The sequence below is a fragment of the Dama dama genome, chromosome 20, assembly GCF_033118175.1.
Source record: "Dama dama isolate Ldn47 chromosome 20, ASM3311817v1, whole genome shotgun sequence".
Classification (NCBI taxonomy): domain Eukaryota; kingdom Metazoa; phylum Chordata; class Mammalia; order Artiodactyla; family Cervidae; genus Dama; species Dama dama.
In genome coordinates, this window is record NC_083700.1 from 14,552,273 (window position 1) to 14,624,361 (window position 72,089).

The following is a 72,089-nucleotide window of genomic DNA, read 5'->3' on the forward strand; positions in this document are numbered from 1 at the left end:
GTTTTTGCTTGAATAAATTAGAAGGAACATGGAATCTCATGGTCACATATGTTGTGAAATACCAGATTAAATAACTAAAACAGATGTTACCACTGGAGTAAGGGACTGTTAAATCTCTCAAAAGGGATCAGTCTGTATATTTTGCAAAATTATCTGACCTATGAGCCCCACCATCCTTTTGAAGAGTATTCTTAGAATTGATGGTCCATGGAGCACCCTGAGAATTTCTGATGTAGGTAAGCTGAGTGCCAGCTTGTGGTACAGTGTGTGTGGGAGCCAAATATGTTTGTTCTCTTCACGAGCCCTCACTTTCCTCTCCATCTCCTCCACCTATGGCAGATCATCAGTAATGTGATCCTTTTAATGGACCCCCATTTTATTGTCAGTAGCACAGCCACATCTCTGCATTAAGCATGAGCTGTTTGAGGTAGACCTGTCTGCCCCAAGCCCAGGTCCTCTTCAGTGGGATCCTCTTCCTTCCACAAATATTCATGAGAAACTACTATGTGCTGGTCTCTGCTCCGTTTGCTTAGGAAACATCCACTAATGAATCCAACACACCTTCTATCTCACAGAGGTTCAGCTCTCAACATTTAGATAATTAAGATGCTGTCATAAATGTAGCAAATTTCTATACATTTTTTCTTTTAAAAAATTTATAGCATTCTCTGCTTGTAAGACATTAATATTTCTCAGTGCTCATTTTGAATTGAATGAGCACTTCTCTGTTTTTTTTTTTTTTTAATAACCAAACACAAGCCCATTTAATAAATACGTTTTGAACAATGCTTTTATCAACATTTTACATTGTCTCTCCTTTATCTGTTCCTGATTAATCAGTCACTAAGTCATGTACGGCTCTTTGTGACACAATGGACTACAGCGAGACAGGCTCCTCTGTAGTCGGCATGCTGCAGTATGTGGGGTTGCAAAGAGTCAGACATAAGTGAATTGAGTCAGAGACTGAATTAAACTGAATTGCACTTCTTATATTGAATAAGAAGATATGATCTTTGGCTTTGGAGACCTGCTTTAAAATATGTTTTCTACTTTGATCATTAGAAAAGCATTAAACTACCTCCTTGTAGCATTTGTATTCTTTTATATAAGTACATTCTTTTATTCTTTATACATCCTTGTTTGGCTCCTGATTTTAGAGAAAAAGCTTGTAATTTTTTAATAAGGCATTGAGACTGACACTAGTTATAGATTTGTGTATATTGCCTTTGTTATGTTGAGATATGTATCCTCTACATCAACTTTGTTGTGAGTTTTTAATCATGAATGTGTCTTGAACCTTGTCAAATGCTTCTTTTGCATCTATTAAGATGATCATGTGACTTATATTTTTCATTTTGTTAAAGTGCTGAGTCATATTAATTGATTTGTGGGTGTTGAACCATCCTTGAATTCCTCAAATAAATCCCACTTAATCATTTGGCTTGATCCCTTTTTTGTATGATAGAATTAAGCTTTCTAATATTTTGATGAGAATTTTTGTATCTACATTTATCAGGGATATAATTTTCTTCTTTATGGTGTCTTTATCTGGTTTTGGCATCATGATACCTCCAGGTATGTGTCTATTTGGGTTCCTCTTCTTTGAATCTTTCTGTGATTCCCATTCCTGGATTTCTGTTTCCTTCAAGTTCTGGAAATTTTCAGCCATAATTTCATCAAATACATTTTCACCTCCTTCCTCTTTCTCTTCTCCCTATGAGACCCTATGATGGGCATATGAGTGTGTTGAATGCTGTCCCAGAAGTCCCCTAAACTATTCCCATTTTTGAAAGTTTTGTTTGTCTTTTGCTGTTCTGATTGAGTGATTTCAATTATTCTATTTTCCAGATTACTTAGGCATTCTTCTGTGTCACCTAATCTTCTATTAATACACTCCAGTGTAGTTTTATTTCATTATTTTATCTTCCAGTCTGACTAGTTCTTTGTTATATTTTCTTGTTGTTGTTGTTCAGTTGATCTGTCATGTTGGACTCTTTGTGACACCATGGACTCCAGCAGGCCAGGCTCCCCTGTCCTTCACCATCTCCCGGAAATTCTCACTGTGTTCACCTATTATTTTTCCCAGTTCCATTAGAAATCTCTTACTATTGCTTTGAACACTTTATCAGATAAATCGCTTCTGTCTCATTAAGGTTTTATTCAGGGTTCTTTTGTTGTTGTTCTTTCATTTGAAGCATATTCATCTGTGTGCTCATTTGGTTTCATTTCCTCTGTCTCTATGAAATTAAGTAAAACAATTGCCTATCCCAGTCTTGAAGGCATATCCTTGTGTGAGAGTGTCCCTATGCAATCTGCATCTAGCCAGTGGCATTGGTGGGAGAGCTGGATCTTAAGTGAAAGCAGGCTGCACCTTTCTCTGGGGTATGCTGGCAGTGACCACTTTAGTGGGAGCTAGGCTGGAGGTCGGGATCTGGGGCTAGATCCAGATGCAGGTGCAAGCTAGGGTTTCTCTTATGCTCTAATGGCTGGGGGCAGAGGGGGACTCAGAGGGCTAGAGCAGGAGCCCAGAGGGAGTTGAGTTTCTCTCAGTGTGATGGTACCCTCTTCTTTGGTTTGGGACATGGTCAGGAAGCCTTGGGCTCCTGAGGGCTTGGGGATGCACTTCTGTGTTGGTTGCCATTTTTCCCTGATGTGCCTTGGGTGGAGGCTTGGTTGGGTTCAAGTGGTTGATGCCACTTGAATGAGCTGGCCCTGCTTCCTCCTAAACATGCACAGACATGTACTCTGGTGATGGTGATCTCTGCCCTGGAGCTAACTGTCCTCACTCTGGAGTAAATGCAGAGGTACACGAGCTGGCAATGAGCTGCCTTTACCCTGATAAAAGACAAGTTCAGGGTCCACTGGCTCCATTATTTCCAGGTGTGCACATTCTCATTGGCGATAGCAGCCTCTGAATTAGTGGGGAGCTGCACTGGAACTAGAAGGGCTGAAGCAGGAGCCCACTGTGTGCCCGGCATGAAGGCTGGGTAGTCCTATCAGGCTAGCAAGAGCCACAGGCAGTTTTCCATCTGCTGCCTCCAGAGGGTGACTGGAAGTAAACATATATGTGTGTATGCTCTTCAATAATGCATTCTTTTTCCTTCAGTTCAGTTCAGTTCAGTTGCTCAGTCGTGTCCGACTCTTTGCGACCCCATGAACTGCAGCATGCCAGGCCTCCCTGTCTATCACCAACTCCCAGAGTTTACTCAAACTCAGGTCCATCGAGTTGATGATGCCATCCAGCCATCACATCCTCTGTCATCCCCTTCTCCTCCTGCCCCCAATCCCTCCCAGCATCAGGGTCTTTTCCAATGAGTCAACTCTTCGCATCAGGTGGCCAAAGTACTGGAGATTCAGCTTCAGCTTCAGTCCTTCCAGTGAACACCCAGGACTGATCTCCTTTAGGATGGACTGGTTGGATCTCCTTGCAGTCCAAGGGACTCTCAAGAGTCTTCTCCAACACCACAGTTCAAAAGCATCAATTTTTTGGCGCTCAGCTTTCTTCACAGTCCAACTCTCACATCCATACGTGACCACTGGAAAAACCATAGCCTTGACCAGATGGACCTTTGTTGGCAAAGTAATGTCTCTGCTTTTTAATATGCTATCTAGGTTGGTCATAACTTTCCTTCCAAGGAGTAAGCGTCTTTTAATTTCATGGCTGTAGTCACCATCTGCAGTGATTTTGGAGCCCAAAAAATTGAAGTCTGACACTGTTTCCCCTGTCTCCCCATCTATTTCCCATGAGGTGATGGGACCAGATGCCATGATCTTAGTTTTCTGAATGTTAAGCTTTAAGCCAACTTTTTCACTCTCATCAAGAAGCTTTTTAGTTCCTCTTCACTCTCTGCCATAAGGGTACAGTGCTCTAATAAGCACATGGGTATTCAAACCAGCTAAGGGGCTTCATCTTCCCATATCCAGCCAGGAGAGCATGTTTAATATATATCTTATACTCCTCATCCCCAAGGGGGATGATTGAGCCTGTACTACCCCTTCTCCTCTCTGTAACCCCTAATAATGGTGTGGGACTTGACCAAAACACTTCTTCTTCTTTCCTACCAGATTCCATGTATCCTTTCTCTACAGCCTTTGTTGTAGAAGAGCTATAAGGAAGCTGGAGGCATGTGTCTTTCAGGATCTCTGGAGGTATGGATGGGAGTTTCCTTGACCTGGTCCCTGTCTAGTAAGTAGTCCATGGATAGCAGCTGAGAGAAGGGTAATAGCTAGTATGGAGCCCTTTAAGTAGTTCCAGAGATGGAGATAAGAGTGTCTCCTGAGGGCCCCTGAATCATCAAGACAGTCTTGGTCTGTGATGGGGACAAAAGGGGCACATTTAAATCTTTCAGAATCTAGTCAGACAAACTTTGGTGTACTTACCTCCAAGAGTTTCCTTACCACAGAGGGGCAGCACTGGATTCACAGGCAATTTCAGGGTCCACAGCCAGGACCAAGGTATGTATATTTATTACCTGATGCATAGGTGGACATGATTTTTCCTGAGTCTTCTGCCTGTGTTGGTGACAGGCCCACAGCCAAAAGAGGTTCTAGCTGACTTCTCAGATATAGAGAGCTGATTCCATTTCTGTGGCCAGGACCACAGTTAATAAGTCAGCTTCTTTCTTGGAAGTTATATGCTTCATTTTTATTCATTTGGAGATTTGACTTAACATTATGACCTACATATGTAATCCAAACTCTACATCAATACCTCTGCCCACCTCCTGAAACTGAAAAGGAACTTAGAGCACTTCCGTTCATCTCTCTATAGTCCTTAATGTTATTTTTACCCAATGCTTGTGTTCTGTAATTTCACTACAGCACTTGTAAATTCTTCACTCCCAAACTCATTCTATGGGGCTTCTGTCACCCTGATACCAAAACCAGACAAAGATATCACATAAAAAGAAAGAAAGGTCAACATCACTGATGAATACAGATGTAAAAATCTTCAATATAATACTAACAAACTGAATCCAAAGACACATTAAAAGGATCATACACCATGATCAAGAAGGACTGAGCCCAGGGATACAAGGATTCTTCAATTTATGCAAATCAATCAATGTGATAGGCCATATTGCCAAATTAAAGGATAAAAACCATACAATCATCTCAACTGATGCAGAACAAGATTTGACAAAGTTCAACACCCATATATGATGAAAGCTCTCCAGAAAGTGGGCATAGAGGGAAACTGCCTCAACATAGTAAAGGCCATATACAACACAGTTATTGACTGCGAAGAACTGAGTCATTGGAAAAGACCCTGGTGCTGGGAAAGATTGAAGGCAGGAGGAGAAGGGGATGACAGAGGATGAGATGATTGGATGGCATCACTGACTCAATGGACATGAGTTTGAGCAAGCTCCGGGAGTGGGTGATGGGCAGGGAAGCATGGCGTGCTGCAGTCCGTGGGGTTGCAAGAGTCACACACAACTGAGTGACGGATCTGAACTGAATACAACATTGTAAATCAACTACACTCTAATAAAAATATTTTTTAATTGTGAATCTTTGTTATTTTTATACAATGTACTCCCTGTTAAGTTCTACTCCCTGTTTAAATTCTACTCACTTTTTCCACTCACCATTCCTTTATGTTTTCAAACTTCCCTACTAGGTCATTTTTTAATGAAGTTATGTTTAGTGATTAACTATTGATGGTAATATTCTCAGTTTTAATTTGACTGGAAATATCTTTGTTTTAACTTTTCTTGAATGACAGGGGCAGACTTTGTCTAGAGTAATGTATCTGGCATAATCAACACCCTGCTTCCACTATTTGTAGAAGAAGCACCACTGGACCACTGGCGGAGACTGGCATACCTGCTATCCCAGTGAATTGGGGCCACAGGCTCCTGCAGTGGTCCTTAGTGTAATACTCAGCCAAGGAGGTCACTCCAAACAGGCACAAGTTCCAAAGGTTATGACTTGGCTTGGTTTTGTCTTGGGCTCCAAGAGTCATGAACTTGGGTTGATTCACACAGACCCTTCCTTGGAAAGCAGTCTGCAGATAAGTGCAATCTTATTATAATTCCATTTGATTTTATCTATGTGATATCAATGCTATCAATACAAACTTAGATTCACCAATCTATTTTACCCATTGGTGGTGGTTTAGTCACTAAGTCATGTTCTACTCTTGCAACCCCATGGAATGGGAATCTACCAGGCTCCTGCATCCATGGGATTCCCCAGGGAAGAATACTGGAGTGGGTTGCCATTTCCTTCTCCAGGGGATCTTCCCAACCCAAGGACTGAAGCCAGGTCTCCTGCATTGCAGCCAGATTCTTTACCTACTGAGCTATAAAGGAAGCCCCCTTTACTTATTATTTTGTTCTAATTTTTCCTTCCTAATCCCTTCTTTGTTCTTTCTTCAAACATTTTTCTTTTTGTATTATAGGTTTCATTCTTTCTGAATCTTTTGAAAAGTATAAACATAGTTCTCTGAAGTTCTCAGTTGCAGCTTTCTCAGTTAACTGTGGTTTTCAGACTGTGGTTTCCTGTTGGTGGCCTCTGCTGACTCTGTCTCAGAGGGATATGCATTTCTTAACAAACTAGTAATGTTCTAGTGTTATCATACATACAGTAGCAATTGTTCCCTATAAGAGTCCAAACACATGACTTGATATGGAAGTTGCCTTACTGGTCTATTTACTCTTTGCTCCTGCCAAAGCCCTGTAAGCTCTATTTTATGGTATTGTTTTTGAGTTTTAGAGCATAGTGAGAAATCACACTCGCAATTACATATAGTGCAGGCTTGGGTGCCAGTTTCTCACAAATTTCTCACAGATTCCTCCCATACAGTGCAAGTGGCAGCCCTCAAGCCAATTTCCTATGAGGCAGGTATTTTCTCATCCTGTATTTACTCCAGCTCCTTTTCTGGACTTGTGCAATACCCCTAAAGGTCAAAGTCACACTTAAGAACATATAAAACTGACCTCTAAGGGACAGATACATTTCTGACAACTCCATGGGATAAGAGAAGTTTAAATCTCATGCACCCATTTAACACTTAATTCTCTCTGGTTTCTGTAACTGGAGTTTCCCGAACCTCACTTACACAGTTAAAACACTTAGTTTAATAAAGAATTGTTGTTACTGAACTAAAACACTTTATTATATAGTTAGCAAGCATTATTGTATAGCCAGAGTTTGAGGAGGTGCTCCCAAGTCAGTTTGTGTCTTCTTCTCTGGAAAATTCTAAAGTATTTTTCCACTCTTGGAATCCTTCCTCCCCACAGCCTCCAACACCTGGGGCTGAAGCAGCCATGCTTAAGACAGAAGCTAGAGCTCCACCGAAGGTGTAACTCCATGTTCATCTTTTAACTTCAAAATATGAAAGACTATATTTTATTGATTAAAAAGATTTGTTTTCCAAAACCAAGGATTATTGATTCAGAGAAAAAAAAATATTTTTCAAAAAGTACTGATAACAAACTGAAAAGATGCCAGGCAAGCTGTGGGGCTGAGATGTGTAACAACCCAGGTGATAAAAACTCCAAACAGGTTAAGAAGGAGCACGTCAGAAGAAGGAGCTGTGGTGCCTCTCATAATTACTCTGAGATGTAATTCCATCTCCCAGGAAGTCCTCTGTATATTAATAACAAACTAAAACTATGCCAGGAAAGCTGTAGGGCTCAGATGTGGGACAAGCCAGATGATAGAAACTCCAAACAGGTTAAGAAGGAGCACTGCAGCAGAGGCTTCCCAGCTTGTGCTAGTGGTAAAGAACCTGTCTGCCAGTGTGGGAGGCATAAGAGACGTAGGTTGGACCCCTGAGTTAGGAATGTCCCTGGAGGAGGGCCTGGCAACCCGCTCCAGTATTCTTGCCTGGAGAATCCCATGTACAGAGGAGCCTGGTGGGCTCCAGGCCATAGGGTTGCAAAGAGTAGGACACGACTGAAGCAGTTCAGCAAGCACACATGCTCACTGCAGCAGAAGGAGCCGAGGTGCCTCTCATAATTTATCTGGGACAGTAGGGCCATCTCCAAGGAAGTCCTCATGGGTAGGAATCAAGGCATGGTGGATCTAGACAGAAGAAAAAACCTTAAAAGGGCTCCAAGTTCCCATAACCATTTACATGATGATAGGGAGATTCAGAGGTTCTCATGGATCCAAACAGGAGGACAAATGTGCTGGGAGGATCATGTGGCAGAAAATGCCTAAGAGGAGAAAAGAAAACCTCAGAGGACACAGATCTCACTCCAGGAGACAGTGTGGGCTGTCCCAGAGGCATCTCTCCCTTTGGCTTTCTTAGGTGTGAGTCAGTCACCTGTCCAGTGCATCCTCAAAGGACAAGAGACACATCAAGCTCTCTGAGTAGTCTCATTAAAGCTCAGTCTCACCAGCTCATAGCTTTTGGGAACCTACAGAGGGGAGCAAGGGAATCACAATATAGCTTTCTCCACATAAATTCTCTTTGTCCTTGTGTCCAATCCTACTTTTTTATGCCTTCAGTATGTCTGAGAGCTAAGAGTTGCAAACCACTTTTCAGACACTAACTTGCATATTATGCCTGCAATGCTATTTTCCCAAGAGATTTTACTTTACTTCCCAAAGGTTATGGGTCTTGTTAAGGTGACATGTGTGGAGGTCAACTGGTGAATTCACCTGTTTGTGTGGTACGGGCAGGGGATATGCATGGTGGGGGAAACCAAGAGACTTTAGCCACCTGCCCTTCTCCAAAACTGATTTTCTGAATGCCTTTCTCATTACATAACTTTGGGTAAAATGTTTTCACTCTCCAGATTTCCGTTGCTTCATCTGTGAAATGCCCTGCCTTCCTGGCAGGGTTTTCTGAAACTAAATAAGATAATAAAAGAGCAATATGCTCTACAATGCAAAAATAAGTGAGATGTTGCTAATCCAAAGAGGAAATTTAGTTGCTGTAGACATTTATAGAATTGCTGATAAAATAGAAACAGAAAACTCTGTAAAAAAAGACAACATAGAATACAGTAGTGGTACCCATCTTGTTTTCCAACTCCTTGAAAAAGATACTAAGAAGAGATGTAGACTTATTCCCTATTACCAACACGCTTAAAGGCTCAGAATACAACAGCAACAAATTTAAACTTTTTTAAAACTCAGCACAAATTAAACCTTGTCTGATGTTCTCAAACTGTTTTATGATTGTTTCTGCTTTTAATGGTAGCAAATAACTTTCATCATTTATTCAAAAAACGTTCTTGAAGTACACATTCTCTTCCGTTTTATGTACTGTATGAGACAGTTGGAATAAACTATCTAAATCCTCAAAATCACCCTGTGAAATAGTTGTTATAGTACTTTTTTCTAGTTTTCTCAAAAATATATACATATGTCTTCATATATATATATATATACATGTATATATATGTATATATATATATATCTTCTTACAGTTTCTTGTTTATATGGACCTTGTATATATTTATTGTAAACTCTGGTTTTGAGTACTTTTAGGTTTTTAAGGTCACAGAAAAACTCAACAGAAGGTAGGAAGAGTTCCCTCATATCTCTTGCCTCCACACATCCGTAGTCTCTCCCAGTACCAAAGTCCCCAGTCTGAGTCGCATATTTGTTACAGTTGACTAACCTACATTCATTATCACCTAAGTCCATAGCTGACCCAGCTCTTCATCCTTGGTGTTATACATTCTGTGGGTTAGGACTAACATAGTATGACACGTGCTCACCATCAGTGTTATTGCTGCTGTTGTTCCGTTGCTAAGGCAGGCCCAGCTCTTGGCAACTCCATGGACTGCAGCCAGGCTCCCCTGTCCTTCCCTGTCTCCTGGACCAATGTTCATTGAGTCAGTAATGCTATCTAACCATCTCATCCTCTACCACCCCCTTTTCCTCCTGCCCTCTATCTTTACCAGAATCAGGGTATTTTCTGATGAATTGGCTCTTTACATCAGGTAGCCAAAGTATTGGAGCTTCAGCATCAGTCCTTCCAACATATAGTATCATATTTTCACTATACGCACTCTGAAAAGAAAGTGCCCTGCCCATTCATCCACTAATATTCATTGGTTACCTGCTACCACAGAACCCAATCCACTCCACAGATTCTATTTTCAGAGTCTATCACAATAGGCTGATACAAACAGGGCCACAGAGAATCTGAACCTCACCTGGAAAAGCAAAATTCACCCCCAAGGAGCTCGAGAAGAGAATGACCTGGGACCAGACCCAACTTTTGGGTCCTGACTATAAGCCAACCTCAGGGACAGTCCAACACCTGGCCCAGCTGCTTGGTGACAACCCAAGGGACAAGAAACCTGCCTCAATGAATCCTAGAAATCTGTTAGGATCAAGAAATGTCCAGGCAGGTGATGCCAGCCACTTCAGAGCACACTTCTTTTCCAGGGGATTGTGGGAGTGGTGGTGCTCACTATCACCCAGGAAATGTGAAATCCAATCCCTTCAGGCCTTTGCCTGATGCCAAATGGGATTGCACAGACCATAAAGGTTATTGTGTGCCTCAAGAAACCATTGAGTTTGGAGTCAGAAGGGATTTTTATGAAGCAGCAGCAGCTCTACTGGGCACTGATGTTTATCTCTGCTCAAAAACCCATTTGAAGGGCCATTGAGTTGACAAGGAATCCTATTTGTAATGAGAAAACTCAAGACAGAAACTATTGTCAGAGGATGAAGATAGAGGGAGACAAGTTTTGACTTAAATATTCGAGGACATCTCATATATTATAGGAGGTCTTTCTATAGTCTTTCTATAGCCAGAGTCATGTAAAAATGAAATAGATGCTTTGGGACACAGTGAGCTCCCGTAAATGGTAGAATATAACCATAGGTTCAGTCAGTTTATGGGTAGTTATAAGGCACAGAATGGGGTAGAAGGATGGGGATGGGGTAGAACTCCATGGTGAGATTACTACCAATGAAATGCTCAGTCGTGTCCAACTCTTTGCAGCCCCGTGAATTGTAGCCCATCAGGCTGCTCTATCCATGGAATTTTCCAGGCAAGAATCTTTGAATGGGTTGCCATTCCCTTCTCCAGGGGATCCCTAGCCAGGGATCGAACACTGCAGGCAGATTCTCTACCATCTGACCTACCAGTGAAACCCAGCTTCCAATGAGACATCCTTAGAATAAGAAACTCTCTTTACCAAAGTAACAGGATAATTCTGATCCCCAAATCCCATTTTCCCCATAACCATCAAATGAAGCAGAGTCCCTGGCATTGAGCCAGTCTACTGCAGGGAGAGTGGCCAGTCCAGTATCCATCACCCAGAAGCCTGTTTCTTCCTCCTCTTGTTTCTACCCAATAGAGATCAGAACTCTATTCTTACTCCCATTAGTATAGATGAGACTGGTGAAAAGCTTTCTGCTCCTCAAGCTCCTTGGGAAATTGAAAGTTTAGTTTACAAGAAGAGGTTTTCATTAGAAGCAGGAAAGTCAGAGGTACCCAAACAACGTTGAGAAATGGGTTGGGGGTTTCTTGTTGGGCTTTGTCAAGCTTTATGCCTCATAAATGAATGATTTCTATCACCTGCCAACTTTTAAGGTGTGTTTGTTGGCATAAAAAATAGCCCTTCTATAAAGATTTGAAGGAATTCACTGCTGATAGAATTTGGCCCTTATGCCCTCAAAGGAGAAATACATACTTAGAAGTTTTACAATAATTTCTGTGTTGGTTTTCTGTGATTGATGTACACACATAACTAAATTTCAGTCATTTATATTTTTCCAAAAATTGCCCATCATGAAACTTTTTCATTTAATAGATGATATTTTCTAAGGGTTCTATTGTTGTTGTGTTGTATTTTGAAGTTTTAAATATGAGAAAAACTTACTGAAAGGCTTAAGATATAAAAGAGGTGAACACACCAAACTTGAGAGTCACAGGGTTCATTAACCAGTTCACCACATATTGTGGAATCACTGTGAAAAATCGGATTTGCGGTTGAGCTGGTGCTATGTGGTATAGTAAGAAGATGTCCTTTCTCTCTTCCTGTCCTCTCTACTAAGAACTTGGGAACAAGTAAATAGGGCTGGTGAGAGTTTTCAGGGTTTTTTGTTTGTTTTTCATGTTCTTCTTGTTTAAAAGTTAAGTAAAATACCAAATACCTGTATTACATGAGAGGTATAGAGATTCTCTTTCAGATCAGAGCAAGCCTTCATCTCACATATGGACATGATTAAAGAATATATTAATCAGTCAAAGAGATGATAAATAAGAAAAGTAGCATAAACAGAGATAAGGGGCAGAGACAAATGAAGCACACAGTTGGGCTGGCAGGGGAATCTCATGCCCTGGGAAGATAAGTCCTTCCACAGGGATGGAGAGCTCAGATGAGAAGGCCATTGGGATCCATGCCAACAGCATCTGCTCACCTGTCCTAATTCAAGGCTTCCCAGGCAGCTCATTGGGACCTTGGTTTCCCATGTGCTCTTTTTTGGGGGAAATGATGCTCTAAGAAAAATATCCAACTTAGTTGACAAGTATCATTTTTACTGTTACTTTATAAATAAGAAAACTGATTTTATGTATCAGCATCTGATGACATTTTTTATCAAGATTTTTCATCTCCAAGTTTATCTCTTTTATGGGCAAATGATGAGATGGAGTTTCTGGACTCAGCCTGAGCCAAAGGGTCAGATTCTGAACCTTGGTGAATACATGCAAATAATGCCATTTCGAGGAGTCTCATCATTCAATCATTCCACCACTCAATTGACATACTACACTTCATGCTGAGCATATGTTAAGCATCATCTTGGAAGGCAAACTCTCAACCTCTTTGTCTTCCCATTTGAACCTTCTGAAGACACCATCTAGACCAAAGATTTTCAGTTCTTAACACCCACTATGCTTCAGAATCTATTCAGATTTTTTTTTTAATACATATGATTTGTAGTTTGGGTAGGGGTTTCAGGCAATTGTGTTTTTGAAAGCACTGTAGGTGATCTGAAGAATAGCCAGAGTTGTAGCAATGAAAGGATTTTGCATTGGCATCACTTACAAAAAATGTTCTTTTGTCAAAGGCTTTCTCTGCATCTTGTGAGTTCATCATATGGTTTTTATTTTTCAATTTGTTAATGTGGTGTATTACATTGATTGATTTGCAGATATTGAAGAATATTTGCATCCCTGGAAAAAAGCCCACTTGGTCATGATGTATGATCTTCTTAATATGTTGTTGGATTCTTTTTGCTAGTATTTTGTAAGGATTTTTGCATCTATGTAAATCAGTAATATTGGCCTATAGTTTTCTTTTTTGTGGCATCTTTATCAGGTTTTGGTATTAAGGTGATGGTGGCCTCATAGAATGAGTTTGGAATCTTACTTTCCTCTGCAATTTTCTGGAAGAATTTGAGTAGGATAGGTGTTAGTTCTCTAAATTTTTGGTAAAATTCAGCTGTGAAGCTGTCTGGTCCTGGGCTTTTGTTTGTTGGAAGATTTCTGATTACAGTTTCAATTTCCGTGCTTGTGATGGGTCTGTTGAAATTTTCTATTTCTTCCTGGTTCAATTTTGGAAAGTTGTACTTTTCTAAGAATTTGTCCATTTCTTCCAAGTTGTCCATTTTATTTGCATATAGTTGCTGAAAATAGTCTCTTAGGATCCTTTGTATTTCTGTGTTGTTGGTTGTGATCTCTCCATTTTCATTTGTAATTTTGTTGATTTGATTTTTCTCCCATTGTTTCTTGACGAGTCTAGCTAATGGTTTGTCAATTTTATTTACCTTCTCAAAGAAGCAGCTTTTGGTTGTGTTGATTTTTGCTATGGTCTCTTTTGCATTTATTTCTGCCTTAATTTTTTTCCATATATTAGAAACAAAATATTATTTTTTTTCTTTCTTTTTTTAAATTTATTTTTAAGATTTCTTTCCTTCTACTAACCCTGGGGCTCGTAATTTATTCCTTTTCAAGTTGCTTTATGTGTAGAGTTAGGCTATTTATTTGAATTTTTTCTTGTTTCTTGAGGTAAGCTTGCATTGCTATGAACCTTCCCCTTAGCACTGCTTTTACAGTGTCCCATAGGTTTTGGGTTGTTGTGTTTTCATTTTCATTTGCTCCTATGAATATTATCATTTCTTTTTTATTTCTTCTGGGCTTTGTTGGTCATTCACAAGCGTGTAGCTCAGCCTCAATATGTTGGAATTTTTAATAGTTTTTCTCCTGTAATTGACATGTAATTACTGCATTGTGGTCAGAAAAGATGCTTGGAATGATTTCAATTTTTTTTAATTTACCAAGGCTAGATTTATGCCCCAGCATGTCGTCTATCCTGGAGAAGGTTCCGTGTGCACTTGCGAAAAAGGTGAAATTCATTGTTTGGGGGTGAAATGTCCTATAGATATCAATTAGGTCTAACTGGTCTATTGTACCATTTAAACATCCATTTATGATAAAAACTCTCCAGAAAGCAGGAATGGAAGGAACATACCTCAATATATAAAAACTATATATGACAAACCCTCAGCAAACATTATCCTCAATGGTGAAAAACTGAAAGCATTTCCCCTAAAATCAGGAACAAGGCAAGGGTGCCCACCCTCACCACTACTATTCAACATAGTTTTGGAAGTTTTGGCCACAGCAATCAGAGCAGAAAAAGAAACGAAACGAATCCAGATTGGAAAAGAAGAAGTAAAACTCTCACTGTTTGCAGATGACATGATCCTCTACATAGAAAACCCTAAAGATCCACCAGATAATTACTAGAACTAATTAATAAATACAGTAAAGTTCCAGGATACAAAATTAACACAGAGAAATCCCTTGCATTCCTATACACTAACAATGAGAAAACAGAAAGAGAAATTAAGGACACAATACCATTCACCATTGCAACAAAAAGAATAAAATACTTAGGAATAAATCTACCTAAAGAAACAAAAGACATATATATAGAAAATTATAAACACTGATGAAAGAAATCAAAGAGGACACAAATAGATGGAGAAATAAATATACTGCGTTCCTGGATTGGAAGAATCAATATAGTGAAAATAAGCATACTATGCAAAGCCATCTATAGATTCAATGCAATCCCTATCAAGCTACCAACGGTATTTTTCACAGAACTAGAACAAATAATTTCACAATTTGTATGGAAATACAAAAGACTTCGAACAGCCAAAACATCTTGAGAAAGAAGAATGGAACTGGAGGAATCAACCTGCCTGACTTCAGGATCTACTACAAAGGCACAGTCATCAAGACAGTGTGGTATTGGCACAAAGACAGAAATATAGATCAATGGAACAAAATAGAAAGCCCAGAGAAATCCATGCACCTATGGACACCTTATCTTTGACAAAGGAGGCAAGAATATACAATGGAGAAAAGACAATCGCTTTAAGAAGTGGTGCTGGGGTCTATTTTATCTGATATAAGTATTGCGACTCCTGCTTTCTTTTGGTCTCCATTTGTGTGAAATATTTTTTTCCAGCCCTTCACTTTCAGTCTGTATGTGTCCCTTGCTTTGAGGGGGGTCTCTTGTAGACAGCATATATAAGGTTCTTGCTTTTGTATCCATTCAGCGGTCTTTGTCTTTTGGTTGGGGCATTCAACCCATTTACATTTAAGGTAATTATTGATAAGAATGGTCCCATTGCCATTTGCTTTGTTGTTTTGGGTTCACATTCATACAACCTTTCTGTGTTTCCTGTCTAGAAACACAAACTTTAAATGACACAATGGACCAGCTAGACCTAATTGATATCTATAGGACATTTCACCCCAAAACAATCAATTTCACCTTTTTCTCAAGTGCACATGGAACCTTCTCTAGAATAGATCACACCCCGGGCCATAAATCTAGCCTTGGGAAATTCAAAAAAATTAAAATCATTCCAGTCATCTTTTCTGACCACAATGCAGTAAGATTAGATCTCAATTACAGGGGGGGAAAAAAGTATTAAAAATTCCAACGTATTGAGGCTAAATAACACACTTCTGAATAACGAACAAATCATAGAAAAAATCAAAACAGAAATCAAAACATGCATAGAAACGAATGAAAATGAAAACACAACAACCCAACCTATGGGACACTGTAAAAGGAGTGCTAAGGGGAAGGTTCATAGCAATACTTGAGGCTTACCTCAAGAAACAAGAAAAAAGTCAAATAAATAACCTAACTCTACACCTAAAGCAACTAGAGAAGAAAGAAATGAAGAACCCCAGGGTTAGTAGAAGGAAAGAAATCTTAAAAATTAGGGCAGAAATAAATGCAAAAGAAACAAAAGAGACAATAGCAAAAACCAACAAAGCTAAAAGCTGGTTTTTTGAAAAGGTAAATGAAACTGACAAGCCATTAGCCAGACTCATCAAGAAACAAAGGGAGGAGAACCAAATCAACAAAATTAGAAATGAAAATGGAGAGATCACAACAGACAACACTGAAATACAAAGGATCATAAGAGACAATTACCAGCAGCTCTATGCCAATAAAATGGACAACTTGGAAGAAATGGACAAATTCTTAGAAAAGTACAACTTTCCAAAACTGAACCAAGAAGAAATAGAAGATCTTAATAGACCCATCACAAGCACGGAAATCGAAACTGTAATCAGAAATCTTCCAGTGAACAAAAGCCCAGGACCAGATGGCTTCACAGCTGAATTCTACCAAAAATTTAGAGAAGAGCTAACACCCATCTTACTCAAACTCTTCCAGAAAATTGCAGAAGAAGGCAAACTTCCAAACTCATTCTATGAGGCCAACATCACCCTAATACCAAAACCAGAAAAGGATGCCACAAAAAAAAGAAAACTACAGGCCAATATCACTGATGAACATAGATGCAAAAATCCTTAACAAAATTCTAGCAAACAGAATCCAAAAACATATTAAAAAGATCATACATCATGACCAAGTGTGCTTTATCCCAGGAATGCAAGGATTCATTGAGTTGTGGATATTAAATTGGATATTAAATTTGATTAAATTGCATATTAACTTGGATACATGAAATTAACAAATTGAAAGATACAAACCATATGATTATCTCAATAGATGCAGAAAAATCCTTTGACAAAATTCAACATCCATTTGTGATAAAAAAAAATCTCCAGAAAGCAGGAATGGAAGGAACATACCTCAACATAATAAAAGCTATATATGACAAACCCACAACAAATATTATCCTCAATGGTGAAAAATTGAAAGCATTTCCCTTAAAGTCAGGATCAAGACAAGGGTGCCCACTCTCACCACTACTATTCAACATAGTTTTGGAAGTGTTGGCCACAGCAATCAGAGCAGAAAAAGAAATAAAACAAATCAAGATAGGAAAAGAAGAAGTGAAACTCTCACTGTTTGCAGACGACATGATCCTCTACATAGAAAACCCTAAAGACTCTACCAGAAAATTACTAGAGCTAATCAATGAATACAGTAATGTTGCAGGATATAAAATTAACACAGAGAAATCCCTTGCATTCCTATACACTAACAATGAGAAAACAGAAAGAGAAATTAAGGACACAATACCATTCAGCATTGCAACAAAAAGAATAAAATACTTAGGAGTATATCTACCTAAAGAAACGAAAGACTTATATATAGAAAGCTATAAAACACTGAAGAAAGAAATCAAAGAGGACACAAATAGATGGAGAAATATACCGTGTTCATGGATTGGAAGACTCAATATTATGAAAATGGCTATACTACCCAAAGCAATCTATAGATTCAATGCAATCCCTATCAAGCTACCAATGGTGTTCTTCACAGAACTAGAACAAATAATTTCACAATTTGTATGGAAATACAAAAAACCTCGAATAGCCAAAGCAATCTTGAGAAAGAAGAATGGAACTGGAGGAATCAACCTGCCTGACTTCAGGCTCTACTACAAAGCCACAGTCATCAAGAGAGTATGGTACTGGCACAAAGACAGAAATATAGATCAATGGAACAGAATAGAAAGCCCAGAGATAAATCCACAAACCTATGGACACCTTATCTTCAACAAAGGAGGCAAGGATATACAATGGGGAAAAAAAGACAACCTCTTTAACAAGTATTTAACAAGTGGTGCTGGGAAAACTGGTCAACCACTTGTAAAAGAATGAAACTAGAACACTTTCTAACACCATACACAAAAATAAACTCAAAATGGATCAAAAATCTAAATGTAAGACCAGAAACTATAAAACTCCTAGAGGAGAACATAGGCAAAACATTCTCTGACATAAATCACAGCAGGATCCTCTATGACCCACCTCCCAGAATATTGGAAATAAAAGCAAAAATACACAAATGGGACCTAATGAAACTTAAAACTTCTGCAGAACAAAGGAAACTATAAGCAAGGTGAAAAGACAGCTCTCAGAATGGGAGAAAATAATAGCAAATGAAGCAACATGCAAAGGATTAATCTCAAAAATATACAAACAGCTCCTGCAGCTCAATTCCAGAAAAATAAATGACCCAATCAAAAAATGGGCCAATGAACTAAACAGACATTTCTCCAAAGAAGACATACAGATGGCTAACAAACACATGAAAAGATGCTCAACATCACTCATTATCAGAGAAATGCAAATCAAAACCACAATGAGGTACCATTACACGCCAGTCAGGATGGCTGCTATCCAAAAGTCTACAAGCAATAAATGCTGGAGAGGGTGTGGAGAAAAGGGAACCCTCTTACACTGTTGGTGGGAATGCAAACTAGTACAGTCACTATGGAGAACAGTGTGGAGATTCCTTAAAAAACTGGAAATAGAACTGCCATATGACCCAGCAATTCCACTCCTGGGCATACACACTGAGGAAACTAGATCTGAAAGAGACACGTGCACCCCAGTGTTCATCACAGCACTGTTTATACTTGCCAGGACATGGAAGCAACCTAGATGCCCATCAGCAAACGAATGGATAAGGAAGCTATGGTACATATACACTATGGAATATTACTCAGTCATTAAAAAGAATTCACTTGAATCAGTTCTAATGAGATGTATGAAACTGGAGCCCATTATACAGAGTGAAGTAAGCCAGAAAGATAAAGACCAATACAGCATACTAACGCATATATATGGAATTTTAAAAGATGGTAATGATAACCCTATATGCAAAACATATATAGGGAAAACTGGTCAACCACTTGTAAAAGAATGAAACTAGAACACTTTCTAACACCATACACAAAAATAAACTCAAAATGGATCAAAAATCTAAATGTAAGACCAGAAACTATAAAACTCCTAGAGGAGAACATAGGCAAAACATTCTCTGACATAAATCACAGCAGGATCCTCTATGACCCACCTCCCAGAATATTGGAAATAAAAGCAAAAATACACAAATGGGACCTAATGAAACTTAAAACTTCTGCAGAACAAAGGAAACTATAAGCAAGGTGAAAAGACAGAAAAAGAGACACAGATGTACAGAACAGACTTTTGGACTCTGTGGGAGAAGGCGAGGGTGGGATGTTCTGAGAGAATAGCATTGAAACAAGTATATTATCAAGTGTGAAACAGACCACCAGCCCAGGTTGGATGCATGAAACAAATGCTCAGGGCTGGTACACTGGGAAGACCCAGAGGGATGGGATGGGGAGGGAGGTGGGAGGGGGGATCGGGATGGGGAACACATGGAAATCCATAGCTGATTCGTGTCAATGTATGGCAAAAACCACTACAATTTTGTAAAGTAATTAGCCTCCAACTAATAAAAATAAATGAAAAAAAAAAAAAAAAAGAAGAAGAAAGTGGTGCTGGGGAAACTGGTCAACCACTTGTAAAAGAATGAAACTAGAACACTTTCTACACCATACACAAAAATTAACTTGAAATGAATTAAAGATCTAATCAGTTCTAATCAGAATCAGTTCTAATGAGGTGGATGAAACTGGAGCCCATTATACAGAGTGAAGTAAGCCAGAAAGAAAAACACCAATACAGTATACTAATGTATATATATGGAATTTAGAAAGATGGTAACAATAACCCTGTATGCAAGACAGCAAGAGAGACACAGAAGTATTGAACAGTCTTTTGGACTCTGTGGGAGAGGATGAGGGTGGGATGATATGGGAGAATGGCATTGAAACATGTAAATTATCATATGTGAAACGAATCACCAGTCCAGGTTCGATGCATGATACAGGGTTCTCGGGGCTGGTACGCTGGGATGACCCAGAGGGATGGGATGGGGAAGGAGGTGGGAGGAGGGGTTCAGGATGGGGAACACATGTACACCCATGGCGGATTCAAGTCAATGTATGGCAAAACCAATACAATGTTGTAAAGTAAAATTAACAAATTAATTAATTTTAAAAAAAGAACAAAATGTTCATCTATATTGGTTTTCTATTACTACCTTTAGTGTCTATAGACAGATCTAAGTAAGTTTTATGGGTGATTTCAATAAAAACCCTGAAGGAGTCATTTGAAGACAAAAGAAAGTGAAAGATAAAGAAATGGGAATAAATGCTTGAATTTATATATTAGTATTCTCTGGATGCTGTAGCAGAAGATCACAGACTGAATGACTTACATAATATAAATTTATTTTCTCATATTTCTGAAAGTTCACCATCCAAGATCAAGGTGCAGTAAAAGTTGGTTTCTGGTGATGCCTTTCTCCTAGGCTTGTGGACAACACCTTCTCACTGTGACCTCGTGGCCTTTTCTCTGTCAGGGCAAAGAGAGAACTCTTTCTCTTAAGTTCTATCAAATTAGTCTACTTCCTACAACCTCATTGAACCTTAACTACCTCCATAAAAGCTATACCTCAAATTCCAATCATATTAGGGTTTAGGAAATGGCAACCCACTCCAATATTCTTGCCTGAAAAATCTCATGGATGAAGGAGCCTGGTAGGCTACAGTCCATGGTGTCGCAAAGAGTCGGACAAGACTGAGCAACTTCACTTTCACTTTCAGGGCCTCAACATATGAATTTTGAGGGGACATACTTCAGTCTATAACAACTGGTTTACAGGATGATAAACTTCTTCTTGGGGTGTATGTGGTTTTACTATTTCTAAGATCAGCTCTGGTCATGTCAATCCCATGCTCAAAACTTTAAATAAATGATGTTTTTCTGTTAGGTATTTTGGAAAATATTATTATACAGAAAAGGAAACAGACCCAGAAGTTAACCACTATCAACATCTTCATATCAATTTTTGTATTCCATTGTGTCCCACATAAACATATGTGAATATCTTTTAAGAATACCAAGATAACTTAATAGGTGCTGGTGAACCCAGCCACCTATGTGATGTAAATTATTAGAAAGACTATCTGAATGCTGTTAGAAAATAAACTTAAAGGGTACAGAAAGAGGGAGACTGTGAAGCTACTAAACTACTCCAGGTAAATATTGGTGGATATCTTGGATCAGATATGTGATAAGAGATAGTCATATTACCAATATAGATAGATGACAGGTAAATAGATGATAGATGAGATATATTGATAGATAGAAAAGATAACAGTATTTGGTGATAGAATGTGGGTTATGAGAAAATCAGTAAAATCTAGGATAACCTGTAAGACATTTTTGCCTCATAAGTTTACATAGTCACAGGTTCGGGGATTAGTACATGGCTATAACACAAGAAAATAATGAGTATAGATAGTGAAGAAAAATTACATGGATGGTCTGTGTCTGACCCCTGGGATATTCCAGAATTTAGAGATTGAAGAGATGAGAAAGAAACTAGTCAAGGCAGCTAGGGAGCTACCACTGAGTGTGAGAGAAATGATTATGATTGTTGAATGCAAGGTGATGCTGGGAATTCAAGCAAAGACAGCTCCATTGCTGCTGAGATTGAAAGGAGATGAAACACGTTGTCTATGAGATGTAACGATAGTTTAATGAAGTTTCCTAGTGACTTGAACAAAAGCAGTTCTATTGGTGTGGTGGGAATAAAGCATGACGAGAGGGACTTGGAGAGAAATTAATTAATTCAAATAAGGTATACAAATGGTTAACACACAAGAAATGATGTTCAACCTTGTTGTCATTATTGTTGTTGTTGTTCAGTCACCAAGTCATGTCCAATCCTTCGCAACCCCATGGGTTGCAGCACTCCAGGTTTCCCTGTTCATCACCATCTACCAGACTTTGCTAAAGTTCATGGGCATTGAATCAGTGATGCCATTCAATCACATCATCCTCTGTCACCTTCTGCTCCTTCTACTTTCAGTCTTTCTCAGCATCAGAGTCTTTTCCAAAGAGTCAGCTGTTCTCATGAGGTGGCCAAAGTATTGGAGCTTCAGCTACAGCATCAGTCCTTCCAAAGAGTATTCAGTGTTGACTTCCATTAAGATTGACTGGTTTGATCTCCTTGAGACCAAAGGATTCTCAAGAGTCTTATGCAGCACCACAGTTCAAAAGCATCAATTCTTTGGTGCTCAGCCTTCTTAAGTTCAAACTCTCACATATATGACTACTGGAAAAACCATAGCTTTGACTATATGGACCTATATCACAAAGTGATGTCACTGCTTTTTAAAACACTGTCTAGGCTTGACATAGCTTTCCTGCAAAGGAGCAATTATCTTCTAATTTCATTAATTATTCAGCACAGCTCAGTTCAGTCGCTCAGTCGTGTCCGACTCTTTGCGACCCCATGAATCGCAGCACGCCAGGCCTGCCTGTCTATCACCAGCTCCCGGAGTTTACTCAAACTCAGGTCCATCGAGTCAGTGATGCCATCCAGCCATCTCATCCTCTATCGTCCCCTTCTCCTCCTGCCCCCAATCCCTCCCAGCATCAGGGTCTTTTCCAATGAGTCAACTCTTCACATCAGGTGGCCAAATATTGGAGTTTCAGCTTCAGCATCAGTCCTTCCAATGAACACCCAGGATTGATCTCCTTTAGGATAGACTGGTTGGATCTCCTTGCAGTCCAAGGGCCTCTCAAGAGTCTTCTCCAACACCATAGTTCAAAAGCATCAATTTTTTGGTGCTCAGCTTTCTTCACAGTCCAACTCTCACATCCATACATGACCACAGGAAAAACCATAGCCTTGACCAAATGGACCTTTGTTGGCAAAATAATGTCTCTACTTTTTAATACGCTATCTAGGTTGGTCATAACTTTCCTTCCAAGGAGTAAGCGTCTTTTAACTTCATGGCTGCAGTCACCATCTGCAGTGATTTTGGAGCCCAAGAAAATAAAGTCTGACATTAATAATTAGGGAAATGCAATTCAAAAGTGACAATGAGCTATTACATCACACACACACACTAGGAAATCTATAAGCAAAAAATGTATAATAGTTATACACAGAAACTCTCCTATAATGTTGGTGGCATTGTGAAAAAGTTGAAACTGCAGGTAGAATATAGGAATAAAGGAATGAGAGGCGGATGGATTACAAGAAGCATTTTGAAGAATGACCCAATGGAAAATAATGACTGGTTGGATGTCCTGAGAAATCTGTATGCAGATCAAGAAGCAACAGTTAGAACTGGACACAGAACAACAGGCTTCTTCCAAATCTGAAAAGGAGTATGCCAAGACTGTATATTGTTACCCTGCTTATTTAACTTATATGCAGAGTACATCATGCAAAATGCCAGGCTGGATGAAGCACAAGCTAGAATCAAGATTGCCGGGAGAAATATCAACAACTTCAAGATATCATTCTAATGTCAGAACGTGAAGAGGAACTAAAGAGTCTCCTAATAAGATTGAAAAACCTGGATTAAAATTCAACATACAAAAACCATGATCATGCAATCCAGTTCCATTACTTCATGGCAAATAGATTGGGAAAAGTGGAACCAGTGACAGATTTTATCTTCTTGGACTCCAAAATCAGTGCAGATTGTGACTGCAGCCATGAAATTAAAAGATGCTTGCTTCTTGGAAGAAAAGCTATGACCAAACTAGACAGCATATTAAAAAGAAGAGACATCACTTTGACAGAAAGAACTGTATAGTCAAGATATGATTTTTCCAGTAGTTATTGATGGATGTGAGTGTTGGACCATAAAGAAGGCTGTGAAGTGAAGTGAAGTGGCTCAGTTGTGTCCGACTCTTTGCGACCCCATGGACTGCAGCCTCCCAGGCTCCTCTGTCCATGGGATTTTCCAGGCAAGAGTACTGGAGTGGGTTTGCCATTTCCTACTCTAGGGGATATTCACAACCCAGGGATTGAACCCAGGTCTGCTGCATTGCAGGCGGATGCTTTACCCTCTGACCCAAGAGAAGGCTGAGGGAGAACCAAATAATTAATGCTTTCAAACTGTGGTGCTGGAGAAGACTCTTGAGAGTCCCTTGGACTGAAAGATCAAACCAGTCAATCCTAAAAGAAATCCTGAGTATTCATTGGAAGGATTGATGCTGAAGTTGAAGCTCCAATAATATGGCCACCTAATGGAAAAGCTGACTCGTTGGAAAAGTTTCTGATGCTAGGGAAGATTGAGGGCAAGAGGAGAAAGGGACAAAAGAGGGTGAGATGGTTGTATGACATCGCAACTCAATGGACATGAGTTTGAACAATCTCCATGAGATAGTGAAGGGTAGAGAAGACTGGCATGCTACAGTCCATGGGGTCTCAAAGAGTCAGACACGACTTACTGACAAACAACAAAGGAACCCACTTGGAACCACTACTGCTGACACGCACTGATTATGGATGCCCCCCAAGTTTCCAGTACTACACAGGCCTCAGATGTAAATTTTCCTAGTTAACAGTGTTGATTGTTCAGAAAGAGGCAGCGGGACAGAAGTAGCAGTGATTAGGTTTGATAAGCACAAGTGTAGGTGCAGAGGAAACTGGTAAAGCCCAGGATGATCACAGCTCCCGCCTCTCACCTGGTCCATGCCTTCTTGATACTCCTCTTAACTCTGCTCTGTCCTATTGCCATTATCATGGTTCCTCTGGTCCTCCTGCAATGCTTCTCCTGAGTCACACACATACACAGAGTAGAGCTTTAATCTCAGTCTCATAAACCTGTACCCAGTTCCATGGTTATACCCCAGTGCCATTATCACACCCATCCGCCCTTTTGCAGAGGGAAATCTCTGAGCAGCAAGGTGAAGAAAGTGGGTTTCAATAGAAGAGAGGATTTATCTGAGGAAGAAAAAGAAGTTCAACTTGCCTCTTCCAGTATCCATGTTCCTTTCCCTCTTATATATTTTCCAAAAGCACAGTCCAGTTCCCAGGAAGTATAGCACAAGCACAGTGATACATAGGACGATTCCAAAGGGGCCAGAAATGGTCTGTTCTTGTGAACCTGTTTCCCTCACACAGAGAAAATGGAGAATGGTTAAGGGAAGGCAGAATTTTAAATATCCATTGCCATAGGGAGATAGAAAACATATGGAGAAGTCTAAAGTCCTGGTTCAGAAGTTGAAGAGGTAAGAGTGCAGTAGGTTCATTCATAACTGAACTGAGAAAATACCACCTGGTACACATGTCTTCAGGATGGGCTGTCCAGAGGAGGTGATGCATAAACTGAGTCTTGAGGGAGGAGTAGGAGTTTCCCAGATATTCAAGGTGGGCAGAGAATTTCAGAAAGGAGGAGCACCATGTTCAGGGAATCTTACTGTCAGATCATCAGCCCTGAGGGTTGCCACCACCTCACGCTGCAAGTTGGAGAGGGACAGATCAGGAAGGAGCCAGATGAAGAGGAGAAGAGGGAGAAAGAACCTCCTTCCCAAGGGTCTGACTGAATGTTTATTTTATCTGACAGTCCATGATGAGGCTGAGGGGAGGGTTATAGGGGTTTAAGTGATGCTGACATATCAGATGCCTCCAGCAGGTCAGGTCTCCCTTGTGGAGGATGGGTTAGAAGGGCAAACTACACATATTCATTCATGATTCAATGAAACAGTGAATGTGAACAAACACTGCCAGAGTCTTTGCTTGGGACATGAATTCAAAGACAACAAGACATGGCCTCTGCCCTCCAGGTATTCTAAGTTACACAGGAGACAAGTCCATAAACAGAATTGTTAACTCCGTGTGGGGTGGCCTTGGACCGCTCCTTTATAAAGATAATGTCTATGCTGGAAGGTCACAGCACCTGCAAGGCCCCGTACCAAATGAGATGGAGGTTCCTTTTCTTCGAACATTATTAAGAACAGAACCATAACCAAGCACAGGACCCTGGGTAACCATATTGATCATCCCCCATGAAGCTGGTCTTAACTGAGAGACATCCCTCAACAGGAGGAAATAAGAAAGTGAAGGGCTCTTGACTTTGGAGGACTGATGGTAGAGGAAACAGCATTTCCAGAGGGTCGGAAGCTTGTGATAGCAAGACTCATTCAGGGTCTCTAGTTAAACAATCCAGTGTGAAATATGTGAGGAGAGTGACATGGGCAGAGAAGCATTTAAGCCCTGAATCATACAGGGAGACACTGGAGGTCAATCCCTCAGATGGCACAGCTGACACAATCAAATTCCCTTTTTCTAAGACCACACTGAACACACAGTGAATGATGAGTGATGTGGGGAGAGTTCCTGAAAGGCTGCTGTCTGGACCAGCAATGGCAAGGGGTGGAGAGGAGAGCATGGATGTGCGAGAAATTTAAAAGCAGAAGCAAATTGGTTGTGCTTCCCAGGCTCAGGTATCAGGTGACCCCAGTGGAAGGTGGTGCTAATAATAGAGGGGGGAGAGAATCCCAGAGCTCTCACCCAGAGCACGTGAACTCTGGGAGTGCCCCTCCCCTCTGGCAGGTTGCACTCACCGTGGGAACAGACTTGTGCAAAGTCTACAGAGGCAGTTTTCTTCTCTACATGGTTGCTGACCACACAGGTGAGGGTGGCACTGGACTGGATCAGGGACTTGTTCACAGTCAGTTCCCAGGTGTTGGGGTCTAGTTCCAGTGTCCCACTCCACTCCAGCTCCCTGGGAAGGCCCTTGCTTTCCCAGGTCACACTCAGGTCTTCTCTGTTTCCTGGGACGTTACACTCCAGAGTGACATTGCACCAGCCTGGTGTGATGGATGATGAGTTGACCAGGATCTCAGGAATGATCACGGGCTCTGGGGCATGTGAGACAGAAGAATGGAGCATCACATGAGTGGAGAACTTTACAGTTCACATTTTCTCATCCATTATCTCACTGAACCTCTGGCAACCTCCCTCTCAGGATGCTGAATGCATTTTCCAGAAGAAGCACTATTTTCCCAAAACCCAAATATACAGCAGTGACAATAAGAAAAGAAACAATTGAGGTAAGCCCTATGTGATCTTACTAGATTACCAAGCCTTAAAATTCTTCCATTAAAATGAAAAACTATATGCTGGACCTCACCTTCCAGGATGCATTGTATATAAGAAATTGGGATGTTTCCTTCTTTCCAAGGGAAGACGGTGGGGAAGTAAGGACTTGACCTTGTCCAGGACCATTGCCCTGCTTCTCCTGTTCAGATGATGCCTGGGACTACACAGCCCTTATGGAACATTGACATATGGCCTGTGCTGGGATGCCAAACTAGAGACATTTCTGAGAGATGCAGTGGCAGTGACCAGCAACCACAAACCAAGTGTGGTTAGAAAATGCCACTAAACTTGAGGCGCACACCGGCAGAGAAGTCACTGACAAGTTTGTCATAGATATCACGTGGGAAACTAAAGTTGTCAAAGTCACTCTCATAGCAGATATTTCCCTATGCAGCAGAAACTCTAGGGAAAAAAGAGTTGACTGAATGAGGCTCTTAAGATGTATCGCTGTGTAAATTTTCTCCTGTTTCTATTGAGGATTTGAGAGCTAGATTGAAGGGGTCTTTGTGAGCAGTTATATCTCTGGCCTTTTCATACCAGAGTTTGAGCAAGCTCCGGGAGTTGGTGATGGACAGGGAAGCCTGGCATGCTGCAGTCCAGAGAGTGGTAGAGTCAGACATGACTGAGTGACGGAACTGAATTGATACCTCTAGCTGGTGAGAAGAGAGAGGATAGGGAGGACTACCTACATATGGAATTCCAAATTGTGGTAGACGAATAGTGCCCCAACCTCCGGAACCTCTGAATGTGTTAGGTTAAAAGCAGAAGTTTAGCCCAGTGAGACCCCTATTTGACTTCTGATCTCCAAAAAGATAAAATAATACTTTGGTGTTTTAAGCCACTAACTTTATACTAATTTGTGGTAGAAGCAATAGAAAATTAATACACAAATCAAATAAACTGAGTCCTATAAAGAATAATAATTATTATGGCAAATACTAATGAAGAACTATGGATGGAGGTTCATAACATTGTACAGGAGATGGTGCTCATAATCATTCCCAAGAAGAAGACATGCAAAACGGCAGTGGTTATCTGAGGAGGCCTTACAAATAGGTGAGAAAAGAAAAGAAGTGAAAGGCAAAGGAGGAAAAGCAAGATATATCCATCTGACTGAAGAGTTCCAAAGAATAGCAAGGAGAGAAAAAATAGCTTTCCTCAGTGATCAATGCAAAGAAACAGAGGAGAACAATAAAATGGGGGAGACTAGAGATCTCTTCAAGAAAATTAGAGATACCAAGGGAACTTATCATGTAAAGATGGGCACAATAAAGGACAGAAACTATATGGACCTAGCAGGAGAAGATATTAAGTGCAGTGGCAAGAATACACAGAAGAATTATACAAAAAAGATCTTAATGATCTAGATAACCATGATGGTGTGATCACTCACCTAGAGCCAGACATCCTGGAGTATGAATTCAAGTGGGACTTAGGAAGTATCACTACAAACAAAGCTAGTGGAGGTGATGGAATTCCAGCTGAGCTGTTTCGAATCCTAAAAGATGATACTGTTAAAGTGCTGCACTCAATATGCTAGCAAATTTGGAAAACTCAGCAGTGGACATGTTGCAAGAATCCGACTGCTAAAACCAAGCACCAGACGTGGAGGGTTGGAGAACTCAGGTTTATTAAGCCTGCGGTCCCAGATGAGCTAACGCTCTAGGGTTCTGGGAGCCCGAACTCAGGATGAGCTTTACTTTTATAGGTTCAGTACACACAATTACACTTGGCACTGGATGATTGGTTACCTGGGTGCTATGGGAAATGGGCAGTTACAGAGCACAGGAGTTGCTATGGGTTATGTGCAGGGAATTGACAAACAGAAATTCACAGAAGCAGGAATAGAACATTCCATACTTATCAGAACATCTCATGGTAATAGTCAGTTGCTTGGTCATCTTGTTCCTATCTTGGAGCTGCAAGAATATTTTTACAGAAGCAGAACTAGCATGAAGTTATTTCTGAGTGTAAGTTTTAAATTTTCCTCTTCAGTCTCCCCTCTTGAAGCCCCTTAAATCTTATAAGGCACCAACGTCTTGATCTTCTTGGCCCAGGGGCTGATAACCTCTCAGGGCTAGGAGGTGTGTGGTGCCCTCCGTCTGCAGCAGCTTCTACTAGGCCAGAAACTGTCCTCATGATTAATGACAAAAGGCATGATAAGAGGAAGCAGATCCAAAGGAAGAATAGGACTATTCATGCTAGTGTTTTGAATCCTCTGTGATAAGAAAACCATCCCTCAAGTAGCTCTCCAGGATTCCATCCCTTTCAAGTCTGGACTGGGACATGAGCTATTTTAGTCATTTTCCTGGTTATTTCTTCTATGACCTTGCCTTTATCATCTATCTGTAGACAACAGTTGCTAAGATTGAGCTTCCCACAGATGCCCACCGCCACCCCTTGTAGCCAGTAAGTAATCTAGAGCTAGGTGATTCTGATAGATAACATCTTGGTTTGTTGTTCTACCAATAAGTTACAAAACTTTACCATTTCATTAGTAAAGACCTCAACCACCGTTTGGAGCCAGATAATTCTGTTATGCATGTAAATTGGGGCTTGGTAGCCTCAGGACCCATCTTCTGCTCAATTGGCTGGCCCATAGTGTAGGATTATACATTCAGGAGGACATTTGTCATCTTTCCAATTTCCAATCTGTAGATATCTGCACTTTTTGATGAGGACTTTGTCTTTATAAACTGGGACTCCCCGTGATTAACCTTGGGCTAGGGGAAGTAGGAAAAGGAGAGATGGATAGTCCCCAATAACCATGCCCCCTGACCAGTTGGCTGGCAAAATTGAATATGCATTAGCCCCACAAATCTGATATAATAATCCTTCTGGAGCAGGCCAATGACCTTCAGTGGACAAGTCATCCCATCTGGTCTTTAAATTGGGGAAGCTTGCTAGAGGGTGAGGATTAGGCTCTGTATAGTTTGTGTTTCCCCACCAATCAGAGGTGTGAGTAGTTGCATTATAATATCTTTGGCCAAGACAAGTGACTCTTCCTACCGGAATGTTGAATATTGGGCCCCACAGCTCCAGACACTTCTTGCCAATTATGGAAGTCTTTAAATGCCAAATTCTGACCCTGGTTTTCTTGAATTCACCTGAGCTGTTGAAGGGTCTCTGGGGATCTGATTCTTTAGCTTCCCAGGGCCGTTGTTCTCCCATGTTAGTTACCCCACACACACAGCAGGAAATAACCATTAATGTCTGGGCTATGTTCTCAGCTAGAGCTAAGAACAGGTTTTTAGTTTTGACTGAAGAAGGAAGGGGACCACTTTCTATCTCTTTATAAAAAGAATGGAAGAGCTTTTGTGTAGATGCCAGGAATTGAACATAAACACTCTGGAAATCCAACCCAGTTCCTGGGTCAGCACCTCTCCCATTGATATAAATACCGATTTTGAAACCATTTTTATTCATTTTGAGTCCCCGGGGTTTAAGATAGTGAAACTGACAGGATTATATATCCCTAGCTCACAATTGGGGCCAACAATTCCCTTTTGAAGGAGAGTTATCTTCTTTTATCTTTTCACATTGTCCATGTGACACAGCTCCAGTGAGTGCAGTGAGCCCAACAATCACCATAGCAAGAGTAGTGGGTGGGTGCTAATTCACACATATATTTGTCATTGAACGCGTACTCTTGTTCCCATGATAAGCCCCACATTTTATAGTATTCCAGGGGTTTCTATTAATAGCAGCACACACTTCAAAATGTACCACCACCAGAAGTTCTAAATTTGTAATTTGTGTCTGGTTAATCAGAAGCCCTCCTTCTTGGTGCCGAATCTCTAACCAATCTTCATTAGGAGGCAATCTGGTGGTCAAACCAAATATATTGACCTTTTTGTTGACAAATAGAATAGGTTGCCTTGTTATGAACACAGGTTTCTTGGGCCTCTCCTTGGCAGGGGAAGTGAATATGGTGAAGCAAGGTCCAAGTGACCCCCTGACCTGATCTAGTCATGTGAATGCATGGAGTACATGTGGGGCTGCTTTACTTTCTAATGCACTATAGCTCAGCAGGATATAAGCTGCTATTATACAAAACATTTGATTCCATTTAATAATCCCATTACTTTGGGGGTAGATTTTAACCAAAGAAATTCCTCATATTTGACCCACAGAAAGCATCAAGGTCAGTGGTGCAACCAGTCCCTACTTGGCAGGGTATCATCGTAACCCTGACTCTAAGAGGTCCCTGGTCAAATTCCTCAAGGTTCCACCATGTGTGAACCAGCCAGCCCTGAAGTGACTTGAGCAGGGTTGAAGATCTTAGGCAGGATTTGGGTGTCTAGGAAGGAAGACCCAAAGTGGGATTGTTGAGATGAGCCTCAGCAGTCCCGAACTCTTGCCCTTCTAGAGGTGCTGTTATCTTCACCCAGGTATGGTGACTCTACGGAGTGACACCTGTAACTTAACAGCAGCAGGGGTCACCCGGACGACTGTTTGAGGGCCTGTCCAGACTGGCTGAAGTGTTTCCTCTTTACAGTCTTTAACCCATACCTCATCTCTTGGCCTATAGGAATGAACCCAATTGCCCAAAGGAATGGGAGTCCTTCCTAAGGTTTCTTGAGCGACATGGCAGAAGACTCTTCCTAGGGCCTGGAGGTGTCAGGACATCTTCAGGTCAGCTAGTCATTGGGAGTCTCCCTTGAGCTTCCCTATCACTGGGGGTGGTCTCCCGTATAAGATCTCAAGGGAGAATAGCCTGAGGATCTTAGGGTGCACTTGGCTCAGAGCAAGGCTGGGGTAGCATGACGACCCAAGGTAACTGGGTCTCCTGACAGAGCTTAACTAACGTAGTCTTCAGGGTCTGATTCATGTGCTCAACTTTCCCTGAGCTTTGTGGCCTGTTAGTGGTTGGGAGCTTCCATCTGACCATCAGTGTCTTGGATAAAGTCTGGATTATCTCAGATACAGAGGCTGGCCCTTTGTCATACCCTATGGAGGCAGGTAGCCCGTACTTCAGGATTATCTCTCTTAGTAGGGCCTTGGCCACCTCGCGTGCCATTTAGTGTGCCTGGGATAGGCCTCAGCACATCCCGAGTAGGTGCAGACTACCACAAGTAAATATTGAGAACACTTGCAGGGCTTGACTTCAGGGAAGTCAAAGGGCAGTGTCCCAAGTGCCTGAACCCCTGGGCTGGGTCTTGGTCGTTGGCTGGCATTGTCTCACGCACAAGTCACATCTAACACTGATCTGAGGACACAGGGTTGGGAGCTTAGGAACAGAATACTAGCAGCTCAGTAAACTTTCCAGTGCACTTTTCTTTAAGTGAGTTGTCTCATGGTGCTGTTTCACCAGCTGGACTGCTATATTGCTGGGGACAAAGACCCTTTGCTCTGGCAGACTCCACCAACCCTCTTTTTCTTTTGTTCCTCCCTCATCTAAAGCCCATTGATCTTCTTTCTCCATATATCTCAGGGACGGAGGCAACTTTGGTTCCAAGAGTACCTTAAAAATTGGCTCAGGGCCTACCGTGGGACTTGGTTGGGTTGCTGCCTTCTTGACTGTCTGGTCGGCCCATGGATTCCCTTTGCTACCTGGATCAGTTCCCCTTTGATGTCCTTTGCAACGGATGACTGCCACTTGGGAAGGCTTTCAAACTGCCTCTAACAGCTGAAGGATTTCTTCTTTGTTTGTGATCTCCTTTCCCCCTGCTATCAGTAGTCCCCTTTCTTCATAAAGGACTCCATGAACATGTAAAGCAGCCAAGGCGTAACTTGAGTCAGTGTAGATATTGACTCACTTTTCTTCAGTGTGCCTTAATGCCTAGATAAGTGCCCACACCTCAGCCCGTTGTGCTGCCCACCCTTGTGGGAAGGCCTCAGCCTTTATTACGCTGTCTACTGTTGTTATTGCATAGCCTGTCTGGTTTTGTTTGCCCTGACAAAACTGCTTCCATCAATGAACAGTTCCAGTTCTGGGTTTTGGAGAGGAACATCCATCAGGTTTGGCCTGCTCAAGTAAATTTCATCTATGACCTCTTTGCAGTTATGATCAGGGGTTACAGTCTCCTTAAGTAAGAAGATAGTGGGATCCAGCATCTGCACAGTCTCGAGGTGGACCCGTGGGTTTTCACAGAGTAGTCCCTGATAGTGAGTCATCCTGGTGTTGGTGAGCCGCCTGTACCCTTGGCTGTTCATCAGCGCAGTGACAGCATGGGGAAACTTTACATTTATATTTTGTACTAGTGTAAGCTTATCTGCTTCTCTGACCAGGACCACAGTGGCAGCTAAAGCATGGAGACATGAAGGCTATCCCGTGGTCACAAGATCCAGTCATTTGGACAGGTATGCGACCAGGCACTGCCATGGCCCAACTGTGTGAGGGCCCCCAGTGTAGTGTGATTTTTCTATGCATGAAGAGGTTAAAGTCCCACGAAACATCTAGCAGCTCTAACGCTGGAGCGCTGGTCGAAAGTCTTTTTATCTCCCTGAAGGCTTTTTCTTGTTTAGGCCCCCACTCTAGGGGGTCCTTACCAGACCTTGTTGTGGTTTCGTACAATGGTTTGGCAATTTCAGAAAAACGCAGTATCCAGATCCATTAAAATCAGCAACCCCAAGGAACTCACAAATATTTCTTGGTGCTTTGCTGAGGTATTGAGCAGATAGTTTGTTTCCTCTCATACCCAAGTGCCCAGTGGCTTCTAGAGATGACAAACCCAAGGTACTGACCTCCTGTCTGCAGATAAGAGCCTTTTTCCATGACATCCTGTACCCCGTAGTGGATAGTAGAGCCAGCAGGGCTTTGGTGACTTTCCAGCAGTCCCTTTTGGTTTGACTGGCTAGCAACAGGTCATCCATGTACTGGAGTAGGGTGCGGTTCAAAGTTTCTCTGGGGAAGGCAGCAAGATCCACAGCCAGGACTTCACCAAACAGGGTAGGTGAGTTCTTGATGCCTTGCAGCAGTCGGGTCCAAGTCAGTTGTGTCTGTCTCCTGGTGTGTGGGTCTTCCCACTCAAGGGTAAAGAAGGGCTGGCTGGCCCGTGACAGCAGAAACAGAAGGCATCCTTGAGATCGACACAGTTGACCCAGCTTGTATAGATGGGTAAGAGGCTCAGGAGCTTGTAAGGGTTTGGGAACCACTGGATGGATAGTCATCATTGTGTTGTTGATGGTGCGGAGATCCTGCTTATGGAGACAGTCGTTCCCTCCAGGTTTCTTAACTGGTAGGAGTGGAGTGTTGAAGGGAGATTGACAATCAAAATTTGGGTGTCTCGTAGGCATTGGATGTGGTCTCAAATTCCCAGGCATGCCTCCTGTGGTACTGGATATTGCCTCTGTCCGACAGCAGTGGCCCTTGGCTTCATGTCCACCATGAAGAGTGTGTGGTATTTGACCAAACCTGGGGACCCTTTTCTACCCGGACAGCGGAGAACTCTTTTAGAAGGCTGCTTGGATTTGTCTGTTCTCTCTCTGAAGAATAGAGGCACACTTCTTCTTCCCTGGGCACAGTCATAGCCATCATCAGAGCTGATTGCCTCCACAGGATGAGACTCACATGCCTCCTGGGGGCAAAGGTAATCTGCACGCCAAGCTTTGTCAGTAAGTCTCTGCCCAGTAGGGGAATGGGGCACTCCAGTAAGTATAGGAATTCCTGAGTCACTAGGGGGGCTTTCTGGCATGAGCGGGACTTGCAGAATGAATGGGCAGTCCTGTCTCCTGTGGCACTGATGATAGTTGCTCTTTGACCTGTGAGGGGAATCACAGGTGTGATTATCACGGAGCCTTCAGCTCTGGTGTCCACCATAAAAGTCATTGATTGCCCCCCTAATTTCATTGCCACCGTAGGCTGCCAGGAGGCCACGGTCAGGGAGCCTGGTCCTTCCTAGTCTGATTCTGCTCCTGCCAGGCCGATAAGGTTTTGGACGACTGGCTCAGGCTGGTACTTTCCTTTGTTGAGTTGACTGAACTTCTTTGACCTTTCACACATCCTTCTGTGATGGGAGCATTCATTCTTCCATTGTCCAGTCTCTTTGCAATAGGTGCTCTGGTTGAGATACAGTAGTGGCCCCTTCTTGACTTCCCCTTTACATGGAGGAACGGTCTGTTACACTGGATCTGGGTTCCCCAGTGCAGCAGCCAGCAGCAACACCTACTTCATTCTCTTGTCAGCCATCCTTTGGGCTTCTCAGTAGTGGTTCACAAACACCTTGTCTGCAACCTCCAGCACCTGAGTGGCATTCATTCCAGTGAATCCCTCGGGTTTCTGGAGCTTAAGTCAGATGTCAGCATAAGACTGAGCCACAAATGCTGCATTGACCATGTATTGGTTTTCTCGCACTTCGGGGTCAGAAGTGGTGTACACCCAAAATGCTGCACACAGTCTCTCATAGAACTCCAGGAGTGATTCACCTCTGGTGATTCATCAGGTGCTTCTGGTGCCCCTCCGTTGTCTTAGACATATTTGTTGGTTTTCTGGCTCCTGCCCTCAGTCCCTGTAGCAGGGCTTGACAGTAATTGTTGAGGGAGTCCTTCCCATCCAGGGCATTGAAGTCTCAGTTGGGCCAAATGTCCATTGTAGTCCCCAGGGCCCAGGCTGCAGGATCTACTGTACCAGATGGCGCCTGCCCTTTGATCCATCCTGGAGATTCTGAAGGATTCAGCAGCATTTCTCAGTGTCAAAGAGAGTCAGAAGAAGATGGCGACAGTTGTTCCAGGTAGGCTGGTGGCTATGAGAAATAGACTGAAAAAGACCAATCATTGCCTGCGATATCTCTGCGTAAGATGGAGTATGGTGTTTCCAGTTGAGGAGGCCGGTAGTGGTAAAGGGTTGGTAATAAAGGACTGGGCATTCTAGCTGGACAGAGTCATCCTCATTAATCTGGGAAGGGCCTCAGGTCTCTCATAAAGGCATCAGCAGGGCTGTGGGCTGATGAGCTGGCTGGTTGTCTGAGTGAAGTCGCTGTGGGCTTGGAGGGTGCTCTGGATTTGGAGGTGAAGGAGACACAGATGGTGAAGGGCTGTCTGGTAAACGGTGAGGAAGCTGGATGAGAACTGGAGGAGCAGTTGGAATGTAGGGCAGAGGCACAGGGACTCTTCTTCAGGGTCCCCTTGGTGGATAACCCTTTTTGGCCTTTCTTTGCCTTTTCTTGGAGCCAGCCAGGCCACTGGCTCAAAGATCCTACACTGTCCCTGCTGGTTTGCACAGAACTGAACCCAAGGAGTTAGCTGATTGGTGATTTGCAACCAGGACTCTATGTTTGGAAACTGGTCTGGGTGCCTGGTGTTCTCTATCACCACTCAGTATACAGCTCTAACAGTAGGAAGATCTAGACTACCCTCTGCAGGCCAAGCCACCCCAACAATGGGCCATTCTGACTCACACAGGGTGCAGAGCTTTTCTGAGGTCATCTTAACCCCATAGTCTCCAGAGAAATTTTTCTTAAAGTTTTTATCATACAATCTAAAACAGTTCGCTTAGAGTAGCCTCCCCCATATTGACAAATGTAATCTGCCTCTCTGACCCAGAAAAAGGGGGTGCACATGGGAAGGGCCTTGTCTTAGGGCCTTATAGCTCAGGTAGCACTGACATCACCACTCCTGGAAAGCCCAGTATTCCCACACAGCACAATTGCGGGTCTCCTTAAAGATGGCCCTGATCTCTAAATACCTCAGGGAGACAGGACTGAAAGGAGGAAATCCCCTGTAATGGGATTCATGAAAAAATAATATCAGGTGGGACTCCGGAGGGCATCTGGGGTGATTGACCCTCTCAAAGGCACTGAGCAAGTGGAGAGAGCAGTATGCATGCTCCTTGCCTAGGTAAAGGGCCCAAACACTTGGGGAATTGGGGAATTATATGGAAAAAGTGAAAGAGGAAGACAGCCTCGTAATGAGAATCCAAAAGTAGGCAGGAGCACATCAGAGTGTGCCTCTTCACATGGGCTGGCCCAAGGGACCAAGAGAAAGTGAGGTACAGAATTGCCTGGCAAAAGAGGCAAGCTTTTTGAGGAAAACTCAATTTATCAATAAGTTGGCTCAAAGAGTCAGCTGATGGAAGGGGAAAATGAGCATTCAAAATTTTAAGAAAATAATTTTGGCAGAGGGTCCTAGGGCAAAAGAGCCATTTGGACATACACAACTTCTAAATCAAATCAGTAACCAGTTGTCCCCCTCCCTCTGTATCCTGCCCTGTGTTGGTGGCATGAAGAGAAACAAGTATGGGTACCCCCTCCAAGAAGACACCATTCAGGTGCCCACCTGGCCAAGTCGTCATGGGGAACTTAGGTACCTCTTAGCTTTGGCAGGTAGTGTAAGCCTCTGACCAGGATCTGACTCACAGGGAGGGACTGGGTCCCCCAGAGACAGACACTGCCCTGAGCCATATGAGGTCACCCCAGAACCGCAGGTTAGGGCCCACTCAGAACCCAAAGCCATGAGGCCCGAAGAGCCACACAATCACCCTGGAACAAGGACAAACTTGGGAGTTCACTCATATACACATTCAGAACAGAGGTCATCACAACACCTGCCTTCTGCAGAGTTCCCAGATTTCCCTAACTGTTGCTCAAGGAGATGATCAATCTCCTCTTCTACCCATTGAGTTAGGACATGACTGGGGGCTGGCCCTGGGGCCTTACCTTGTTGAGAAGTCTTGCCTGGTGAGTTGGTCCATCCCTCCAATGAGTCCGGCCAGGGCTCAGCCACATGGAGATTCAGAATGCCAGTCCAAAACAGAATACAGAAAACCACCAAGTGGCAGCCCTCCTCATTTGGCTTGGAGTTCCTCCACTCTGAACTGGCCAAGACACTGGTGCGGTGTCTCAAGGGGTCAGTGTGGTTGGAATCTCCCTGGGGCTTCCAGAAATGTTGCAGAAGTCAGACCATCAAGAAACCAAGCACCACACTTGGAGGGTGGGAGAACTCAGGTTTATTAAGCCAGTGGTCCTGGACAAGCTAAACCTCTGAGGTCTGGGGGCCCGAGCTCAGGGTGAGTTTTACTCTTATAGGGTCAGTACATATAATTACAGATGGCACCAGTTGATTGGTTACCTGGTTGTTATGGGTTTTGGGCAATTACAGAGCACAGGAGTTGCTATGGGTTACATGCAGGAAATTTCCAAACAGAAACTCATAGAAGCAGGAACAGAATATTCCATACTTGTCAGAATATCTTATGGTAATAGTTGATTCCTAGGTCACATGTACCATCTTCACTCAGCAAGAATATCTAACAGAAGCAGAATGAGTATGAAGTTATTTCTAACTGAGTGTTAAGTTTTAAATCTTCCTCTTCAGCCACAGGATTGGAAAAGATCAGTTTACATTCCAATCCCAAAGAAAGGCAGTGCAAAAATATTCAAATTACTGCACAATTGCCCTCATCTCACACGCTGGCAAACTAATACTCAAAATTCTCCAAAATAGGCTTCAACAGTACCTGAACTGAGAAATTCCAGGTATTCAAGCTGGATTTAGAAAAGCAAAAGGGGCCAGAGATCAAATCGCCGACACCTGTTGATTATAGAAAAAGCAAGAGAGTTCCAGGAAACAATTAAATCTGCTTCACTGACTATGCTAAAGCCTTTGACTGTGTGGATCACAACAAACTGTGGTAAATTCTTAAAGAGATGGGAATACCAGACCACCTTACCTGCCTCCTGAGAAATCTGTATGCAGGTTACGAAGCAAAGTAAGTAGTAGACATGGAACAACAGACTGGTTCCAAATAGGGAAAGGAGAACATCAAGGCTATATGTTGTCACCCTGCTTATTTAACTTCTACACAGAGTACATCATGTGAAATGCCATGCTGGATGAAGCACAAGCTGAAAACAAGATTGCCAGGAGAAATATCAATAACCTCAGATATGCAGATGACACCACACTGATGGGAGAAAGAAAAGAGGAATTAAAGAGTCTCTTGATGAAAATGAAAGAGGAGAGTGAAAAAGCTGGCTTAAAGAAAGATAAAGAACATTACAGCATACTGACACATGTATATGGAATTTAGAAAGGTGATAACGATAACCCTATATGCAGAACAGAAAAAGAGACACAGAAATACAGAACAGACTTTGGAACTTTGTGGGAGAATGTGAGGGTGGGATATTTCAAAAGAACAGCATGTATGCTATCTATGGTGAAACAGATCACCAGCCCAGGTGGGATGCACGAGACAAGTGCTCCGGCCTGGTGCACTGGGAAGACCCAGAGGAATTGGGTGGAGAGGGAGGTGGGAGGGGGGATCGGGATTGGGAATACGTGTAAATCCATGGCTGATTCATATCAATGTATGACAAAACCCACTGGAAAAAAAAAAATAAAAATAATAAAAAAAAAAAAAAAGAAAAAAAAAAAAGCTGGCTTAAAACTCAACAACAAAAAACTAAGATCATGGCATCCAGTACCATCACTTCATGGCAAATAAATGGGGAAACAATGGAAACAGTAACAGACTTAATTTTCTAGGGCTCCAAAATCACTGCAGATGGTGATCACAGCCAAGAAATGAAAAGACACTTGCTTCTTGGAAGAAAAGCTATGACCAACGTAGACAGCATATTAAAAACCAGAGACATTACATTGCTGACAAAGTTTATTCTAGTCAAAGCTATGGTTTTACAAGTAGTCATGTACGGATGTGAGAGTTGGACCATAAAGAAAGCTGAGAACCAAAGAATTGATGTTTTTGAGCTGTGGTGTTGGAGAAAACTCTTGGGAGTCCATTGGACTGCAAGGAGATCAAACCAGTCAATAGTAAAGGAAATCAGTCCTGAATATTCATTGCAAGGACTGATGCTGAAGCTGAAGCTCCAATACTTTGACCACCTGATGTGAAGTATTGACTCTTCACAGCATCAGAAAAGTCTCTGGTGCTGGGAAAGACTGAAAGCAGAAGGAGACGGAGAAGACAGAGGATGAGATGGCTGGATGGCATCATCCACTCATTGCACATGAGTCTGAGCAAGCTCTGGGAGTTGGTGATGGACAATGAAGCCTGGCATGCTGAAGTCCATAGGGTCACAAAGAGTCAGACATGACTGAGTGATTGAACTGAACTGATGATAAATACACTTACCCCAAATTTTCTTTCTCCTTTTCCAAAACGCTGAAATGATTTTATCCCTGCTTTGAATCTCAGCTCTGTTCATTTGTGGTAAACCTACTTATCCTAGCTCTGAATGAGAAAATGGGATATGAAGTCTGGTGTCTTGAAGGGATCCTGAAAAATGGGGTCTGTGTGAAACTCCTACCACAAAAGCAGGAGGGCAGCCTTAGTGTGGGGTGAGGAGGTCTCACTTACCATCAACAGTGAGGTGGAAAACCTCGGTACGTTCTATTCCTCCAGTGAAGCTGGCTCGAGCCCGGTACTGCCCACTGTCCTCAGAGGTCAGGCTCTCAATCTTCAGAGACCTCACATTGGGTACGTGGACCCTCTGCTGGTACTTGTCCTGGAGGCTGACCCAGGTTGGGGTTTCTGCCCCACGGCGGACTCGCAGCAGGACTCTGTAGTTTGACTCAGGACCAAAGCCCCATGAGACCTCCTCTGGGTCAGCTTCTTGCTCCTTGATCACATGAAACAGCACAGAACCTCCTCGTATCCCATACATGGGAACAAATCCAGAATCCTGAGCTTCAGAATCACGTGGTCCAGAATTCTGTGCCACTGTGCTGCAGATGCCTAGGACATTGGAGATAGAAAATGTGAGTAGTTTCTCACTTAAGAAGAAAAGAGAAAGCAACAGAACTTATCTTTTTCATGAAATCCATCCAATATACTCTCCTGATTCTTGGAATGCAAGTACAGTGAATTTGAAGTAATTCTGAAATCTAATCCTGGTTCTGGTGGTGCCTAAGCTTGAACAAGTTACTTAAACTTGCTAACCCAGATTTTCCTTGCTTGGCTGTTAATGATGTGTGGGAATTATGTGAGATCATCCTCTGAATCACATTTTCAGGTATATATAACTGTGAATTTGTAGAAGGAGCTCCCAATGTGTCTCTCAAAGACCCCCCTTCCTCCTGTTCACACCCTTTTGACACCTCTTCCCCTGGAATACGGGCTGCACCTGGTGATTTGCTTCCAAGGAATAGAATACAGACACAGATGGATGTTATTGCATGATACTGGGTTACATAAGACTGTGATGTCCCTCTTCCTTACACACACACTCTCTTTCTCTCCTTCACTCTCTTTCTCACTCTGAGGAATACACCTGCCATATTGTCAGCTGCCCTAAGGAGGGGCCCACGTGGCAAGGAGCTGAGGGAGCCTCTGGCCAACAGCCAGGGAGAAACTGAGGCCCTCAACCCAACAGGCACAGAAACTACCTCCCATCAACAATCCTAAGTGAGCTTAGAAACAGATCCTTCTGGGATGACCCCAGGGTGGATGCAGCCCCAGCCAAGACTTTGATGTTAGTTGAGGACACCTTGAGCCAGAGAGGACTCAGCTGAAATACCCCTAAGCCCTGACCCATGGAAACTGTGAAACCATATTGGGTGGTGATTAAGGCACTACGTTTTGGGGTGACAGGTTATACAGCAATAGACACCTAATACAAATATGAAGGCTGCTCTCCTTCCTGTTCTTTATAGGCAGCATTGTAGTCAGGACAGATAGACTGTGCTGTGTAAAAAACAGTTATAATACCTCAGGGTCTTAGAACAAGGGGTGTTTATATCACACACCCAGGTCCCAAAAGACAGTGAGAGAGAAGTCCTATCACACATGGAGGAGGTGCCACCTCCTTGTAGCTGCACCCATGGAGCTCACAGCATCCTCACAGGCTCCCAGTCCCACAGTAGGGAGGGGAGACAGGAGAATCACCCAAGGGTTTCCCTGCTTCTGTCCAGATATAGTGTGATTTCTGTTTTTGCTTTTTTGCCAGAACTGGTCACAAGGCCCTGGCTAACTGCCATGGCCTAGAATATGAGAGGGAGCAAGTGAGCATTTAGTGAACTCTGCTGTCCCTGCCACCAAGTCAGCACTTCCCAACGAGTCCCTGAGAAATAGCAGTGGGCCTTCCTCAGATAATTTTATGCAGAGTTGTGACCACTTGGCACATTCCCCTCAGGGCCAATTGCTCCAGAGTTTATCTTGCCCCTTGAGGCTTAAGGTCCAGGGACCTGATACCTCTGTCCTTTAGGGGACCAGGGTAGGACAGTATAGGACCAGGGAAAGTGCCACAGAATAACTTTATCCTCAAAGGAAAAATAATCTCCTTCTTCCAACAGGTCAAGATGTTCCTGGGTGGGGCTCTGACTGCCGGGGACACAGTCTTCTCTCCAAATCAGTACATTCTCATCTCAAACCTGCCTATCTCCTGCTGTCCTAACACCCACTCCTGGTCTCACTGGAAGCAGAGAAGAGCTTATGCCAGCATTCATATGCACAAGTGTTTCTGATATTTTTGTATTCATTTAGTCATCAACTCATTTAATAAGGCATCGCCTCAGGATCAGGCCTTCACCACAGTCCTTTCATCTTCTTTTACAGAACTCACAGACCCTCTTACAGACCCTCACACTGAGCTTAATGACCTTTTAGTCCCAGGTCAAAAGGCTTCACAATATGTATCATTAGGGAAAGTGGTCCACGAGAGTAAAAGGTATTCATTCATCCATATATCCTGTCTGGCTCCTCAGAGTTCCTCTTTTGTCCCTTCTTTCCACATCTCACCCTATATGAGACCCTACTGCAAGACTAGGTCTGGTGCAAAGGATTGCTGCCCTGTAGAGCAGCAGTCACCAACCTTTTGACAGGAGGGACTGGTGTCATGGAAGACCATTTTTCCACAGACAGGGGATGGTTTCAGGATGATTCAATTACTTTACACTTATTGTGCACTTTATTATTATAATAATACATTGTGACCTGTAATGAGATAATTATACAGCTCACCATAATACAGAATCAGCAGAAGCCCTGAGCTTGTTTTCCTGAGCTTTGGCAGTGAGGGGGAGTGGCTGTAAATACAGATGAAGCTTCACTCACTCACCTGCCACTTAGCTCCTGCTTTGTGGCCAGGTTCCTAACAGGCCAGTGACCAGTGCTTGTCCATGGCCACGGAATTGGGGACCCCACTGTAAAGCACACACCCTGGTGTGAGAATGGACCTCCACACACAGTTCACAGAAGGTCAATTGAGAAGTGCTGGGAAAAACTTTGATACCAATCCCTCTAAACAAATCAGGACACAAACACCATGCCCAGCAGGCCCCCATGACACAGTGCCCTATCCCTCTCTCACCAGAAACAGAGCTGGCACAAAACTTGATCTTAGAATACAGCCTCCAGAACTAAGGGAAAACAAATTTCTGTCGTTAATAATTGAACTAAGGGAAAACAAATTTCTGTCGTTAATTCACCCAGTCTGTAGCCTCTTGTTTGGCAGTCCAAACAGTGTAACACCCCCTACAGATTTTAGAGAGAATATATTCCTGCTGACACCTTGATTTTGGACTTGTGAGCATCAGAACTGAAACCATACATTTTTGCATTTTTATGTCATGCAGATTTGTGGTTCTCATTAAGAGATTAGTGTCTATATAGGAAGAAGAAGAAGAAAGAGAGAAGTGTCTCTCTCTCTCCTCAACCCCTTCCTCTCTCCCTTTTTCCCTCTGCTCTCTCTGCATGTCTGTCTATCTCTCTTATGTAATCTTTGAGCCCCAGGAACTATAGGAAAAACAAAACAACTCTACCATATCTCTTTAGTGAAATAAAATTGACAGAGGAGAAAGCTTACAATTTACTGCTGACACAAAGGTACCTAGTTAAATGGGATGTAATGTCATGCAATGTTCATTGTTATTTCAAGACATCTATTTACAAATGCTTTCCAGGTGGCACTGATGGTAAAGAACTGGCCTGCCAATGCAGGAGACTTAAGAGACATGAGTTCGTTCCCTTGGTCGGGAAGATCCCCTGGAGACTTAAGAGACATGAGTTCGATCCATTGGTCGGGAAGATCCCCTGTAGTCCACTCCAGTATTCTTGCCTCGAGAATCTCATGGACAGAGAAGCCTGGAGGGATACAGTCTGTAGGGTCAAAAAGACTCAGATACAACTGAAGCAACTTAGAACGAATGTTTTCAAATGCTCTCTAATTCACTGAATTTTATATAACTCTGACAAGTTCATATAATGACTGGGATACTAAACCCAAAAATTAAAACAATAAAAGCTTTCCAAACACTCTTCAGAATTGCTACCTCACTGGGTCTTATTATTTATCATCAGTTTTTATTTAATTTCATTATAGACACATAATCTGTGACGAAGTCCTAAATGAGATATACAGAGAACAAGATGGTTGAGGAGTAGGCAGGTGTAGAGTACATCTCCCTCCACAAATACATCAGGAATATACCTTCAGACACAGAAGTGCTTGCAGAACACCACCTGAGAGCAGACAGGAGTACCTGACCACTGGAAAAGAATATATAGAAGCATGAAAAACTCGGTAGGATAAAGGAACTAGGGGGGAAACAGTTAATAGGACTGGACCTGCCCTCAGCGGTTGGGGGAAATGAAGCTGGGGTCTGACCCCACATCGGGGCAATTGTCTGGGTCAGAGGAGAAACATTTAAGGCTGAGAGTGAAACAGCTGATCTGTGGCAGCCAAAATGGAAGGAGAATCAGACAGTCCTTGCCGCAGTCATACTGCAGACAAGGACACAGGTCCCCTAGAAGGCACAGTGTCTGGAAGCTGAATTGTATGGACTGCGGAGCAATCCCAGGGCGAGGGCTGCTGTTGACTGCAAAGAGGCAGAGCTAGGGGACATGAGGCAGCAGGTTGTGGTGGGAAATGCCTGTGGAAGAAAGTCAAGCAGCCATGGAAGCAAGGAAATACTGCTGAGTCATGCATCGGGGGTGGAGCCAAGGGGGGTTTCACAAGTTGAAATCCAGAGGCACCTTGCTTTAGTTTTTTTTCCTTTTTTCTCCAGCGTCTGCTTCAGTTAGTTGTGTTCTTAACTGGTAGGTATCATTTTTGGTTTCCTTTGTTCACCAAGTCAATCTATTGTACTTTATTTTTGTTTGACTGTTTTGATTTTGCTTAGGGGTGTATATGTATATGTGTATATTCCATTATTTAAATGATTATTTCCCTGATTTTGTAACTGCCATTTGTCAAATCAAAAAATTCCTAGTAACAAATGACAATGGAAAAAAGACAACTCAAGACCTACGGGATGCAGCAAAAGCTGTTCTAAGAGGGAAGTTAACAGCAATACAATCCTATCTCAAGAAACAAGAAAAACCTTGAGTAGACAACCTAACTTTACACCTAAACAACTGGAAAAAGAACTAAAAAGTCCCAAAATTAGCAGAAGGAAAGAAATCATAAAGATCAAAATGGAAATAAATGAAAAAGAAATGAAAGAAATAATAGTAAAGTTGAATAAAACTAAAAGCTGGCTCTTTGAGAAGATAAGCAAAATTGACAAACATTTAACCAGACTCATCAAGGAAAAGGAGAGAAGAATCAAATCAACAAAATTAGAGATGAAAAAGGAGAGGTTAAAACAGACAATGCAGAAATTAATAGGATTAAAATAAGAGACTATTATGAACAATTATATGGCAATAAAATGGATAACCTCGAAGAAATGGACAGATTCTTATAAAAACTCAATCTTTAAGACTGAACCTGGAAGAAATAGAAATTATGAACAACACAATTACAAGCACCAAAATAGACGCTATAATCAAAATTCTCCCAAAAAAGGAACGCCCAGTAACAGATGGCTTCACAGAATTCTATCAAACATTTAGAGAAGAGCTAATGCCAATCCTCCTAAAACTCTTTCAAACACTTGCAGAGGAAGGAACACTTCCAAACTCATTCTATGAGACCACCATCACCCCGATACCAAAATCAGACAAAGACAACACACAAAAAAGAAAACTATAGGTCAATATCACTGATGAACATAGATGTAAGATTCTTAACAAAATTTTAGCAAACAGAATTCAACAACACATTAAAAAAAGCTCACACACCATGGTCTAGTTGGGTTTATTCCAGGGATGCAACAATTCTTCAATAAATGCAAATCAATCAATCTGACACATCATATTAACAAATTGAAAGATAAAAGCCATATGATAATCTCAGAAGAGGCAGGAAAAGATGTTGACAAAATTTAGCATCCATTTATGATGAAAACTCGTCAAAAAATGGGCATAGAAGGAACCTACCTCAACATAGTAAAAGCCATGTATGATAAGCCCACAGCAAAAATTATTCTCAATATTGAAAAACTGAAAGCATTCCCCCTAAAATTGGGAACAAGACAAGGGTGTCCACTTTCCCCACTACTATTTAATATAGTTTTGAAAGTCCTAGCTAAAGCAATCAGAGAAGAAAAAGAAACAAAAAGATTCCAGATTGGAAAAGAAGAAGTAAAGCTCCCACTGTTTGCAGATGGTATGATACTGTACATAGAAAACCCTAAAGATAGTATTAGAAAATTTCTAGAACTAATCAGTGAATTTAGCAAAGTCACAGGATACAAAATCAATACACAGAAATCACTTGCATGCCTTTATACTAACAATGAAAAATCAGAATGAGAAATTAAGGAATCAGTCTCATTTACCATTGCAACAAAAAGCATAAAGTATCTAGGAATAAACTTACCTAAGGAGACAAAAGGACTTTAGACAGAAAATTATGAGACATTGTTGAAAGAAATAAAAAATGACCTAAACAGACAGAGAGATATTCCATCTTCCTGGGGAGGAAGAATCAATATTTTGAAAATGACTACACTACTGAATGTAATCTACAGATTCAATGCTATCCCTATCAAATTACCAATGGCATTTTTCACAGAACTAGCACAAAAAATTTTGCAATTCATGTGGAAGAACAAAAGACCCCAAATAGCCAAAGCAGTCTGGAGAAAGAAGAATGGAGCTGGAGGAATCAACCCTCTGGACTTCAGATTATACTACAAAGCTACAGTAATCAAGACAGTATGGTACTGACACAAAAACAGAAATATAGACTAAGGGAACAAGTTAGAGAGCCCAGAAATAAATCCAGGCACCTATGGGTACCTTATTTTTAACAAAGGAGGCAAGAATATATAATGCAGCAAAGACAGCCTCTTTAATAAGTGGTGCTGGGAAAACTAGACAGTTGCATGTAAAAGAATGAAATTACAACACTTCCTAACGCCATACACAAACATAAAATCAAAATGGATTACAGACCTAAATTTAAAATCAGAAACTATAAAACTCTTAAAGGAAAACATAGACAGAACACTTAATGACATAAATCAAAACAAGATCCTCTATGACACATCTCCTGGAGTAATGGAAATAAAACAAAAGTAAAAAGCAGGGACCTGATTAAACTTAAAAGATTTGCACAGAAAAGGAAACTGTAAGCAAGGTGAAAAGACAACACTCAGAATGGGAGAAAATAATAGCAAATGAAACAACTGACAAAGGATTAATTTCCAAAATATACAAGCAGCTCATACAATTCAATACCAGAAAAACAAACAACCCAATCAAAAAAAAAAAAAAAAATGGGGAAAAGACCTAAATAGACATTTCTCCAAAGAAGACATACAAATGGCTAACAAACTCCTGAAAAGATGCTCAACATCACTCATTATTAGAGAAATGCAAATCAAAACTAAAATGAGATATCACTCACGCTGGTCAGAATGGCCATCATCAAACAGTCTACAAACAATAAATGCTGGAGGGGGTGTAGAGAAAAGGAAACACGTGCACTCTTGGTGGGAATGTAAATTGATAAAGCCACTAAGGAAGATGGTATGGAGATTTCTTTAAAAACTGGGAATAAAACCACTATATGACGCAGCAATCCTACCCCTAGGCACATACCATGGGGAAACCAAAATTGAAAAAGACACATGTATCCCTTTGTTCACTGCAGCACTGTTTACAACAGCTAGAACACGGAAGCAACCTAGATGTCAATCAACAGATGAATGGATAAAGAAGTTTTGGTACATACACACAATAGAGTATTACTCCGCCATAAAAAGGAATGCATTTGAGTCAGTTCTAATGAGGTGGATGAACACAAAGCCTATTATACAGAATGAAGCAGGTCAGAAAGAGAAAGATAAATATCATATGCTAACGCATACATACAGAATCTAGAAAGATGGTACCAAAGAATTTATTTGCAGGGCAGCAATGGAGAAACAGACACAAAGAACAGACTTACAGACATGGGAAGAGGGGAGGGGAGGGTGAGATGTATGGATAGAGCAACGTGGAAACTTACATTGCCACATGTAATATAGATGTATAAGGGGAATCAGCTGTATGTCTCAAGAAACTCAAACAGGGGCTCTGTATCAACCTAGAAGGGTGCCATGGGGAGGGAGATGGGAGGGAGTTTCAAGAGGGAGGATATATATGTATATCTATGGCTGATTCATCTTGATGTTTGACAGGAAACAACAAAATACTGAAAAGCCATTATCCTTCAATGTAAAAAAAAAAAAAAAATAGAAAGCTAAAAATAAATAAATAAATGAGATATACAACTTTCTCATGACAGTCACCCTTAAGTTCCCTTTTTGCTTAATTCCCAGTCCTCTCTGCTTCACCCTCCTTTCTTTCTTCTCCAAGTTCACCCCCTGCTGGAACCCACTTAGCAGTTTACTGTTCCTTCCATGGTTTCTTCATTCTTTTACAACATGTGGCTATACAGACGCCCTTAAATTTTGGAGGCTCCTCCTTTTACAAAATTAGAATTTTACTGTATTCAACATCCTTCATTGGTCCAAGAAAACTAGACTCCAGTTGCTTCCTCCAGCTCAGATACAGGGTTCTAGGTCTGCCCCTTCTCCATTGGACAGTGGCAGAGGCTATTACATTCCCTCTGTCAGGTCAGGGGGGTCTTGTTCCCACTCCTTTCATCCCAGAAGCTGCTTCTGTATCTCTCTCTAATCCTCTCCCCAAGTAGCTCCAGACTGCCTTGGCTTCCCTGTTATTGAAACAGTAGTGACCTCACCTCCCTAGTAATGGATCCCTTATGCTAGCTAAGGCTGCCTCCAATCAGGGGTCCCAGCCTCAACACAACTTAAGACATCAGAAAGAGAAGGGGTCCCTGTATGTTGCCCCCCACCACAAAGAGCCCAGGCAACTCACTGAGGAGGAGGCTGGTGAGTCCCAGGAGACGGGTGGCCCAGCAGAGGTGGGGGTCTTCTGAGGAGGGCTCCATCTCAGGCTGCCTGACAGCCTATGCGGCTGCAGAGGAAACATTTAGGAGGAGCAACAAGTGAGCGGGAAAGGCTTCATCTCTAAGAGTTCTTGGGCTCTTCCCCACCCCAAGGGTGGGGCTACCAAGTTAGTTCTGGGTGCCAGCTCACAGGGATAGAATAAGCCATAGAGATGTTTCTTATTATCCCCAGAACCTACAATAGGACCTCAATAACTTATTGCAGAATAAATACATAAACAACTCCACTTTATGATATACCTGTACTGCATTGGCAAGGTGCCCCATTCCTGTGGTCATGCTAGGTTGGTGATCACACACTCCTTACCCCTATCCTCATTATAATCCCTTTACTAGTTTCCCCTGGTTAACAGCTCAGCCCAGGCAGTCTTGGTCACTAATATCAACCTATGATCCAGCACAGAAATTATACTGTTACACCCAGGATGGACAAGGTATCTTCTTATTTATACCATTTTGAGATAAATTTTCTGTTTGATTTTCTGTGAACTTCAACTATCAGTTGCCCAGCTAAGAAGCCACTAGCAAAAGAAACTAAAGGTTGCTGTGAGAAGTGTTGTGTTCTCGCATGCCCAGTACAAATATTAGCATATATCTGTTCTTGCACTCTTCTGGTTTTCTTACTTGTCACTAGTAGCAGTTATCCTCCCTACACACAGGGCAAAGCCAGACCCCATGGCCTCTGATAGGCTCTTGTCTGCATCACACCCACCACTTCTCTTTCATTCTCTGCCAGCCCTGCTCCTGCTATCATGGAGGGTCAGGCATAGATATCTACACTCCTCCTGTCCATAGCCTCAGCTGCCTCAGACTCACTGCCACCTGCTGAGGCTCAGGCTCTGGTGTCTTCTCCCTAGACTGAATCCCCACACTTGAGAACTGTCTCATCCCACACTCCACAGGAGCAGCCCCATCCACCTAACTCCTGGTCCATGCCTCCTTTCCCTGCCCACTGAGGCTTTCTGCTCAGCTGCCCAGACCCCAAAACTGCATCCACAAGACTGGCATGCATTCAGTCATGCACTCAAGGCATTCATGGCATGGTGCATTAAACCCATTTTTGGATGTGAAAACCGAGATCAAGTGTGGCTGCATGTTCTGCGAAAAATCACACAATGAACCAAGGGTAAGGTGTGTACTCTCAACAACAAACTCTAGAAAAAATTTCACTACATCACAGCCACTGTCCCATCCCACTCTGTGACCTCGAACAACTCACAAGAGTTCATTTTCTGTTCCCTTAAACTGTTCTGCAACATCTCAGACAAGACAATATCCACCAGGCTCATCCCCTTCAACCCAATTTATTGAGGAAATTACTTCAAAAGATGGTCCGTGTGTCCTGTGGTCACTAACTTCTGTATGCAGTCAAAATCCAGGCAGCTCATCCACTGGTCATTCTCAGGGTGAAGATGAATGAGTCTGGTATGTCCTTCTCTGCCATGTCCCTACACCTGTTGTGAGCAATCTTTGTGTGAGAAATGTTTGGCTTTGAAAATCATTTGTTAAACGGGGTTGGGAAGGAGGAGCCTAGAGAGAAAGAAGGACCAATGTGGTACAAGCCACGGACATTGAGAGAGAGCCACATGGTAGAATTTATATGCTGGTAAAACAAGTAGAACTTTTAAAAAGTTGAGGTAGCCGATGTCCTATTCCACATACTAACCATCCTGTACTAGGCATAACACATAAACAAGCACACATACCAACTTCAGAAACCTTGCAAAGAGTTTACTAAACACAAACACTTGGTGCTGGGATTCTCTGGGGAATTAAAGGAAGACAGACCTGGATCTCCATAGTGTGTGTGTCAGGAGGATCAGATGGGAGGAAAGTGTAGAGTCCAGTGATATGAAGAGTCCAGGAAACAGATATCTGAGAGATGACAAGAGAAAATAAGCTCCAGAGAATGCACTGAAATTTTCAGAACTCTGGATGTCCAAGGGACTTAATGGATGATCATATCTATTTTTATTTGCATTTTCAAAAGCAAACTATTCCAATGGAGAGCTGAGTGTGAAGAATACATTTATTGAATATCTATTCTATGTGTTTTTAATTGCACATTATTATGCATAATTATGTGCAAAAAAATTACACATAGAAACTTACCTACAATATGTGCTTAATTAAATCCTCATAATATATTACCTAAGCATTACATGCATCTAATGAAGGATCATCCTGAAATTACAAAGAGATTAAATAACTTGCTCAAGGTTGTGTTTTAAGTAATGGACAAGTTGCTCACAAGGATCAACATCAGCCCAGCCATGGACTTGCTCAGGAGAGTGTCATTTCTGAGGAACTTACATCATGACTGTGAAAGCCTGAGGAGTTAGAGGTCGGCTGTTTCCTTATATGGGAGGAAACTGCAGCTCTGGGAGAAGGATTAGGTAGCCTAGGTAAAGGAAAATTTGGGATAGAAGATCCCATTAGTCTTTTCTACAATTTCCCTTCCTGGTGAAAGACAAGAGGCACCAAACCAGCCATGTGTGGTTTACCATAGAGCAGCTGAGAAGCCCCAGAGCTGGGCTGGAGGGAGAAGCAGACAGCAGCAGGTGCAGACTAGCCATCAGTAATCCTCTCCTCTTCTCTTCCTTTTTAATAGAACTGATAATTTGCCAGTTTAAAATTATATTTAATTATTTTAATGAAAAATAAACAGCACTAAAATTTTTAAATTATTGAGAGGATGATGGGTGGTTTCAATGAGTCATTCAGGGAAACATAGGTAAATACTGAGCAATGATAACCATAATTAGAAAACAATGAATAATTCAACATGTGTGTTAAAATGTGAAAGGTATAAAATCTCAGAGTAAGAAAATTCTCTCCTTTATAAAAGAAATGAGAAAAACGGCTTCCCTTCTAGATCACTTTTTCAGAACTCTGGAAAATAACTATGACACACAGTAATCAGATGGGGCATTTATTCAAGAAAAAAACAGAATCCCAATAAGAACAGGAAGTGTTGTGGTGCTTTAACTTGCTCTATGTTCTCAAGTAGCATAATTCACCTGAAAAAGAATAGCCTGTATTCTTGGTGAACACAAGAGATCTTGCAACCACCAGAGAGAGCCATTTCAGAGTTTCATTCCCAATAAATCTGTCATGATTTGACACACCTGTTGCTACTCCTCAAGATCCCACCTCAAAAAAAATCTGTGTTTGCCCAAACAAGGGGTATTTCTTTGAGCTGCCCTAAGTATTGAATAACAGTTAGTGCAAACTATAGACTAATTAAAGTCTTACAAGGGAAAACTGGTGAGTGAAGGTGTTCTGAAAGGAGTCAGAGATCAAATTGCCAACATTCTTTGGATCATAGAGAAAGCAAAGGAATTCAGAAAAACATCTACCTTTGCTTTGTTGAGTACACTAAAGACTTTGACTCTGTGGATCACAACAAACTGTGGGAAAATCTTAAATTAATGGGAGTACCAGACCACCTTCCTTGTCTCCTGAGAAACCTGTATGTGGATGAAGAAGCAACACTTAGAACCAGACATGAAACAACTGAATGGTTCAAAATTATAAAAGGAGTATGAAAAGGCTGTATATTGTCACCATGCTCCTTTATCTTCTATTCAGAGCATATCGTGCAAAATACAGGTTGCATGAATCACAAGCTGGAATCAAGATTGCCAGGAGAAGTATCAACAACCTCAGATGTGCACATGATACCACTCTAATGGCAGAAGTTGAAGGAGAGCTAAACAGCCTCTTGATGGAGATGAAAGAGTGAGAGAGTCAATTCCTAGACAGGTTGATAAGAAATCTTGGAGGAGGAGGAGAAACCAAGTCCGGAGCTCTCAAGGTGAAGATAAGGGTCTGGAGTTCTCATGGAAGAGAAAAGGACAAACTTCTTTTTCTATAAGCCCAGAGCTGATGATTGCACAACTAAACAACCTATCTTGCTCAAGAGTATGTTTTCCCTTAACCTATGTACCAATGATTATATAACAACAATGTATGCTACTTGAGGACATGTTTCTCCTTCTTGAGAAATTTCTAAATAATCCTGTCAACTTAAAATGTATAGCATGGGAGTGTGTCTGTAAAGATCTTTCTATTGTTAGCTCTAAGCCTGTTGTCGTAAAATATATATTGTGGGAGTGGGTCTGGTAAGACCTTTACAAACTTGACACAATCTTTTCATTTATTGTAATAACCAATTGAAAATGTATATAGCTCCCTTGCTAGGAATAACAAGGCTCCCAATTATAATCATGAACATGGACTTCTCCTGCATAGGAACATCACTCCTGACCTCTAATGTGGGATAATATTGATCAGGGACTTGGGCCCTAATCACAAAGTCCTGAGACATGCTTTTACATCTGAACTTTTGCTCCAGCAATATACCGGACCCCCTCTCACAGCCTCTAGTTCTAACCACACCTATAAGTTTCTGAGGTCAATGTTAAGGGCTGAATATTTGTATACCCACAAAATTCATATTTGGAAGCCCTAACCCCAATGCTGGATTTTTAGGACCTGGCCCTTTAAGAAGTGGTCATTTTATGATCAAATCATGAGAGTAGAGCCCCCAGGACAGGATTAGTTCCCTTATTAGAAGAGGAAGAGAGACCAGAACTTCCCCTCCACACCATGTAGGGAGACAGCAAGCCATGAAGAGGGCCTTCGCCAGGAAGAGCACCAACCTGATCAACCTTGATCTTCAGCCTTGATCTTGGACTTCACAGCCTTCAGGACTATGAGAAAATTAATTTCTGTTGTTTAAGTCATCTAGTATATGGGATTTAGGAATAGTCCCCTGAAAAGAACAAGCAGAACTTCAGGAAAAGAAAAGGATTGACTCCAGGACCCTCCAACCAGCATCCAAGCCTCCCTCACAGCATCTTTCTACCCTGTCTACTGAGCGCTAATGTCCCCTGGTGGCTGAACACCAAAGTGACGTTAGTGCTTTCCTGATGATGACTTCCGACACTCACTCAACATTCAGCAATCAGTCACGCAGTGAGAGTCTACTGTGAGCAGCACCACTGGGATACAAACACAAAAGGCAAAGTTACTGTCCTAAAGGAGTTCAAACTCTAGTGGGGAGACTTCTAGAAGCAGAAACTGCTGCAGTGTGGGTGTATGTGCTACAGGACAGAGGAGTTAAGAGGCATTTTCTTTCACAGAGGAGTAAGGGCAGCACGTGTGAAACTGAAATAAAGCAGGAAGGCCTCCCGGAGGAGGACTTCAGGATGACCTGCAGGAGGCAGGTCGACCTGGCCACCAGCAGGGGAAGGGTCTGCTTCAATAGTAAGAGCTGTAGCTGGGAGGTCTGTGGCCAGGGTCTCCGCCCCTTACAGAGGCCAAGGCAAGTTCAAACTGGGAGGAGACTGGTCCAGCACTAGGGATGTGAGGCATGGCCAATGCAATGGCCCTAAGGTTAATTTTATTTTATTTTTTATTTTTTTAGTTGGAGGCTAATTACTTCACAACATTTCAGTGGGTTTTGTCATACATTGATATGAATCAGCCATAGAGTTACACGTATTCCCCATCCCGATCCCCCCTCCCACCTCCCTCTCCACCCGATCCCTCTGGGTATTCCCAGTGCACCAGGGCCGAGCACTTGTCTCATGCATCCCACCTGGGCTGGTGATCTATTTCACCATAGATAATATACATGCTGTTCTTTCAAAACATCCCACCCTCACCTTCTCCCACAGAGTTCAAAAGTCTGTTCTGTACTTCTGTGTCTCTTTTTCTGTTTTGCATATAGGGTTATCGTTACCATCTTCCTAAATTCCATATATATGTGTTAGTATACTGTAATGTTCTTTATCTTTCTGGCTTACTTCACTCTGTATAATGGGCTCCAGTTTCATCCATCTCATTAGAACTGATTCAAATGAATTCTTTTTAATGGCTGAGTAATATTCCATGGTGTATATGTACCACAGCTTCCTTATCCATTCGCCTGCTGATGGGCATCTAGGTTGCTTCCATGTCCTGGCTATTATAAACAGTGCTGTGATGAATATTGGGGTACACGTGTCTCTTTCAGATCTGGTTTCCTCAGTGTGTATGCCTAGAAGTGGTATTGCTAGGTCATATGACAGTTTTTTTTTTCCAGTTTTTTAAGAAATCTCCACACTGTTTTCCATAGTGGCTGTACTAGTTTGCATTCCCACCAACAGTGTAAGAGGGTTCCCTTTTCTCCACACCCTCTCCAGCATTTATTGCTTGTAGACTTTTGGATAGCAGCCATCCTGACTGGCGTGTAATGGTACCTCATTGTGGGTTTGATTTGCATTTCTCTGATAATGAATGATGTTGAGAACTTTTTCCTGTGTTTGTTAGCCATCTGTATGTCTTCTTTGGAGAAATGTCTGTTTAGTTCTTTGGCCCAATTTTTGATTGGGTCATTTACTTTTCTGGAATTGAGCTGCAGGAGTTGCTTGTATATTTTTGAGATTAATCCTTTGCCTGTTCCTTCGTTTGCTATTATTTTCCCCCAATCTGAGGGCTGTCTTTTCACCTTACTTATAGTTTCCTTTGTTGTGCAAAAGCTTTTAAGTTTCATTAGGTCCCATTTGTTTAGTTTTGCTTTTATTTCCAGTATTCTGGGAGGTGGGTCATAGAGGATCCTGCTATGATTCATGTCATTTTGCCTATGTTCTCCTCTAGGAGTTTTATAGTTTCTGGTCTTACATTTAGATCTTTAATCCATTTTGAGTTTATTTTTGTGTATGGTGTTAGAAAGTGTTCTAGTTTCATTCTTTTACAAGTGGTTGACCTGTTTTCCCATCACCACTTGTTAAAGAGGTTGTCTTTTTTCCATTGTATGTTCTTGCCTCCTTTGTCAAAGATGAGGTGTCCATAGGTTCGTGTGTTTATCTCTGGGCTTTCTATTTTGTTCCATTAATCTATATTTCTGTCTTTGTGCCAGGACCACACTGTCTTGATGACTGTGGCTTTGTAGTAGAGCCTGAAGTCAGGCAGGTTGATTCCTCCAGTTCCATTCTTCTTCCTCAAGATTACTTTGGCTATTCAAGGTTTTTTGTATTTCCATACAAATTGTGAAATTATTTGTTCTAGTTCTGTGAAAAATTCTGTTGGTAGCTTGATAGGGATTGCATTGAATCTATAGATTGCTTTGGACAGAATAGCCATTTTGACAATATTGATTCTTCCAATCCATGAACACGGTATGTTTCTCCATCTGTTTGTGTCCTCTTTGATTTCTTTCATCAGTGTTTTATAGTTTTCTATGTATAGGTCTTTTGTTTCTTTAGGTAGATATACTCCTAAGTATTTTATTCTTTTTGTTGCAATGGTGAATGTATTGTTTCTTTAATTTTTCTTTCTGTTTTTTCATTGTTAGTATATAGGAATGCAAGGGATTTCTGTGTGCTAATTTTATATCCTGCAACTTTAATATATTCATTGATTAGCTCTAGTAATTTTCTGGAAGAGTTTTTAGGGTTTTCTATGTAGAGGATCATGTCATCTGCAAACAGTGAAAGTTTCACTTCTTCTTTTCCTATCTGGATTCATTTTACTTCTTTTTCTGCTCTGATTGCTGTGGCCAGCACTTCCAACACTATGTTGAATAGTAGTGGTGAGAGTGGGCACCCTTGTCTTGTTCCTGATTTCAGGGGAAATGCTTTCATTTTTTTACCATTGAGGGTGATGCTTGCTGTGGGTTTGTCATATATAGCTTTTATTATGTTGAGGTATGTTCCTTCTATTCCTGCTTTCTGAAGAGTTTTAATCATAAATGAGTGTTGAATGTTGTCAAAGGCTTTCTCTGCATCTATTGAGATAATCATATGGTTTTTATCTTTCAGTTTGTTAATGTGGTGTATTACATTGATTGATTTGCGGATATTAAAGAATCCTTGCATTCCTGGGATAAAGCCCACTTGGTCATGGTGTATGATATTTTAAATATGTTGATGGATTCTGTTTGCTAGAATTTTGTTAAGGATTTTTGCATCTATGTTCTTCAGTGATATTGGTCTGTAGTTTTCTTTTTTTGTGGCATCTTTGTCTGGTTTTGGAATTAGGGTGATGGTGGCCTCATAGAATGAGTTTGGAAGTTTACCTTCATCTGCAATTTTCTGGAAGAGTTTGAGTAAGATAGGTGTTAGCTCTTCTCTGAATTTTTGGTAGAATTCAGCTGTGAAGCCATCTGGTCCTGTGCTTTTGTTTGCTGGAAGATTTTTGATGACAGTTTCGATTTCCTTGCTTGTGATGGGTCTGTTAATGTCTTCTATTTCTTCCTGGTTCAGTTTTGGAAAGTTATAGTTTTCTAAGAATTTGTCCATTTCATCCAAGTTGTCCATTTTATTGGCATAGAGCTGCTGGTGGTAGTCTCTTATGATCCTTTGTATTTCAGTGTTGTCTGTTGTGACCTCTCCATTTTCATTTCTAATTCTGTTAATTTGGTTCTTCTCTCTTTTTTCTTAATGAGTCTTGCTAATGGTTTGTCAATTTTGTTTATTTTTTTCAAAAGACCAGCTTTTAGCTTTGTTGATTTTTGCTATGGTCTCTTTTGTTTCTTTTGCATTGATTTCTGCCCTAGCTTTTAAGATTTCTTTCCTTCTGCGAATGCTGGGGTTCTTCATTTCTTCCTTCTCTAATTGCTTTAGGTGTAGACTTAGGTTATTTATTTGGCTTTTTTCTTGTTTCTTGAGGTAAGCCTGTAATGATATGAACCTTTCCCTTAGCACTGCTTTTACAGTGTCCCATAGGTTTTGGGTTGTTCTGTTTTCATTTTCATTCATTTCTATACATATTTTGATTTCTTTTTTGATTTCTTCTATGATTTGTTGGTTATTCAGAAGCGTGTTATTTAGCCTCCATATGTTTGAATTTTTAACAATTTTTTTCCTGTAATTGAGATCTAATCAAACAAAGAAGAGAAGCCCTATTTTTAAACTGAACTTCATATATATATTTCTAAAATTTTTTGTGTGTGTTTTGGTTTTTGTTTTTAATGTAGTATTTTTAAGAGTCTAACCTCTACTCTAGATTTTTAATTTTTGTTTTTCAGTATATGATATAAATTGTGAACGTTTAAGAATCCAATATTCAGTTCCCATTTTTATTCAGGAGTGTGTTGATTATTCTCTCCCAATCTTGACTCTCTGTTTTCTACCTCAGAACACCTCTATTTGCTCCTTTCCCCTTCTCTTCCCAATCCAATTATGTGAATCTTTGTAGGTGACTGGGCTATGGAGAACACTCTGGGAACAGACAACTGCATAGATCTGTCTCTCTCCTCTTGAGTCCCCCTTTTTCTCCTCCTGCTCATCTCTATCTCCCTCCTCCCTCTCTTCTTCTTCATGTAACTCTGTGAACCTCTCTGGGTGTCCCTCACGGGGGAGAATCTTTTCACCATTAACCTAGAAGTTTTCTTATCAGGGCTGTATAGTTGAAGAAGTCCTGAGACTACGGGAAGAATAAAACTGAAATCCAGAGACAGGAGACTTAAGCCCAAAACCTGAGAACACCAGAAAACTCCTGACTACATGGAACTTTAAGTAATAAGTGACCGTCCAAAGGCCTCCATACCTACACTGAAACCAACAACCACCCAAGAGCCAATAAGTTTTAGAGCAAGATATACCATGCAAATTCTCCAGCAACGCAGGAACATAGCCCTGAACGTCAACATACAGGCTGCCCAAGGTCACACCTAACACATAGACCCATCTCAAAACTCATTCTGGGCACTCCATTGCTCTCCAAAGAGAAGAAATCCAGTTCCATGCACCAGAACACCGATGCAAGCTTCCCTAACCAGGAAACCTTGATAAGCCAATCGTCTAACCCCACCCACTGGGTAAAACCTCCACAATAAAAAGGAACCACAGACCTCCAGAATACAGAAAGCCCACTCCAGACACAGCAATCTAAACAAGATGAAAAGGCAGAGAAATACCCAAAAGGTAAAGGAACATGAAAAATGCCCACCAAGTCAAACAAAAGAGAAGGAGATAGGGAACCTACCTGAAAAAGAATTTAGAATAATGATAATAAAAATGATCCAAAATCTTGAAAACAAAATGGAGTTACAGATAAATAGCCTGGAGACAAAGATTGAAAAGATGCAAGAAATGTTTAATAAAGACATAGAAGAAATAAAAAAGAGTCAATTAAAAATGAATAATGCAATGAATGAGATCAAAAACACTTTGGAGGGAACCAAGAGTAGAATAACGGAGACAGAAGATAGGATAAGTGAGGTAGAAGATAAAATGGTGGAAATAAATGAAGCAGAGAGGAAAAAAGAAAAAAGAATTAAAAGAAATGAGGACAACCTCAGGGACCTCTGGGACAATGTGAAACTCCCCAACATTCGAATCATAGGAGTCCCAGAAGAAGAAGACAAAAAGAAAGGCCATGAGAAAATACTCGAGGAGATAATAGCTGAAAAATTCCCTAAAATGGGGAAGGAAATAGCCACCCAAGTCCAAGAAGCCCAGAGAGTCCCAAACAGGATAAACCCAAGGCGAAACACCCCAAGACACATATTAATCAAATTAACAAAGATCAAACACAAAGAACAAATATTAAAAGCAGCAAGGGAGAAACAACAAATAACACACAAAGGGATTCCCATAAGGATAACAGCTGATCTATCAATAGAAACCCTCCAGGCCAGAAGGGAATTGCAGGACATACTTAAAGTAATGAAAGAGAATAACCTACAACCTAGATTACTGTACCCAGCAAGGATCTCATTCAGATATGAAGGAGAATTCAAAAGCTTTACAGACAAGCAAAAGCTGAGAGAATTCAGCACCACCAAACCAGCTCTTCAACAAATGCTAAAGGATCTTCTCTAGACAGGAAACACAGAAAGGTTGTATAAACGTGAACCCCAAACAACAAAGTAAATGGCAACGGGACCACACCTATCAATAATTACCTTAAATGTAAATGGGTTGAATGCCCCAACCAAAAGACAAAGACTGGCTGAATGGATACAAAAACAAGACCCCTATGTATGCTGTCTACAAGAGACCCACCTCAAAACAAGAGACACGTACAGACTAAAAGTGAAGGGCTGGAAAAAAATATTTCACGCAAACGGAGACCAAAAGAAAGCAGGAGTCGCAATACTCATATCAGATAAAATAGACTTTGAAATAAAGGATGTGAAAAGAGACAAAGAAGGACACTACATAATGATCAAAGGATCAATCCAAGAAGAAGATATAACAATTATAAATATATATGCACCCAACATAGGAGCACGGCAATATGTAAGGCAAACGCTAACGAGTATGAAAGAGGAAATTAATAGTAACACAATAATAGTGGGAGATGTTAATACCCCACTCACAACTATGGATATATCAACTAAAGAGAAAATTAACAAGGAAACACAAACCTTAAATAACACAATGAACCAGCTAGACCTAATTGATATCTATAGGACATTTCACCCCAAAACAATCAACTTCACCTTTTCCTCAAGTGCACACAGAACCTTCTCCAGAATAGATCACATCCTGAGCCATAAATCTGGTCTTGGAAAATTCAAAAAAATTGAAATCATTCCAGTCATCTTAAAGTTAATTTTAAAAGGAAAATTTGAGCTTCTCATGCATAAAAATTTACCAGGAACTGACAGTCTGAGAAAAGAGGATACAAGGGAAGAAGAGAGTTCATTGTCTGCCTAGGTTTTCCCCAAATACCTCTTTATACATCTCCAGGGGTTCAAGTAAGGCTGGGATGTCAGCATAGAGGTTGGGAGCCCACAGGACTGAGAAAGGCAGAACTGACCCCCAAAAGTTCCCATCCAACAGACCAATGCACTGTCCAGAATGTAGATGTGAATAGGAGGGATGGTGGGTCCCATGGACAGGCCCTAAGAGGATGGACTTTGACCACAGGAGCCTGAAAGCAAAAGGGATGAGCAGAGTCAGCAGCAGTGAGTTCCAGGTAAGCCATCCACTTAGATCAAGAATCCACCAACCATCAGGAGGGGTATAGAGAAGCCCCACATGCAGGGAGGCAGAGCCAGGCCAAGCAGAGAGGGGGTGAGGCCGGGAGACCAGGCCCAGCAGGATCAGGGAATGTGGACAGAGCCCAGTGTCACAGCCAGATCATGTGATGAAAATACAGGATAGCAGTAAGACTGATAGCCCCTGCTCTGAAGACTTCAGTCTTCAGGGCTGCAGACGGGGCCTGTGGCTTCCACAAGGAAATGGGGCCCAGAGACCCGGACAGTCTTTTTCTCTTGTGTCCTCAGGCTTCCCACAGCCCTTCAGAGAGTGGGTGCTGAATAAAGATTTGCTGGATGTGAGGATAACTCAACTTCCACCTGAAACAAACAGACAATTCCTACAATAAATAACACCGAAGATAGAGGCCCTTTGTCTCTGAGCTAGTCTTTCCCCAGTTGGTGTTCCAGACTCCAGTCAGTGCTCGGAGGTCCAAGCCTGATTGAACTCTGCTCCTCAGCCTGCCAACCAGCCAGTTCCCAGGGGCCCTTACATGCAAGGCTGCCTCCTCCCACTACCCCTGACCTAACACAGTGAGTATCAACTTCCCCCTGAACCAGTATAGCCGAGACACAGGACCTGTGCAGGTTCAGGATGGGGCACAGAGACTGTGGGTGACATGCCAGGAGTTTCTCTCAAACCATCCATGGACTTAGTGAGTATGGGTTGACTGTTGTTCACACCTTCTAGACACCCAGGGACAGAACTGAAAAAAAAATGGCCCTGGATCTCAGACTAGATATTCTGGACACCATTCCAAATAACATTAGGTGTTTCTCCTTCTCCCAGAAGAGTCTGTAACCAAACTCTACTTCCCATGAGATCCTTAGCTCTATCCCTGGACCAGAGGACTTACAAATTTCCCACTTCCTCAAGTCCCTAGTGCTGGGATGCCTGCAACCAGAAAGCCCTTAAAAATTGCTGACACCTAACCTAGACTCTTACTGCATGTCCCCTCACTGTCAAGGCTGCTCTCACCCCTTGTCCTGTAAGGAGAGAGAATACCCCGGGAGCAGGATCCTTCTTCTGAGCACAGCCCCACTCTGTGCATCCAGCAAATAGCTGAGGTCTACCCACTCCTTTCTATGGGCATTGAGAGACCAGATTCACATTCCCCTTCTCTTCTTGCCAGCCTCTCTTGGTAAATTTTCTTCATAAAGCCTGTTCCTTAACCATACGAATTTTCAGGAATTCTACCTTTGACTGGTATACAACCATGGTAATAACAAAAGACCCATCTTGCAAACCAGCACAAGACCCTGAAAGTCAGCAGTGGGACATTAAAATGATTTTTTAAATGAATCAACGGCAGTGGGGCTGTTTCTCCAAGCCCCACACTAGCCGCAGCATCCCTTCCCAGCCAGGGAGCATCCCAGCTTCCCAACAACGCCTGCTGCCCATGACTGTACAGTCCACTTTCCAGCTTTCTTTCTCTTGCCTCAATATCTCTGGGGGAAAAGAAAATGTCCAAATAGCTTAAGTATTCTCTTCCTCTGAAATATAGATTAAATCATTCCCATTTAGAGTCTAAAGATCAGCCTACTGAAAAGTGAAGAGGCACCCTCTTGTCAATGAAGGATGTTAGAGAAGAATGAGGAGTGGCAGAGGGGTGGGCTCTGCCTGGGGCAGCTGTGTCCTGTTACTGGAGGAAAATCCTAAGGAACTCACAGGCTGGGAGATGTGTGAAGCAGAGGATAAAATGCTGAGACTGCTCTGGCAGCCAGGAGGTCAAAACTCAATTTCAGGATGCTAGAAAGAAGCGCTGGTGGCAGGAGGTGAAGCAGATCAGGACTGAGAATGGGAGCAAAGAGAATCCTGCTTCCACATGCAGTTGGGCCCATGTCAAAGAGGGAAGGTAAGAATGACTGTAGTAAGTCCCCACTGTGTTCAGGGCACTGTGCCAGGATCTTATATACATTCTCCCATGTTATCCCTGTGACTCTAATTCTGCTCCTAACTACCTGGTCTACACAAATGCATACACCTGGCTCCAAGGGACATGAGATAAAAACTCCCGTAACGTTGGGTGAAGCTAGAGGAGAAAACACAAACTCTGTGCATTCAATTGTGTGAACCCCCAAACAGGCAACAGAAGTCTCCATGTTCGTGGATGCCAACCAAGGGGGTCAAACTCTGGAGAAAGGCAAGAGCTTATCCTTGGGGTGGGGACCTTGTCATTGGTAAGGGACACACAGAGATTCCCAGGATGTAAGGGTGTTCAGTCTAGTGACCTGTGGTGCTCTTGTCGACTGTTTCTTTATAATTCATTAGGCTATTCATTAACTGTTATGTTCTACCTCTGCTGTTTTTCATAATTAAGAAGGTCTTTAGCAAAGAAAACTATGAACAACTTTGAAGCATAAAATGTTTACAATATTTTTGAGTTTTTTCCTTAGAGTGTATTACCAGATATGAGTAATGATGCAGATAGCATGAACAATTTACAGTTTTTGATACACATTACATTTGAATTTCTACCACTTCAAGTAAGTTCAAATGTGTGCGAAATGTTTTTAACTGCTTATATTTTTATTTTCTGAACTCTTTATACATACCTTTGAATATTGTTCATTTGGGAAGTCAAGTCATCTTTGCAAAGCTGACTTAGAGTGATTTGAGGGCAATGAGGTGTCCATGAAGAGGAAGATACTAAAGATACCAATGGGCAGGGGTAACTGAAGGGACCAGCTGGTGTCACTTCCCCAGGATGCAGACACAGAGCCCTGAGAATCCTTTCTGTTTGGCCCCACCCATCCTGTGGCCACTGAAACTGCTCATAGGACAAGCTCTGGAGATGCAGAGTGAGCCGACTGCATACCTGCCTGGGAGAAGCAGGGCCAGAGGGATAGCAGACAAATCAAACCAAGACATCAGAGACACGGGACTGGTAGGAACACACAGAGTGATGGAAGGCAGACGACATGAACAGGCAGGGTAGGGAAATGAGCACTTGAAATATCCAAGGAAAGCGTTTGGACATGGGGCAGTAGGGGCTGGGGGAAAAGAAACACAAGCAGATACAGAACTGCAAGGAACATTCAGTATGTTTGAAACTGGTCTGGGGAGACTGGGAGAGACCATGAAGGCCCCGGATGCCATGCTCAGAGTCAAGCTTTATCTTGTAAACTGAGATTTCCAAAGTACTAATTTAGTGAAAGCTCAGACCTTAATTTAGTAAAAGCTCAGAAGGGCTTTTGCTTGAAAAAATTAGAAGGAACATGGAATCCCATGGTCACATATCTTGTGAAATACCAGATTAAAGAATTAAAACTGATGTCCCCACTGGATAGGGGACTGTTCAATCTCTCAGAAAGGATCAGTCTGTATATTTTGCAAAATTATCTGACCTATGGGCCCCACCATCTTTTTGAGGAGTGTTCTTAGAACTGATGGTCCATGGAGCACCCTGAGAATTTCTGATGTAGGTAAGCTGAGTGCCAGCTTGTGGTACAGTGTGTGCAGGAGCCAAGCTATGTTTTGTTCTCTTCACGAGCCCTCACCTTCCTCTCCATCTCCCCCACCTATGGCAGATCATCAGTAATGTGATTCTTTTAATGAATCCCTGTTTAATGTCAGTAGCACAGCCACATCTCTGCATTAAGCATGAGCTGTTTGAGGTAGATCTGTCTGCCCCAAGCCCAATCCTCTTCAATGGGATCCTCTCCCTTCCACAAATATTCATGAGAACTACTATGTGCCGGTCTCTGCTCGGTTTGCTTAGAATACATCCACTAATGAATCCAACGAACCTTCTATCTCACAGAGGTTCAGCTCTCAACATTTAGATAATTAAGATGCTGTCATAAATGTAGCAAATTTCTATACGTTTTTTTTCTTTTAAAAATTTTATAGCATTCTCTGCTGGTAAGACATTAATATTGCTCAGTGTTCATTTCTATTGAATGAGAAGATATGATCTCTGGCTTTGGAGACCTGCTTTAAAATATATTTTCTACTCTTATCATTAGAATAGCATTAAACTACCTTCTTGTAGCATTTGTGTTCTTTTATATAAGTACATTCTTTCATTCTTTATACATCCTTGTTTGGCTCCTGATTTTAGAGAAAAAGCTTGTAATTTTTTAGTAAAGCATTGAGACTGACAATAGTTATGGATTTGTGTATATTGCCTTTGTGATGTTGAGATATGTATCCTCTACATCAACTTTGTTGTGAGAGTTTAATCATGAATGTGTCTTGAATTTTGTCAAATGCTTCTTTCGCATCTATTAAGATGATCATGTGACTTTTATTTTTCATTGTGTTAAAGTCCTGAGTCATATTAATTGATTTGAGAGTGTTAAATCATCCTTGAATTCCTCAAATAAATCCCACTTAATCATTGGATTTGATCCATCTTTGTGTGATAGAATTCAGTTTTCTAATATTTTGATGAGATTTTTTGTATCTATGTTCATCAGGGATATAATTTTCTTCTTTATAGTGTCTGTATCTGATTGTGGCATCATGATATGTCCAGCTGTGCCTCTATTTGGGTTCCTCTTGTTTGAATCTTTCTGTGATTCCCATTCCTGGATTTCTGTTTCCTTCTTCAGATTCTGGACATTTTCAGCCATAATTTCATCAAATACATTTTCACCTCCTTCCGCTCTCTCTTTTCCTTATGAGACCCTATGATGGGAATATGAGTGTCTTGAATGCTGTACCAGAAGTCCCCTAAACTATTCCCATTTTTTAAAGTTTTGTTTGCCTTTTGCTGTTCTGATTGAGTGATTTCACTTACTCTATTTTCCAGATTACTTGTGCATTCTCCTGTGTCACCTAATCTTCTATTTATACAGTCCAGTGTAGTTTTATTTCTTTATTTTATCTTCCAGTCTGACTAGTTTTTGTTATATTTTCTTGTTGTTATTGTTCAGTTGATCTGTCAAGTCAGACTCTTTGTGACACCATGTACTCCAGCATACCAGGCTTCCCTGTTCTTCACCATCTCCTGGAAATTCTCACTGTGTTCACGTATCATGTTTTCCAGTTCCATTAGAAATCTCTCTTACTATTGCTTTGAACACTTTATCAGATAAATTGCTTCTGTCTCATTAAGGTTTTATTCAGGGTTCTTTTGTTGCTGTTCTTTCATTTGAAGCATATTCATCTGTGTGCTCATTTGGTTTCATTTCCTCTGTCTCTATGAAATTAAGTAAAACAATTGCCTATCCCAGTCTTGAAGGCATATCCTTGTGTGAGAGTGTCCCTAGGCAAACTGCATCTAGCCAGTGGCTTTGGTGGGAGAGCTGGATCTTAAGTGAGAGCAGGCTGCATCTTCCTCTGCGGTATGCTAGCAGACACCACTTTAGTGGGAGCTAGGCTGGAGGTCTGGATCTGAGGCTAGATCCAGAGGCAGGTGCAAGGTAGGGTTTCTCCTATGCTCTAATGGCTGGGGGCAGAGGCGGGCTCAGAGGGCTAGAGCAGGAGCCCAGAGGGAGTTGAGTTTCTCTCAGTGTGATGGCACTCTCTTCTTTGGTTTGGGACGTGGTCAGGAAGCCTTGGGCTCCTGAGGGCTTGGGGATGTACTTCTGTGTTGGTTGCCATTTTTTCCCTGATGTGCCTTGGATGGAGGCTTGGTTGGGTTCAGAGTGATTGATGCCACCTGAATGAGCTGGCCCTGCCTCCTCCTAAATACCGGGTTTAATGTATGTCTCATACTCCTCATCCCCAAGGGGGATTCTTGAGCCTGTGCTACCCCTTCTCCTCTCTGTGCCCCCTAATAATGGTGTGGGACCTGAACAGAACACTCCTCCTTCTTTCCTACCAGATTCCATGTATCCTTTCTCTACAACCTTTGTTGTAGAAGAGCTATAAGGAAGCTAGAGCCATGTATGTTTCAGGATCTCTGGGGGTACAGATGGGAGTTTCCTTGACCTGGTCCCTGTCTAGCAAGTAGTCCATGGATGGCATCTGAGAGAAGGGTAATAGCTAATATGGAACCCTTTAAGTTCTCTCCAGAGATGCAGATTAGAATGTCTCCTGAGGGTACCTATATCATCAAGACAGTCTTGGTCTGTGATGGGGACAAAAAGGGCACATTTAAATCTTTCAGAATCTAGTCGGACAAACTTTGGTGGACTTACCACCAAGAGTTTCCCTACCACAGAGGGGCTGAACTGTATTCACAGGCAATTTCAGGGTCCACAGCCAGGACCAAGGTATGTATATTTATTACCTGTTGCACAGGTGGAAGTGATTTTTCCTGGGTCTTCTGCCTATGTTGATGACAGTCCCACAGCTAAAAGAGGTTCTAACTGACTTCTCAGAGGTAGAGAGCTGATTCCATTTCTGTGGCCAGGACCACAGTTAATAAGTCAGCTTCTTTCTTGGAAGTTATATGCTTCATTTTTATTCATTTGGAGATTTGACTTAACATTATGAAATGCATACCTAATCCAAACCCTACATCAATACCTCTGCCCACCTCCTGAAACTGAAAAGGAACTTAGAGCACTTCTGTTCTTCTCTCTCTAGTCCTTAATGTTATTTTTACCCAATGCTTGTGTTCTGTAAATTCACTACAGCACTTGTAAATTCTTCACTCCCAAGATCATTCTATGGGGCTTCTGTCACCCTGATACCAAAACCAGACAAAGATATCACATAAAAAGAAAGAAAGGTCAACATCACTGATGAATACAGATGTAAAACTCTTCAAAATAATACTAACAAACTGAATCCAAAGACACATTAAAAGGATAATACACCATGATCAAGAAGGACTGAACCCAGGGATGTAAGGATTCTTCAATCTATGCAAGTCAATCAAAGTGATGGGCCATATTGCCAAATAAAAGGATAAAAACCATACAATCATCTCAACTGATGCAGAAAAAGATTTGACAAAGTTCAATACTCATATACGATGAAAGTTCTCCAGAAAGTGGGCATAGAGGGAAACTACCTCAACATAATAAATGCCATATACAACACACATATTGACTGCTGAGAACTGACTCACTGGAAAAAACCCTTGGCTGGAAAAGATTGAAGGCAGGAGAAGTGGATGACAGAGGATAAGATGATTGGATGGCATCACTGACTCAGTGGACATGAGTTTGAGCAAGCTCCGGGAGTTGGTGATGGGCAGGGAAGCCTGGAGTGTTGCAGTCCATGGGGCATCACACAACTGAGTGATGGATCAGACCTGAACACAGCATTGTAAATCAACTACACTCTAATAAAAATATTTTTTAAATTGTAAATTTTTGTTATTTTTATACAATGTACTCCCTGTTAAGTTCTACTCCCTGTTTAAGTTCTACTCACTTTTTCCACTCACCATTCCTTTATGTTTTCAAACTTCCCTAGTAGGTCATTTTTTAATGAAGTCATGTTTAGTGATTAACTCTTGGTGGTAACAGTCTCAGTTTTAATTTGACTGGAAATATCTTTGTTTTAACTTTTCTTGAATGACAGGGCAGACCTTGTCTAGAGTAATATATCTGGCACAATCGACACCCTGCTTCCACTGCTTGTAGAAGAAGCACCACTGGACCACTGGCGGAGACTGGCATACCTCCTATCCTAGTGAATGGGGCCACAGGCTCCTGCAGTGGTCCTTAGTGTAATACTCAGCCAAGGAGGTCACTCCAAACAGGCACAAGTTCCCAAGGTTATGACTTGGATTGGTTTTGTCTTGGGCTCCAAGAGTCATGAACTTGGGTTGACTCACACAGACCCTTCCTTGGAAAGCAGTCTGCAGATAAGTGCAATCTTATTATAATACCATTTGATTTTGTCTATATGATATCAATGCTATCAATACAAACTTAGATTTGCCAATCTCTTTTACCCATTGGTGGTGGTTTAGTCGCTAAGTCATGTTCTACTTTTGCAACCCCATGGAATGGGAACCTGTCAGGGAATGTTTGACGGGAGGATTCCTACGTGCTGTCTCTCATGAGTCCTTTGTCCCTCTTCAAGCGGAACAGCACGCTGCTCCCAGGGACTGAGGTCATTGTGTGAGGCAGGCTTGGGTCTCCTTTAGTAAACATTCTCCTTAGGACAAAACTGCTTAGTCTCCTTCCCCTTTCTTGAGATATGGATTGTCTCCTGACCTTGTGACTAACATTACCCCTGTTCCCTTGGTAACGGTTGCTGTACGTTTGGTTTTCTGATCTCTATCATTCCCGAAAGAAGTTTCTTGTACCACAGCCTATATATACTCATAGAAAAATCATTAAAACACCTTTGCTCCATCAGAGCTTAGGTCCCCGGGTCTTTTTTTGTCTCTCTCTCTCTTTCTCTCTTTCACTTCCTTATCATCGACTCCGTACCACCAGGTTCCAGTCCATTAAAGGACCCCAACAAATGGTGCCAAGGAACAGGGACACTGGTATATGTGACATATCGGGCGGAATGACTCAGGGACTTATTGAGGTCGGTAAGTACTAAGGCATGGGTCAAACGGCTGGCCAGCCCCATTATTTTTCTACTTTACTTCACCATTTGTTTAAATTTCAGGGTCTTCTGGTTTCATGCCAATGAATAGAGGCTTGCCTTCAGACAGTAGTTGGACATAATTCTTAGTTTCCTGATAAATGCAGTGATGATTTAGAAATTTGGCTCCAGGTCAAGGAAAATGTTAAATGAGCAGCCAAACAAGGAAAAAATATTCCAATTGATCTCTAGCCTCTATGGGCTCTTATTAAAGCTGTAATTCTGTCATTTCAAGGTACATTCTAGCCCTTCCAATATTCAGCAACAGACAGAACACTTATTACATAAATATAAATTAAATGATTAAACTTTACAAAAGGCCCAATTAAAACAATAATACAAAATATCTCAATATTTCTTACTAGCCCTCCCCGGCTGCTCCAAATGCTTCTCCTCTGCCAACAGTCGCAACTCCAAAAGTCTCTCCTTTGTTGGAACCTAATGAAAAGTTATGCTAATTTTTAAGCTAGATTGGAAGCTGCTATTTCCAGTACTGTAATCGGAGAAGAAACCAAAAAACAGCTAGAGAAATTACTTGCTTATGAGAATGCAAATCAGAAATGACAAAGAGCCATAGCTGCAATTTGTGAGACTAGGACTATTATTATTTGAAGGCTTGTCACATCCAGGATCAAAAACTTAAAAGATGCAAATACTAGCTGAAACAATGGCTACTACCTTTTAAAAAGGGAAATGAAGGATGCTTTACATGTGGAGATAAAAACCGTTTAAAAAGGGACTGCCCTAAGAAGGCTAATAAAAAAAACCTCCAAAAATTTGCCCTTGCTGTCATAGAGGAAAGCATTGGGCCAAAGACAGTAAATTTAAATTTGATATTGAAGGAAAACCTATTCCAGGAAACTCCAAACAGGGGACCTCCCAGGTCCCCTACAACAAAAACCAGGGGCAAATTCTATCTTTTCCCTCAAACCCTCAATATCCAGCAGTGCTGCCATTAATATACCAGCCCTAAGTGATTTTTTTCCTTTACCCTTAAGCAGTCCCTTCTAGAGTGCCTACTGGACTTTTTGGACCCCTGCCCCCACAAACCTTCAGTCTTTTACTTGGCTGATCTAATTTGGCTTCTAAAGGAATTACTATTCACCATGGAATAATTGACTCAAATTATAAAGGAGAAATTCAATTATGATGTCAGCTCAGATTCTATGGCAATTCAAAAGGGGGGACAAAATTGCCCAATTACTTCTTTTGCCTTACATTTCTATTAACTCCTCTAATAATGTACAGACAGGCAGATTTGGCAATACAGATCAAAAACAATCCTTATGGACATCATTTGTATTTAAATATGTCTGACCAAATATAAATATCAAAATTAGTGGTAAAAGATTTTCTGATCTCCTCGGCACTGGATCTAATATCATTATTATTTCCAAGCACTTGTAGCCCAAATCCTGACCTATACAAAAGGTCTCTTGCCAAGTTGCAAGAATTTCTCAAACCAAAGCATAAGAAATTTATCAAAATATTCAAATCTACCCATATGATAGACCAAAAGGCCAACCTACAACATTAAGACCTTATGTGATAGATGCACCCCTTAATCTAATAGGAAGGGACTTAGTTATGCAATGGCAAATTCAGATATACATTCCACATTTTTCCTAGGGGCCACTGCTCATTTAACAAACAAAACAATTATTAAATAACTGAGAAAAATTATGAGCCTATTTGGACAAAGCAATGGCCCCTTATGAAAGAAAAATTACAAAACTACTAACGAACTTATAAACACACAATTAAAATTGAAACATATTGAGGAATCTTGCTCTTTTTGGAACTCTCCTATTTTTGTTATAAAAAGGAAATATAACAAATGGTGTCTCTTAACAGAGTTTAGAAAAGTTAATTCTTTTATGAAACCTATGGGTGCATTGCAACCAGAGATCCCATCACCTATTACTATTCCTCAAAATTGGCACATTATTATTACTGATTCACAAGATTGTTTTTTTAATATACCTTTACACCCTTTAGACCGGGAGAGATTCACTTTCTCTCTCCCTTATCCTAATCATATCAGGCCTCATAAAAGATTTCAGTAGACTATGTTACCTCAAGGTATGCTTAAAAGTCCTGCTACTGCTGCTGCTAAGTCACTTCAGTCGTGTCCTACTCTATGCGAGCCCATGGATGTCAGCCCTCCAGGCTCCCCCGTCCCTAGGATTCTCCAGACAAGAGTACTGAAATAGGGTCCCATTGCCTTCTCCATAACAGTCCTAGTATTTGTCAAAATTTTGTAGCCAAGGCTTTACTTCCTATGTGACAGC

At 41.6% G+C, this 72,089-nt stretch overlaps 1 protein-coding gene across 1 annotated transcript; it reads right to left on the reverse strand.

Annotated features, from left to right (window-relative positions):
• Positions 1–25,006: 25,006 nt before the first annotated feature.
• On the reverse strand, positions 25,007–49,303 carry LOC133074477 (SLAM family member 5-like). The gene is made up of 4 exons (XM_061168410.1): positions 49,282–49,303; positions 40,432–40,809; positions 26,633–26,929; positions 25,007–25,173 (listed from the first exon to the last, which is right to left on the reverse strand). Exons 2-4 carry the CDS (start codon positions 40,736–40,738, stop codon positions 25,007–25,009), a joined length of 771 nt encoding a protein of 256 aa, XP_061024393.1. The 5' UTR covers positions 40,739–40,809; positions 49,282–49,303.
• Positions 49,304–72,089: the final 22,786 nt, after the last annotated feature.

Excerpts from the sequence above, each read along its gene's own strand:
- LOC133074477 (XM_061168410.1), bottom strand. The coding sequence starts at position 40,738 with ATGTATGGGATACGAGGAGGTTCTGTGCTGTTTCATGTGATCAAGGAG. Across the intron at positions 26,930-40,431 it reads TTTCCACCTCACTGTTGATG|AGCCCGTGATCATTCCTGAG; the intron begins GTAAGTGAGACC and ends CACATGCCCCAG. Across the intron at positions 25,174-26,632 it reads TGCACAAGTCTGTTCCCACG|GTTCACAAGAACAGACCATT; the intron begins GTGAGTGCAACC and ends TGAGGGAAACAG.